The sequence below is a fragment of the Pinus tabuliformis genome, chromosome 7, assembly GCF_031772625.1.
Source record: "Pinus tabuliformis cultivar Carrire ecotype Pingquan chromosome 7, CPIR1, whole genome shotgun sequence".
In the NCBI taxonomy this organism is placed as follows: domain Eukaryota; kingdom Viridiplantae; phylum Streptophyta; class Pinopsida; order Pinales; family Pinaceae; genus Pinus; species Pinus tabuliformis.
Window position 1 is genome coordinate 1,678,331,938 of NC_142293.1, and position 60,948 is coordinate 1,678,392,885.

Consider the following 60,948-nt stretch of genomic DNA (forward strand, 5'->3'; position numbering starts at 1 on the left):
GGGTACAAGAAGTATAACAGAGTTGAAATCACACAAACCCATTTCAAGTATGCCTAGTAAAAATGAGTACCTTGTTATTCAAACATATAACTAATTACCGCAATTTATGCAATTAATAATCAACACAAATTATTCCACTAATTAGCATAGAATTTTGAAACCATTAGCAGAGAAGACTTACTTGTAGTGATGATATCTTACTGGTGATTTCGGAGTTGTAACGCTACTCAGATCCTGATGACTGCAACAAAGTTTTGAGAACAACTCTCCACCCAAACGTAGACTCAGTTGCACATAATCTTTCTACAGTTGGTCACCCTTGGGCTTTCAATCAACCACTATTGCTAGGGAATCATATGTCTCACAACACACTCCTTTAGAAGAATGAATGTTTCTCATCCCCTTTTTCGTCCATTAAATAGAATAAATGGTTCCAAAAATAGAGAAAGAATGGAAAGAAATTCACATACACACAATCTATGTGTCAACACACCAACTTTTATTTCTTTATCTTAAATTTTACTTGATTCAACATTTTTCTTAATTTAACTTTTACTTATTTTATTTTACTTCTTTCCTTTTTTTCTTTTTTCTTTTTTTCTTTTGTTAATTTTACTTATTCTTACTCTATATATATATATATATATATATAACTTCAATTTATTATTTTATTTATTTGCTATTATTAATTTTTCTTCTTTATTTATTATATGTATTATTCATTATTATTACCTTTACTTTGTTATTATTTATTTATTATTTTATTTAATTATATATTAATATTATTTCATTTATTATTATTGCAAAGAGCCAAAAATAGGGAACTAATGGTCTCATTAACTATTTTTATTCTAATGGACCTTAAAATATCATTTCATTTCATATGAAAAATATTAAAAAAATTGTGTCAAGGGGTAGCTTTGACTTAGCCGTGGGAATACGAAAGAAAGGTCTCAATTGAAACCTATGGAAGTCTCAATATCAGCTACAGGAAGTACAGTTCCATCGGCCAACAATAAATAGAGCTACAAGGTCGAAGTATAAAATTCCACAACCATTTGTTCTTGCCACTCACAATAGGGCTTCCACAGGGGTGGGGCCTGTCGAAGTAGTGGCTAGTGACATGAACCAACGCATTGATGCAAGGGTACCCCACCCTCTTTAGCTCCTAAGAGGGAAAAGATGTCGATGAAAATGGATACACGAGTTGTTTGCAATTCCTTGCTCTCTGAAAATCTACATCTACATCACTGGAAGATGGATCCATCCAAGCATAGGGGATGACACCCATTCCATTTTTTTTTCCCTGGCTGCAAGTACAAATTCAATCAGATATTCTATGGGAAAGGCAAGCGATACTCCTTTTTGAAGTTGTTTGCCACTTTATATGCAATGAGAGAGATGAGAAGCGTAAACAGTTTTTTTTCAAAATTAAAGGTAAAAATTGAATGCAAAGGAAGTGGAGAAAAATCAGTTGAGAGTGAAAACAAGGGAGCTGCAAGAAATTGAAATAAAGATGCTTAGGAAAATTTTGGCATTCAAAGGATCTCCCATGCCCTCATTCTCTCTCTCATGAAGTAGCTCCAACAAAGGTTGAGCCAGAAAAGATAACCCTTACCCGGCAAAAATATTCTGAGTTAGGGCAGAGAAGGAATTATGTTGGTGTAGAAATTAAAAATGACCCAAAAGAAGGATACAAGGAAAGTGAGCGGTCCTCATTCTTGAAATAAGGGGACAAATTTTGCAACAACCAGAATGAAATTGCTTGAGGATAAGCAATGTCCAGAAGGGGACTATAATGTCTGGTTGATTAATTGCCCATAGGAGGACGGAATAGTCGATCCAACCCGGTAATGCATAAAAAAAAACCAATTTTCCCACCACCCTTCACATTTTGGAGCCCATGGAGAAATCTTAAATAGAGAAAAGTTGAAATCAAATCAGGACCAATTTGGATCATATATCTCTGGAGCCGGAGCCGATGGATAAATCGTAAATAGAGAAAAGTTGAAATCAAATCAGGACAAGCAAAATTTGGATCATATATCTCTGTTTTCTTGGGCTGAGGCTCTTAGACTTTGAAGACCCCTTTCTCCTCTTAATTTTGGTGGTGAAAGATGCTTTATTTCCTATTTTGTTTTGGAAAGCGGGAAGCTATCAATCTGGAAGATATTCAAGCTTGGTGGCAGATGAAGGGAAAGAACTCAAATTCGTTGAAGACAAATCCAAGGTAGTTTTCAGTGCATTATTCTTTGTGACAAACGGATTTTCCTGTGATGTCTCTAGCATTTGCAGTGGGCACTTCGATCTCCCTAAAGCAGAACTTGGCCCCTTCTCTGAGGCAAATTCGAGCTACTTCTGAGGCAACTCAAGCAACTATGAGGCAAACTTGGCCTTTTGGGGCAAGGCGGGACTTTTCCGAGGCAAATTCCAGCTATTTCTGAGGTAACTCGGGTATCTCTGAGGCAAACTCGGTCCTCTGCGGTTCGAGCCACTCTAAAGACAACTCGGGATATTCTTTGACGCAAACTCGGCCCACTCTTAGGCAACAGCGGAACTGTCCTGAGGCAATTTAAGGGCATCTTTGGAATTCATAAACTAGGGATTTTGTGGCATCTTTGTAGCCAGATTCGCAGTCTGAGGTAAACTCATGGTTTTGTGACATCCTGTAAAAAAGACTTGTAATATGAGGCAAACTCGCTCAGTATTCTCAAGGTCTCTCTGCACAGGAAATTTGGCCAGGTGTGAAACAAGGAAACAGGATTCCAAGGCAGCCAGGAAACAGGAGATCAGCTCGTTCAGGATTGGAATTTGCCCCTCGTATTATACGAACTATTTTGAAGGACCCCTTCAGCGAATTAATCAGACCCAGTAGAATAACTTAATAAACTGTCAAGTTTGGGAATTAATTGAATTGATCGATTGATTTATTATACTTGTTGCAGTATTGGGTTGTAAGTTGTTTATGTCTGTGGTTAATTAAACAATCAGTCTTGTTCAAGTTTTCTATCATTGTTGTTGAATAATTGTGTGACATGAGGAAAATTATCTGCTATTTATATCGATGAATTTTTTATATGTTGGAAAACCCTAGCTAGAAATGGAACCCTAAATTGCCATAGGAGCTTAAACTGGTATCAGAGCTGGCTTACCCTACCAGCCTATGAGAAATTGGGTTGATGTCATGGACCCAAGGTCTTCAAGTAAGACTCAATGCCAAATGGAGAATGAACATTTTTTGGAAAAGTTGTGGCAGCAACACCAAGAAGTGATGTACCATTTGGCACTCTTCAGGCAGTGTCTCAAAAGTCTATTGGTCAAAGAGGAGAGTCTTCTTCTTTTGTCCAATATCGAATTTCTAGCTTGAATGTTAATAAAAACTTTGTGCAACTAAGGGCAGCATCTCTATTGAATCCAAAAACAGATGGTACTAGTAGGGCATAATCATTGGAAAACACAGTTACACGAGAAGCTGGAGACAAATTCTATTATTCAACAATGACAAATAGTTTCTTGGTTTTGATAGATTGTATGGTTCAAGAGGGGCAGTGTCGATAGGGTGGCCAGGCTAATGCCTAGTGCTTCCTAGCATGCAAGGGAGCTGGTTACAAGGTGGATGGGATCCATGCCCACACACACGAAGAAAATGATACTTTAAAAGGCCAAATGGGTTGTACCTGCAATTATAAAAAATCAGAACCAACAAGGCTAAGGAAATTATTGATGTTGCAATCAGTTTGCAAGACAGTAATATGTTCACTAATTTGGAAGTAGAAATGGCTTCGATCAATTTTGAAGACATAGATGAAAATGTAATGACCTTAGGACAAGATTTCCTGCTAACTGTGAATTCAACATTGGCATGAGAGAACCATCTATGGTTTTTAAAGCCACCCCTAACGACGAAGTATCAGCTTCTCAAGAGGAAGTCCCTAATACAGAATCTGATGATGCCAACACTGTTATCAAAATAGAGAATCCTAGTGAAACGAAGCCACTCAAGCAGATGAATAAGGAGTGTATCCATGATAAATTTGATGATGATACAACCGTTGATTCCAACAAAGAGAGCAGCACAGAAATTGAAAGGGAAGTTTTGCTAACCCCACAAAATTGAGGCTTTATCAAGAATTGGAGGGAGGACAATGTGACAACAATTTTGAGAAATATTTAACACCAATTGTGTATTCAGAAGTAAAAATAGAGAGAAGCCCACCTCCGATAACTAAGGCATAGGAATGTTTGGATAATGAGAGCAGCAGCCTTGACATACTTAGCAATTTTAATTTGTTTCTCAGAAAAGAAGAGGAACCAATTGAGCAATTTGCCAACAGTGAAATTGTATCACCTAAAAACTACAAGATAAAGCTCAAGAGGCTATGAAAGATGAAGCTCATGAAGTCAAGTTCAATTTTTCAGCTAATAGTGGAGAATGTTTTGGCCTTGATGAATTGAAAGGTCCTCAAGTAGATGAAGATTGACAACAGAGTTATGAGAATGAAGGTAAGGAAGATAGAGAAACTAGAGTCTTGGAAAAGAGTTTGAGCTCACTGGTTGTGGATAATAGCGTTGATATTTATTCCCCACCCAATGATCAGGACCCACAATTCTCTCCCTGCTCTAAGTGGTATGACAAGTCATCATCATACAACTCAATGACAACTCTTGTTCAGAGCCCCGGTGCATTAAGCAGGATTTAGTCTACTCATTCTAACCCTTCTACTTATACATCATATGTCGATTCGACATGTGAATTTGAGGGGCCGCCTCGAGCACTTGCATTGGTAGCACCTATGTTTTATGTAGGTTCCTCATCAGTTTTTACTAAATATGGGAGTTGATCATCTGGACCTCAATATTTTCAGAAGGTAGCAATCAAGAAATCGACGCCTAAGGGTCTTGCTAATGAATTTATTGGATCAACCTTCAACCACCAACGTTAGTCTCAAATACATGAACCAACTGTAGAGGCACGCATGGAAAGTAGTGGAATTCCCAAGGGTAGCAGAAGTATGACAGAGTTGAAATCACACAAGACCGTTTCAAGTATGTCTGGTAAAAATGAATACCTCCAAATGCAAAAGTCAAAGGCCATTTCATCCATGTACACTTCTATCAAAGGGATTAAAAGGGTTGCGTCAAGGGGTAGCTTTGACTTGAGTCCACATGGTAAAACGGGGGAAAGGTCTTAATTGAAACATATGGAGTCGCAAGAAGTACAGTTCATCGGCCAACAATAAGTGGAGCTGCAAGGTTGAAGTATACAGTTCCACAACCATTTTCTCTTTCCACTGACAAAAGGGCGTCCACAAGGGTGCAACCTGTCGAGGTAGTGGTTGGTGACATGAACCAACACATTGATGCAAGGGGTACCCCACACTCTTCAGCTCCTGAGAGGGAAAAGATGTCACTGAAAATGGATACACAAGTTGTTTGCAATTCCTTGCTCTCTGAAAATCTACATCTACATGACCAGACGATGGATCCACCCAAGCATAAAAGGCTAGGGGATGACACCTAGTCCATTTTTTCCCCCGCTGCAAGTATGAATTCAATCATATATTCTAAGGGAAAGGTTGGCAATACTCCTTCTAAGGTTCTTCCGCTTTAGATGCAATCAGAGAGCTAAGAAGCATAAAGAGGTTTTTCCAAATTAGAGGCAAAATTGAATGCAAAGGAAGTGGAGAAAAATCAATTGCAAGTCAAAACAAGGGAGTTGTAGGAAGTTGAAAAAAAGATGCTTAGGAAAAGTTTGGCATTCAAAGGATCTCCCATGCCTCCCTGGAGCAAAACTCAACCCCTTCTCTAAGGTAAATTCGAGCTACTTTTGCGGCAACTCAGGCACCTCTGAGGCAAACTCGACCTTCTGAGGCACTAAGATACTCTTCTGAGGAAAATTTTGGCTATTTCGTAGGTAACTTGGGTACCTATGAGGCAAACTTGGTCTTCTGAGGCACTGTGAGGCTTTCATAAGGCTATTATGGGCCACTCTTGAGGCAACTCGAGGTATTCTCTGAGGTAAACTTAGCCCCCCCGAGGCAACTGCAGAACATTCCTAAGCCAATTTTGGGGTATCTTTGGAATTCAGAAACTAGAGATTTTGTGGCATCTTTGCAGCCAAATTCGTGTTTTGAGGCAAACTTGTGGTTTTGTGACAGCCTTGCAACAAAGACTTGTAATCTAAGGCAAACTTGCTCAGTATTCTCTACATCTCTCTGCTCAGGAAATTCATATAGGTTTGCAACAAGGAGACAAGACTCCAAGGCAGCCAAGCAATAGGAGATCAACTCGTGCAGGATTTGAATTTGGCCCTCGTATGATACAGACTGTTACAAGGACGCCTTCAGTGAATTAATTAGATTTTGTAGAATAAGATAAATTGTCAAGTTTGGGAATCAATTGAATTGTTGTATTGATTTATTATACTTGCTACAGTAATGGGTGGTAAGTTGTTTATATCTCTGCTTAATTGGATAATCAATCATGTTCAAGTTTTCTATCATTGTTGTTGAATAATTGTGTGATATGAGGAAAAATATATGCTATTTATATCCATGAAATTTTTATATGCTGGAAAACCCTAGCTAGAAATAGAACCCTAAATTGCTCTAGGACCTTACACATGTCCTGGGATTCTGAATCTTCTAAGCCAGACCACCATCTCTATTGCTTTATTTTTGTTCTTTGGTTTGGTAGAATTTTCCATGGATTTGCCAAGTGAACCAACTCACTTGTGAATTAGCAGTGTACCTCAAGTTTTTATTGAGCATGGAAGTTATGGGCAAGGCAACTCATCAAATTGAAGTGTGTGGATTTCAGGGTCGGCAACTCATCAAATTGAAATGTGTACTATGTTGAGAGGTGTATTATGTTTAATATTTAGAGTCAGAGGAGATTTTGAGGTTCTTAGGAGTCAAGGAACCCAGTGGTTTCGGTTGGCAAGGTGTGTATTTTCTTACAAAAGGCAATCTTTCCAAAGGGCACCTAATGGATCTGAGGGATTCACAGGAGATTTGCAGAGTTTTGATAAGTCATGAAGAGCACATTCACTGTAACAAGTCTTCTCTCTTAAAACTTGCTAAAAAATCCATCAAATCAAGATTCAAATTACATCACAAATAGCGAAAATTATGGGGTCTCTAGTGGCATAAAGCAACAGCGGGCAATGGAAGAAGTTGAATGCAATCTTCTCTAGAATTTTACACCCATTCTTTGCAGGGGTGATCACTCAACGGCTTCAAATCCAAGGGATCTAGATAATTCAAATATAGAGCAGGGTTAAAGGAGGAAAATGCTATGCACTAATTTGATGAGGAAATGGAGCCTATGAGCCAAATAGTTGAACCAACAAGTACAGGTTTGGAGGATACTACTAGTCGCTATGCTCATTGATTATTTAAATGATGTTGAGTTTTGCATGCTAAGCATATACTATAGAATATATAGCATAAACAAACACTAGATAATTTTGCACAAGGCCATTTTTTGTTTTGGGCCTCTAAAAGGATCTTGTATAAATTGTTTAACTGTTATTTTGTTACTACTAGAACTATATCATGATGTAATATGTGTTGTAGCATTTGTTGCAACCTTTTACTAGTGCAATTTAACCAGCGATTGTTTCAAAAAAAATCATCTCGTGTTTTGTTCATATAATTTTAGTATGATATCACTGACCTAGATCCATCTTAACTGCAGATCTACCAAGCACCAAGAGGGATCAAATCTCTTTTCACTTTAAAAGAGGTTTGCACCTCAGATTTGATCATTCTCGATACTTGGTAGATACAGAGTTAAAATAGATCTAGACTGGTTTAATTACCAGCCTCGATCCATCTTAACTACGAATCTACCAAGCACTGAGAGGGATCATATCTCTGTGAGGTGCAAATCTGTTTTAGATTGAAAACATATTTTATCATTCTCAGGGCTTGGTAAATCCAAAGTTAAGATGGATCTCGGCTTCTTGTTAATAAATTAATATTCTTAACTAATTAGTTAGGGCAGAGAATTCAAAAGAAAAAATCTGAAATATTAATAATTTATAATATCAATGTAACGATGATGTCAACTTTATTAAAAACAAAAAGGTTATAATTACTCTTGACATATATCTAAACTCTTTGTCCTCACTGCTACTAAAAATATTTCATATTTCCTTGATATCCCATAGAGATTAAAACAAGGCTTTAAAATAAAAATGAGAATATTTCATATATAGAGATGTAAAATTTATATAATTATTAATATTGTATATTTTTTATTGATTCATTTACTTTTAGTTGTAACATAAGGGACATTCAAAAATGTCAAGGGACATTCAAAAATGTTGACAAACTTACTTATCTTACATTACACATATCTTCCCTATATGTAGAGTGGGGCGCAATTAATTATAATTATAATTATTTATTTTATTTTACTTTTATGTAATTTTCTGAAGTCAAAATGTTAATTATAATTATAATTATTTATTTTATTTTACTTTTATGTAATTTTCTGAAGTCAAAATGTTGTTATTATTATTATTATTGTGTAATTTGACCAAATCAAAATGTTCACAACAAAACAGGACAGGACATCTCTTCCACACTGAACTGGAAAGTGCCTCTCCGACACAATGATGTTCAAACATCCATATTTAGATGGCCAATATTTTAATAGGAATCTCTCTGACCATCGTCTTGGGGATAAATAAAAGGCATATATGATGCACTATGATCCATGCTACAATCATAATGTTACACTGATCTAGTAGATGATTAAGATGTCTGTAAATCTATCTCAGGTTCAAGAAACTATTCAAATGTATTCTTGCCGTATAGACAAGTGTGACAGTCGAAGTGGGTGCAACGCAAAAGAACTAAAATTTCACAAGGAAAAAGCTGAAGGTGGCCTATTACAAGCTAGTTATGGCTAATTGATACTCAACAAATCAGTCCTGATAAATGTCTGCATACTACAAATCCAAGGCCACTTATAGTTATTTAAAAATGCTAAGGTCCATCTTCCACTCCCTGCCTGCACACAACTGCAATGCCGCTTGCAAGGCAAAAATAAGTGATAGCTAATTGAAACTCAAAATATTAGTCCTGAAAGATGTTCACAACCTGTACTTCCAAAGACAAATTGGAGTGACCACTGAGAAGGTAAGGTCCCTCTTTTACTTGCCATCTCCGCACAAATGCCTTGCAGCTTGCAAGGCAAAATAAGTAAGAATTGCATCTGCACCAGCACGTTTAATACAAAGAAGTGATTCCATCATTGCCTTTGTCTCATCCAGCATTCCTTTAGCAGCTGCAGCTTTAATCATTGAGTATTCACCTGAAACCTGCATAAAACAGGTATACTGATTACATTACAATATATGTGGCTCTGGAATCAGACAGTTTTAAAAGAACCAAGCATGCAATGTAAACGTATCAATGTGATGTTGTATGTGCTATGACCCACTCTTTACCTTGATGAATGGTAGAGACAAGCGGGCTTGATTCCTCACATTGGGCTTGGTTCCTCACATTGATTGAAGGAGGATCATTCCCATAAGATTATGGTTAACAAAAATGAAAAAAGAATAACACCACAAGTCGTTAAGACCTTGTTATGTGTTCTCCCACAATGTTCAACCATTTTCAAACTATTGTCAATAATCTGAACTTGGAAATTAGCATAAATTCCTTGACAGGAAGTGTAAACTTTGCCTAATACGGCTTGCTGTGAAGCACAGGAATTCTAGTCAAATTAATCAATCATTATATAGGTGCATCCATGTTACCTGGTATGCAGATATCGGTAATGATGAGTTGTCTCGGAGAAGCCTGATCACATCCAAATAGGGCATAGCTGGCCTGACCTATCCTTGAAAACATTAAACCCATTTGAATCTCACAATAGAGAGCTTGAAAGTGAAAAAGAGTAACAAGATCATGTTTGTTAAGGAAAAACACACAATAGAAGCATGCATACTATTAGAATATCAGCTCCCTTGTCTTCATCAGTACCAGATTCAATAAGAGCTTCTTAGTGGTTTCTAGGATTCATCTGATAACTGCTTATTGAAGTTGAATTAGATGGAAGTATTCATTCAAAAGTAATCCTGAATTCTTACAGCATACCAAATAAAACTTAGAAAATGGTAAGACATCATATGTTTTCTTGTCTCCAAATCGTGGGTTAGAATGAAGAGCTTTTCTGAAAGGTCCATAATGCACTTGCATATCTGTTTAAAGACACAAGTTCATAACATTCATGGAACTGTGATCTCCATAAGTCTTTATTGAAACATCACATTCTACAATTAAGAGTAGGAAGTAAGTGTAAGAACAGTAATGAGATGGTTTAATGAAAGGTCAAGAAGGTACTTTGTTGTATATGACATAATAGACACATCTTGAAAGCCTTCTCTATCTAATGCAACTCGAATGGCTTCAACACGCCCATCCATCATATCACTTGGACTTACAACATCAGCTCCTGCCTGAGCCTGTCTCAACATACCATTTGCAAATCACTAGTGTTATGCAATCAAGGAATAAGAGTAAGTAAAATAAAAGTCAACAAGAAGATTTGAACACAATGCACATTAAATGAAGTGAAAGAACATGAGGGAAGAAGATTTACCTGGGCAACGACCTGCTTACATAGCTGATGGACTGTTTCATCATTCATAATCACCCCTAAACAAAACATGCAGATGTAGAAACACTGAAAGTTACATCCCAAGGGAAAAGTAATAAACATAGAAATGGAAAAAGAAGAAATTAAGTAATTATAAGGCTTACCATCTTCTCTAACAATTCCATCATGCCCATCAGACAAGTATGGATCCAAAGCAACATTAGTGTAAATCACCTAGAAACAAAGAAGCATAAATTCTTTGTGCCCTACATATTATACACCATGTCAAGTTTTGAAGAAGAATTAAAGTGTGATGGTAAACACATTAAGATCCAAAGCTTACCAGATCTGGATACTTGTCCTTGAGAAGTCTTATGGCTCTAGGTACAAGCCCATTTTCATTGTAGGCTTCATCCCCTGTGGGTGACTGATTAAAACAGTGTTCTGGTTCAGACATTGCTAACCAGAAAAAAGAAAAGAAAAGACCATGCACAGCAAAATACTGAACATTCAAACCTTCAGAGCATTAGAAATTTTAGGGAAAAGCACCACACTGTTAACACCAACATTGCGAGCCTTATATACCTGCATAATACCAGCGAATTTGACCTTAGATTCAGCAGTGTCAAAAAGGTGAAACTGAATGGGAAAAAATGTTGTGAACAAAATAACTTGAATATTCTAACAAAGTGACCAGCTAATCATGCATAAATATGAAAGCATGACCATTTAATAGAAAATATCCATTAGAAATTAAAATTCTTAGAATGTAGTCTTGCAGAATCTCTTCAATCAATCCATTCTGCCAACCGAGCCTGAAACAACTTGGCATTGCTCCTATTGGGCTATCCTCTTCCCCTGTAATTGAAAAAGAACAGCAACTCTAATTTAGAAAAAGGATGTTTTGTGTGCTTGTTAGAGAAATAAGAATCAAATTAAACAAATATTTATTATATCAAAGATACCATAGCAACAAATTGTTTTATATCAAAAATACAAAAGCAACAAATTGTTCACTAACCTTCATGAATGAAAAGGGGAAGGATAAAATTTGCAGGAGATATAGTTGTTTCCTGGAAGGCAGCTCTCAGAGTAGCTGATTTGTGGTTGCGACAAGGATGTTTCAACATTGGCTACCAAGAAAATCAAAACATATATATGTTACATGCACCATCATTGTGAACGTCACAGCCATGTCTTCCAAAGTAATGCCTTAACCAGTTTAATTCCATCCATCTTCTTAGTTACAAAATATAATTATATCCATGCATATTTATCATGCAAGATAATTTTCTGAGAATTTGAAATTCAATAAAATACTGTGTTTGGCATATATATACAAGAGGAGAAATAGCTGGAGTTCCACGTGGAGAATGAGGCTTGGGTGGAGCAGCAGGCGCTGGGGGTGGATTTCCTGCTATAACAGCTGCCTCACATTCCTCAATAGTTTGTCTTGTTTGTGTCACATTTGCAGCCTCTGCTCTTATTAACTGCTTTTTCCCAGGCGATCGACTTTTAACGCACAAGGAAGATGGCTGGCAGAAGATGCCAGTACGCCGCAAACCAACATAGCCCACATTATTTATGTGTTCCACTGTTATAGTGTTAAAAGGTGCACCAACCACTGCAAGGGCCATGATTACTGGTATGCTCCAAAAGAAAGATGGTCGCTCACTCTCTTATTAGAAGAGATATCCTGATTCAAAACATAATAACCCTGATGAACAGGAAAAACCTCAGCCAATAAATATTTAGATAGGATAAATTATACCGAAACTAAAACAAAGAAAACAAAAGTCAATTCCCTCTAGCATTAAAGTTTCTTTCACAGCAAAAACAAAAAGGTAGTGGCAAAAATTATAGTTGCTGTTTCCTCTTTCTTTCTTTTTTTCATTATTTTCCTAGATATTTGACAGATTAGCAGCAACTTTAGTATAGAATTCAGAACCCTAGGAAATTGACAACCAATGTAGCAACAACTGCTAGCTTATGAAAAGCTTATGAAAACTTAAGCGATCAGTGCGAATAAAATTTTCACTAAACAAAGAAACCTGAGACAAATAAGTGCCTTGAAGCCACAAAAAAGCCAAGTTACAAAGTCTTGCACAGTGATAGAGTCTATTAATCATGGCAGTCAAAAGCCTAATAAACTAAACCAGTGAAAACAGAAAAATTAAACAATCAAATTACAAAGCCAATGAAACCAGAAATAGCTAAATACAAAGTTCAAACAGTAATTGCAATCAAATTTCAGTGGTTGAAACATTTCAATACTCTGAAGCATGTTCTAACTAGGCATGACTATATCAATGTCAGTTCAGCCACTTGAAAACTAAATAACAAGTAGATATCAATAAAACTAAATAGGTCCTTTTTCAATTGGATTTATCTTGAGTGGTTGCAAAGAATGATTGGTGTTATCTCACAGGTATTCCTTAGAGCAGAGTCCCAATTTTCCTAACCTAAGGGGATTTCCCTGGATTTGATTCCAATTTATCGTTTTGTATGAACAAGAGTCTGATTTGGATTAGATTTTTTATCCTTTCTTAAATTGATAACCTATTCAAATTAAAGCTCAATTCCAAGGTGACACTGATCTTACAAATATCATAAGATTTCATCTGGCTTTATCCAAATTGCAAGATACCATATGTATATCATAAAATCAAATATTGATACCCATTCAATAGTGGTTTATGCAATCACGAATCAAATCTAAGTAAACAAATTTGTTATCAGAACTCTGATTGCATCATGAAATTATTACATAAATAGCACATATGTCCAATGGCAAGATAAATCCAAATCAAGTTCGCAAGTGAGACCATGAAACCAACTTATGTAATGATGAGCTCATGCCAAGGGATTAATGTTTCATTTACATCACTATTCAAATAGAGATAAGTCATCAGCAAATTTATCCAAGAGATCCTTTAACTATTTCAGAATTGTGTGAATTAAATGTAATTGGAATATTTCCCAAAATAGTCTTCCTCAACATAAATTTATCATGCCAAAATTTGTGTACCAATCTAAAATATCTATTTGATGATATTTGAATCTGATAACCAGCCATTTTTAAAGAACAATATGCATCATAAATTTGCAACCATATTTGTTAATTATGAATTCCAACCATGTATAAGTAATAACAAATGTTGCTTAGGTGAGAATGTTATCATATCATAGTTTGCTTCATTGACCAATGACATAAACAATGATCGCACAGTAGAGAGTATGTAATGAGACCACGAAATTAGAGAAAATGTTCCATTCACTGGGCACACATTAAATCATCCATTTGTTAAGTTTTAAAAATATTTAAATGAGATACTAAACACTTTCTTTAGTCAATCAGGTCTGCCAAGGATGATTCAGTTGCAATGCATGAAACTACAATCAATGCTTTATATCACGATTTGGGGCAAATTTGCTTTCAAACAGATCGTTTGCAAGTTAATGATATTTTCTGTAATAGAGAATATTCATAAACAAATATTTTCACTAGAGTTTTGAACTGAACATATGCAAATCAATGCCAGCACCAATATCTGTAAATTTTGCATGATAACACCATCAATGTCACCGACTCACAATAGGTATCCAAATTGATTCTAATGATTTGCTGGCCTGGCAAAATAATTGTAAATGTATAAAGTTCAAAAGAATCTGAACTATTTTGTAAAAATTATCACTGTTCACAAAACCAAGCCATACCCCTTGAACCCCGACAAGATATTAAAAAAAAGGGCAAAAGGTGCTTCAATTATGACACATAAGCAGAAAAGGCATCATATCACCTTCAGCAATCAGAAAATAACGATTGACACATAAATTATTGTCATTTAAATGCTCAGTGAATATAATTTTATGTGGTGAAGGGAAAAACAAATTTTTCAGATTAAATTTTTGATGTGTCTTTGATATGGTTTAAATGCTTTGAAAAAAAAATGGTATTAATCATAAAAATCAATTAAACCAAACAAACTTACCAGTATTTATACCTGTTTAATAAACCTTTTTGTACAGTCAAATTAAACTCGAAATTCTTCCCTGGAACTGGCAAAGAAATGGGTGGCTCAAAACTGGCAGAGAAATGGCCAAGAGCTGTAGGGATGTCACCAGTGACTCGAATGTGGAAGGACTGTTCGTGGAAATCAGTAGAGAGCCGCATGTAGTTGAATGAAGTGGAAGTCGTATGGGGCCAAATTGGCCAGGTCCAACATTGTGGATGCCAGGGGTCTCAGCCGAGTGAAATGGCTAATGATGCTGTCGGTTTCGGCCGCTGGCTCCAGGTGAGCTTGGAGTGTGGCTGTATTAGCTTTTGCATATGGATTAGAATGGTGAGCTCAAATCTCGATGCCCCTATTCTTGACTTTGGATAACACAATTTTACTCAAGTTCTTTTTTCTTATCTTTTGATTTTTTACTTTTTTAAGGAATTAAACTCCCAAAAAAATATCTAAGTTCAAAATCAAACAAATAAAAATCTAAAAGAAATTAAAATCTAAATCTAGATAACTCCAAAATGAAATTCATTTTTAAATAAAACCTAATTTAAATGAAAATCAAATTAAGATCTAACAATATTTAAATCTAAGTTCAAAGAAATTTGCATACCCGATCTAAGATAGATGTTTCCCACGATAATGGTCTTTCCCCTTGCAAGCCCGATGGATATAGGAGGGGCACTACTTGGGAAACCTGACCAAGATAGCATAGTCTCATTTCTCCCTATTCTATGCTTACCACTCTCCATCTTACATTACAAGTCCTATATTCCACCTTCCTTGATTCCACTGACCATTGGTTCTTTGGAATACATTCTCGTACCTGGGTAGGGCTCGGAACTTTGCAATGGGAGGTTGATGCAGTGAAAAGAACAAGAAAAAACATATTATGGCAACAATCAAAAACAAAAGAAGATCAAAATGCAAAAGATGGTCGAGACATACACATTAGCACACGGGCAAAATCCTAGCATGTGCTCTACCTCATTTATTATGGCCATCCCCCGGTGCCTAAGCAAATGTTGCTCTTCATATTATGAGAAGGAACCATTGCATGTCCAAACCCCTGGTGAGCAATGAGTTGTCTCACCATTAAGAGAGCAATGATCGTTATACATCATACAAAGCAAGTCCTAACCCTTTGAGCTATGAGCAGTGATACAAATAAAAAATCAAGAAAAAGTAAAAGGCACACAAGAGGGGTGGAAAAACAAAGGTCAAGTTAGTAACTCATGCATCCACAATTGCTCCCTCCCCACATCTATACACTCAGGATGAGGAGCCCATCATAGTTGGTCCCTTTGACCATGGCACTTGGCCATGAAGTCTTTTCCCCTTCGTTCCATCATTATTCACATGATACCTATCAATTGAAGGGTGGACCAAGGACATGTCACTTCCCCTTGGGGGCTAGAAACACCTAATAGGGTGGTCTATTAGCCACTCCTACCTAGGGAGGTAACACCATTGTGAGTTCAAAGCCTTAATTTTGGAAGGGAAGCCTTATTTGAAGTGTCAAATTGCCCATTTCTTTCAAGCTTGGTTCACTTAGATGCAAAAATGATTAAATGTACCTAATAACATAGTTGTTATCTCTCGATACTGTGTGTAATTGTCGGGTGATTCCACAGCCATGGCTTGGGCAAATTAACTAGGGCCCAAGTCTCTTAGAGGAGCATATTGACACTCACAAGTGGAGCGTTGAGAGCCATGGGACTCCAAGTAGTAGCATAGCATCATACATATATGTGGGCACCTCCAGCACCCACAGCATTCTAGCACTTTTCCCTACATTGATGGATTTTATTGGATGATGCACGTAGACCTAGCATGCCCCCAACCAGCTTAGCACTCTTAGAGGGAGGGTAGTTGATCCAGGGCCTAGAGGAGGATGGTCTCACACCTTGAGACATGGGAGGGCTAGCACCACCTTGAAAGCCCCCAACATTGGAGCAGAGACATGCATTTTGAACACTTGGAGACCCATGAGACCACTTTTGTGCCCCAAGATCAAAATTGGGGTCCACAGAGGAGCATTGACAAAGACCTAAGGACCAACCTTTAAGAGGTGATTTTAAAGGGCTTCTACCCACATCTTGGAACCAAGAAGCCTCAATGCTAGCCCTAGGAGGGCTTCCGCATGCATGATGTCATCATTCTCTCTTATGACTCGAACGTGCGGGAAAGAGTTATGTTTTATCTACTAGGTCGACGTGTGACCTAGCTTGTGTCTAGCACATTATTTTATTGTTTCAGGGGGCATTAGGCTAAAATTAGAGGTTGAACTCCTCATATAAGTAGAGGAGACATTCATTGTATCAAATCATCATCACAACTTGGAGATTTCGGCCTCTCTTTAGAGAATTTTGACCCTCTTCTCTTGTGGTAGAGAAGTGACCTATGAAAGCACTTTGATATTTAAAGCGAATCATTTGTCTTTGGAGCTATTGTCTTGGATCAATGGATGAATTATATTGCATGTTGTCTTTGTAAGTGAGCTTATTGTTGAATATCTATTTTCTTTATGTCTAATGTATGGAATACTCTGAATCTAGGGTTTTGATATTGTGCCCCAATTTTTTGAATATCAGGTGTCGTTATTTGCATGCATTACTCATTAAATAAAATGTGAATGATAATCATAATAGTGAACTTTGATTAGCTCTCCCATGAAACTTCTTGATCCCTTGGATAGATAATTGCAGGGGTTGTTGGTGCTAGGGCATCAATTATCCTTCCTCTTTAGAACTTTTTAGTCATTTATCAACTCATAGACTCCATCCACCCAAGAATAAGGCATTGGTCCTCCAATGTTGATGATCATTTTGACTTTAATCTATAAATTTTCTCTCTCCTCTCCTTGCCCTAATTTGGCCCCTTTAAGGCCAAACAACCAAGCTAGGGCTTGGTGTGAATTCCTAGGGAAGAGGAATTTCCGAAGTGAGAGCCTAAATGCCAAGAGGATAATGGTTGCCACAAAATCCTTCCTTTTGGTATGTATTCACTTCAATTTCGTCCATAAATTTATTTGCCCTAGTTACTAGTCCTAAGTTAACCATAGTTTGGATTTAGCTTCAACTTGGGGCTTTTTGAGGGCTTCATGTGCCTTGTTCTTATTGAAAATCATTATTGGAAACCCTTTATCTTTGCCTTGACCTTTGGCCATCCCAACACTCAACCCACTAATCAAGCCATAGGTCTTGTGCCTCATCTAATAGGCCTCTATCAAGAAAGTTAATTACCTCCTATTGGAACCTTGAGCCTAAATTGTGTCTTTCTTATATCGTATACCTAGAATACATATTAGGTGACCTTCACATATACCAGGACTCCTCCCATCGATGAAAATTTGTAAAGAGCAGGGGGTTTTGGCTATGGTGACAGTGGGCCAATACCCCATTGTTGTCTCTCAGTCTAGTAGCCTTGTAGAGTGTCCTTCTCCAAGGCCTGCTAGATTTTGTAGCAATGGTACCTATTGGAGAGATATGATCTATGGAGCATATTGTGTTTTGGAGCTTTGTTCTCGTCTTTGGACAAGTTGCCTTGGATCAATGATTGGATTGTACATGCATATTATCTTGTAAGTGCTTTTTTATTGAAAACTTTTTTATTTCATTTCTAATGTATGGAATAAATTGATGATCTAGGTTAAATATCATGCCCTAATTTTGTTGAATATCAATTGTATTGAAAACTAGGTCATATTATTGCATGCATTACTCATTGTATGATATGTTAATGGCAATCCCCTTAGTGATCCTACATTAGACTTCCCAAGTGAATTTTGATCCCTCACAAATGTAATAGTTAGGGTTTTGATGCTAGGGCATCAAAATATCCTTACTCCTTCGCAAATTCTAGCCAACCTTAATAATCCATAGACTCCATCAACCTTAGACTATGCATTGACCATCCATTGTTGATGATCAAGTCAACTATTATCTACAAAACTGAATTTTCTCTCTTTCCATAATTTGGCCCTCTTAAGGCCAATAAGCCTAGCTAGGGTAAGTGTGAATTGGCTAGGAAGTTCAATTCTTGGTCTTGGAAGGTCTCAACATCAAGGGTTGTAGTGGTTGCCTCAAAATCATTCCCTTTGGTGGTCATTCTTTCCATTTTCATCCATAAATTATCTTGCCCTAGTTGTTTGTCCTAGGATAAAACCCTAGTTTGGTTATAGCTTCAACTTGAGGGCTTGTTGAAGGTTTCATGTGCCTTTACCTTGCTAACACTCACTATTGGAAACATTTTCTTGGCTCCTTGACCTTAGGTCATCCCAACTCTCAACCTATCAATCAAACCCTAGGTCTTGTGTTGCCTCAATTTGGCCTCTCTATGGAAAGAGAATTGCTTCTTCTTCATTGTTGGAGCCTTGCACCTAAGTTGAGCCTCTCTTAGAAGCTTCATAGTCACCTTATACCTTGAAAACTTCAAAACCTAGAATATTCATTATAGGTGACCTTATGCCGAGACTCCTCCCATTGGTGAAAGTTCGTAAAGAGCGGGGGTAGTAGTTGTGGTGATAGTGGGCTACTACCTTATTGTTGTCACTTAGTCTAGTGATAGCTTTCTAGGGTACCCCTCTCCAAGGCCTGGTAGATTTTGCGACAACATTGTCTGTTGTTCATTTCCATTTGTTAAAAGCTTGATTTAGTCATGTGTATTTTAGCTCATAAAATCAGATTGGAAGTGTTTAAGTTAATGCATTAACTGTGAAGTTTTTATTGGAGACTAAAATCAGAGTATTAGCTAAGTGTTTGACGAAAGTCCTGCAAGATAAAAGTAGCTAAGTCATGTGTATTTCAGCTCATAAAATCAGATTGGATATGTTTAAGTTAATGCATTAACAGTGAAGTTTTTATTGTAGACTAAAATTAGAGTATTATATAAGTGTTTGATGAAAGTCCTACAAGAGAACTAGCTTGTAGGTGAAATTCTAACATGGTATCAGAGCCAAGTTGGCAGAATAGTTGAGAACAGTAAATTAAACAGGGATTTCTAGTTGAGAGAGAGTTCGTGTTCATTCTTGGATAGATTTGAAATCTTGTGATGGTAAGCATGTCAATGACAACAAGGTTAAGGGTGGAGGATAGGTTGAATGGGACTAATAATTTAAGCCCATGGAAGTAGAGGTTTGTATTGGTGTTTTAGGAGTTTGAACTATGGGGTATCGTTGAGAAGAAAGTGACACTTCCCACTAATCCAATATAGTTGGTTGATTTTAACAAGAGGAATGTTAAGGCCAGCAAGCTCCTTCTAGATGTTATTAAAGACCACCTTATTCCCCATGTTTTGAGGAAACTTATGCCTTTGAGATGTGGATTTCCTTAATTAAACTTTTCTAGAGCACTAATGAGAATAGAAAGATGGTGTTGTGGGAAAAACTAAGGCAAACTAAGATGACCAAAATTGACATTGTATCCTCATACCTCATCAAGATCACTCAAGTGAGAGATGAGTTGGCAACCGTCGAAGAAACCATCTCTGATGAGTAATTGGTTAGATCAGCCATGAGTGGTTTTTCCAAGGAGTGGAATGCCTTCATTGATGGGATAGTTGCCCATGAGAAACTTCCAAATTGGGGAAGAATGTGGGATGATTTCCATCAAGAGGAGATAAGGCGAAATGCCAAGAGTGGTGGGAAGTGTGGTCGATAAGAAGAGGAGAATGTTGCTCTTACTACAAAGAGCAAAGGCAAACGTAAGGTAAAGAGAAGTGAGGGATCTGCTTCTATGAAGGACATGAGCAAAGTGAAATGCTTTGCATGTCACAACACTGGTCACTATGCAAGCCAATGTCCATACAAGAAGAAGAAGAAAGAGACTTAGGAAACAGTAGTAGCATCAACTAAGATTGATGACTTTGCTAAGAAATTTGAGAAAAAAATTCTCTTATTGCTTGTATTTTAGATAGTAGAATTGTTGTGTATGAGGACAGTGGGTTATGGCTAGTGGACAGTACAGCATCCAGTCACGTGACAGGGATGAGGTCAGTGTTTCGCGGTATTTCAAAGACAGGCTCAGACTGCCATGTGAGTTTTGGAGCTAGCAACACGCATGCAGTGAAGGGGGTTGGATGTGTCAGATTTCAGCTAGAGTCAGGAGGACTTCTGGAGGTGACAGAGACATTGTTTGTTCCAAGACTGACAGTACACTTGCTCTCAGTGTCAACCTTGGAGGAGGATGGATATAGAGTTTTGTTCCGGGATGGATAGGTGCTTCTATATTCATAGAAAGTGACCTTGGAAGCAACGGTAGTGCTTGGCATCAGACAAGGGCAGTTATACAAGTTGTTGGGACAGCCTATGGGTGTATCCGAGAGGATCTTGGATACATGATCAGTGTCAGTTACTAAGAGGGGACATGTGACTTGGAAGAGTGAGTCTTCAAGTACTGCCAGGAGACTTAGTTGGTATAACGTGGCATTGATAGATGCTCAGGAGTGTGACTTCTTGAAGCATTTTTGGTTGTGGCAGGCTCTCAGCTCAAGTTTCAAGTCAAGTAGTAGGACAAGCTTCTGGGTCAGAGGGAGCAACTACAGGCACTAAGATGGGCTTCGAGACAGGTCCAGGTGATGGAGGTGCCAAAAGTACCTCCCTCACTAAGAGGGAGTGTTAGTTTTTCGTAGCTTGGAGGTTCTCCTGCATTGGTAGTGCCTAGCATGTAGAAGTGACTGAGCACATTTCATTCCCTAGCAGTGTTACTTGGGAGCGGGAGCGGGAGCGGGGAGCGGGAGCGGAAGCGGGAGCGGAAGCGGGAGCGGAAGCGGGAGCGGAAGCGGGAGCGGGAGCGACCATTTTCAGAAGCTCCCGGTTTGGGAGCGAATCGGGGAGCGATTTTTTAAAAATATATATATTTTTTATATTTTTTTAATTTTTGATACATATATGTCAACAAAAACATGTAGAATGATGAAATAAACATAAAAAACATAAAAAAACATAAATTGATCATTGAACCATATCACATCAATCATCTAGAAATTATAATCGTCATCAACCTTAGTAAAATAATAAATTAAAATAACATTCAATTCAATAACATTTATCATCATTGATCACCAAAGTAACAAGTTGTACTTGTAAGCCAAGTTTAACCATTACAAGAAGTAATATCGAAGATATTTCTAAGTCCTAACTTCTAACTGTTAACATGATATGAAATGTTAAAAATTTATAAAATGAAACATGAATAATGAGATGAAATGAAACAACTTTAGTCTTTCACAAAGCATCATATTCATAATTCACAATCATTACCAATGAGTTATAATTGCCAAGGCCCAACTTCAAACTTCAAATTTTCATTGTCACAGTCACCAGTGATATAATGTTTACAAAAAATATCATAATGTCATAATGATATGAAAGAGTCAAGAGTCAAGAGTCAAGGACTCAAAACTCAACACTGAACAGTTATGAAAACTAAAGTGACAAGTCACAAGTCTAATAGAAACTAAAAAAGACAAGTAAACTGTAAATCTACAAGTGGCCCTTGCCACGAGAGTCTCCAGGAGTATAAGTAGGTCTTGGCGGTCTTCTAGGAGTCTCCCGCCCAGACCGACGACCAGAACTAGAGCCTCCACGCGAGGGTGTCGATGGAGGTGGCGACAGCAATGGAACAAGACTCGGGCCCCGAGAACTGGATGGTGGAGGTGGAGGTGGCATGGCTGCTGCAGCTGCTTCAGCTTCATCCCGTACAAGCTCATCTTCTAGTTCTTCCATATGTACAATGCCATCTTCCAAATTGTCGTCCTTAGGGTGATTGTCCCAAATTTTATATGTGGGATCTTCATTAGCCCGATCACAGTAATGGCTCAACAACCTCAAATTGTAGTGCACATAAACCAAGCTTTCTGCTCGGTTTTCGTTGAGCCTGTTTCTTTTCACATTATGTATATAACTGTAGGTGCTCCAACACCTCTCTGCAGAAGAAGAATTTACAACCTGTGCAAGAACTTTCAATGCCAATTTTCGCAAAAGTCCGTCGCCGCCATCTGTTTCCCACCATGTGAGAGAATCAAATTTATCTTTGTCGTCCATTGCATGGAAGTTACCATACAAACCACTGCCAGTGAAGTATCTGCCTATTTCAAGGCGCACAGCTGCACATTCCTCCCTGTCAGGCACCAACTTTTCTAATGCATCCAGATATCCTTTAGTTACCTCTCGATCTAAATGGGGTTTGGTCCTAACACCACCCCCTGCTGCAGGTTTGCCCAACCAAGAATCTGAGTAGTATTTTGGCGTAAGGATATACGCCAAGCAATGTAGTGGAAGGTTAAGCCTTTTCCACCGTTGACACACACAATCGTGAATCAGATTGTACAAGTCGGGATCTCTGTTATTAACAATGTCTTTTATTTCCCCCAACATGGTATCCATTTGCTCATACACCTCACCAATCACTGGTTTGTCTGTATCTGCAAACCGAATCATGTTATAAATTGGCTTGGTGAAATCCAATACCTGTCTCACAGTTGTCCAAAACTGCCCATCAAGAGCGGCCTCCTCCACCGTTTCAAAACCTGCAATGTCAGCTACATTTGTAGCCCTTTCCTTTAACACCTGCCAATTTGGACTTGATACCATGCTAGCTAAACCCTCTCTTACCTTCAAAAGGCGCCTGAAGGTGAGGTAATAGCTACCAAATCTAGTCCTCGCAATCTTCAGCAACTCCAATCTCGAGTGACTGCGGAAAAGGCCATGGGTATTGCTATGATTTGTAATAAATTTTATCATTTTTTTTCCTTTCTTGTACAAATCACCAATCCATTGGTATTGTTCATTTTTGTTTTTGACAATATCATGCAACAGAAGGTTCAATGTGTGAACCAAACATCCAGACCAAAATATGTTCGGGTATCTATCCTCAATAATTGCTCCCGCTGCCTTACAATTAGGAGCATTATCAGTGATGACTTGGATGACATTGTATGGGCCAATACGCTCAATTGTTTCAAGCAATGCTTCTGCAATGTTGATAGCGGTCTTGAACTTGTCTGAGTAATCATGTGCAGCTAGAAAAATGGGACCACTTCGAGACACAGCGAGAACACTTATCAATGGCTTGCCTTTTACATTTGTCCATCCATCAGATACAATGGACACCCCATTGTCAGTCCAAGAACTTGTCATTTTATTCAAAGAATGTGATATTTTTGCTTTTTCATGATCAAGGCCAACTGTTCTTGCCTTGTCATACCCAGGGCTCTTGTATCCTTTAGGGGCATCATTTATGGCAGAAACCATTTCGTGCCAATAAGGTGAGCGTAGAACATTGAATGGTATCCCATTTGCATAGAGGAACTTGTAAATGTTTGAATCCACATCATTCCTACACCCCTCATCAAGGAAATCTGATATGGTTCTACGGCGTAAAGATGATGACCCTAAGCCTCCATGTCCATATCCACTGCCTTGGGAGGATGCTGAAGGAGTTCTTTGTGAGCTTTCAAAGAAACCCCTTGATCTTTTTGCTTTGTATTGGGCGTCCTCCTCTTCCTTTATGTATTTGGCTCTATCTTCTGTTGACACCTTGTCGCAAGTTCTGATTCCTATTTGTTTCTCTCCATCCCATGCCCTTTTCCCGCAAAGGTGTCTTCTCAAACGGGTGTATGAGCCTGTGAAATCAGAATTGCAATGGGGGCAATGAAATTTAGTGGTTCCACCCCCTCTCCCTGCTTCAGGCCTCTGAACATATTTCCACAATGGAGTTTGGTCTTGTTTAGTTTTTTGACCCTCATGTTCACCCTCCTCCACATCCTCCTCACTGGGGTTTTCACCTATTTGACTTCCTCCGGCTTCTTCATCCACCTCTTCAGTTTCAGGCCCCCTCCGTTTCCTACTCTCCACCACCATAATAACCAGAAAAGGGACCAGGAAGAGGAAAATGCCAATAAAAATCCCCAGGTCCATCGTGTTTGATGTTTGTAGGGTTTGAGTCTTGAATCTGCAAATTAATTTAGTTTATTGGGATTAATTCATTTAATTTATTAATTTAATTTAAATTAATGATCTTTAAACTCAAACAGGTAAATTAAACTAACCAAACTAACCATCTAACCAGCTAAACTAACTAAATGATTAAGTTACTTACCTCTGCAAGCTTGCTCCTCGCTCCTTGGCACTTGCTCCTCGCTCCTCAGCTCTGGCTCCTTGCTCCTCAGCTCTTGCTCCTTGCTCCTTTGCTCTCAAACTCAAGCTCAATCTCATTGAAATGATTTTGTTTTGGCCCATTGGGCTTATAAATCCAAAAAAATAAGTTAAATTTTTTGTTTTTTTCGGGTCCGCGGAATTTTTTTCCGCCGAATCGCTCCCGAATTTTTAAAATTCGCTCCCGGAGCGTTTTTTAATACCCGGGAGCGATCAGGGAGCGATCGCTCCCCGATCGCTCCCGGGCATTAAAAAGCGCTCCGGGAGCGCGGGAGCGATCGCTCCCTGAAGCGCTCCCTCACAGACCAGGGAGCGCAAATTTTTTTACGGGAGCGTGCTCCCGAAAATCGCTCCCGTCCGGGAGCGATTTGGGGAGCGCGCTCCCGACCCGCTCCCGCCCGGAGCGCGCTTCGGGAGCGGGTTCAAAGGGGGGGGGGGGCGCTCCCCCGCATCACTGTTCCCTAGACACTTTACTTTATAAAGTGATTTTATAAAGTTGAGAAGTATATATTTTTAATTGATGACTAAAAGGTGATTTTTTATAACCCTGATGGTAAGTATGGGTCTTCATTATCCATCGATACACGGTGTTCTTCGACTTATTGCTAGATGGTAAGGATGTTATTGACTTTATAATGTTGGGGCACTTAAGTGATGTAAATGGGCCCAATGTGAAATTAATTCATGATTGTTTTTTTTTTTAACAAAGTCGGTTGCTAGTTATATTCCAAAAAGATTTGGGAGGCTAAGCTCCTGAGTTACATGATCAGAGCTCATAGGCTGAGCTTGAAGACAGATTGCATTACAAAATTCCCCTAAGCTACTGTCATTTCTGACTTGAAGGAAACAAGCACAAGAGTAGATTTTGACAAACTGAAGTAAGAGAAGACAGACTTTACAAAACATCCTAGTCTATATTGATGTGGCTAATCTGGCGAGCCGTTGACTCATCCGGCTTGCTGTCCACTTCGGCGATCTTGAGGCTGGATGAGCTAGTGCTAGGAGCATTGCGCTTCTCCAGCATGTATTTGAGTATTTCAATTGATTCTTGAGCATGAGCGCACCGATTGGATAGGTCATTGAACTGCTCCTGTAGGGAGGAGACCCTATGGAGAAAAAGATTTAAATCGGCTTCGTATTTTGCATTGGTCAACCGAGTGGATGAATCAATTTTCGCATCCAGAACTCGTTGGTGCGCTCTGATCTGCTCCAGCTCTTCCTGGAGGTCTCGACAATGCAAACAATCTTCACTACGAGCCATCTGAGATTCCTTAGTTCTGTCCTGATGATGCGTGGGGAGCAGAGATCTGCTACGCCGAGAAAGAACTGTTCCATCTATTCCAAAGATTGAGTCGGGACAGTTGATAAGCGAAACAAGGGAGGGGGAGAGATAAGCGATCAGGGGAAAGAGAGGAGGGCGAGGAAAACTTCCAGTACAGGGAGCACAAACAGGTGGAGCAGGTAAGCAACTGGAAAGGAGAGAGGTTGCAGAGGCAACAAATAAATTACTGATGGACAGAAGACAAAACTTTAACGCAGGTGAAGCGGTCTTCAACTGCTGATTTCTGAAATGCACGAGGGGGAGTGCTGGAATGAAAAGCGGATTGTGGAATGGCAGAGAAGAAAGCAGTGACCAACAACACTCAGGAGGAGCGGAATCAACGATTGGAACGAAGGAGGGATCGTTACAAACAGCGATCAGTAAAACAGGGCAGCCGAGGTGATTACTCAGAATTGAAGAATGTAAGCGGGGGGGAACTGGCACTGTAGGAGGCACAAGTTGTAGGTGCTGAGGAGCAGCTATGAAAGGGGATGAACGTGGCAGCTGCTAAATAAACTCTGATAGACGAGAAGGCATGGAGACGAGGCCATAGCGCCCAATTATTTATGGAGAGTGAGCCACATGAGGGGGAGGACAGGATCACGCGATGAGAGAGGGAGGATTCACGGATTTCACAAGGGCGACCAAATCTCGAGAGAGCAAAGAAGGCTGCAGGATTAAGAGGCAAGATATTCGATGGTAGTGAATTGACCACATCAGGATTGCCTTGGATCTTGTCAGGATACTCCTTGAAGTTTCTGCAGGATTCAAACTTTAGAGGATTGTCACAAATCATGAGATAAATCAGGGGAGGTGTTGAAAATGATCCTCATTGTTGCAGAGGATATTCCCTTTAGATCTGGTGCACGCTTGACTGGCAAGTTTATCTGCTTCTTTGTTGATGGCGCGAAGAATATGGAAGAATTGAAGGTCCCAATTTTGGCTAATTATGGCTTGACATTTGCTGATAGTTTGTTGAATGAAAATATTGGAGGCTTTGCGCTTGCTATTCATAAGACTAATAATGACAGCAGAGTCTCCAAAGACCAGTGCTTTCCTGATACCAAGATTTTGGAGCTAGAGAAGGCCTTGATAGAGTGCCAGCACCTCTGCTCTGTTATTAGAAAGATTTCCCAATCCCCACTCAAAGGTGACTAAGGGGTCTCCATTGGGGTTATAAATTACTCCCCCTGCCCCTGCCGCTCCCGGATTTGATTTGGAGGCACCATCAAAGAAAAGGGAGTGAGAGTTGTTGTTCCGAAGCCATTCTGTAAATTCATCCTGTTTAATTCTGATTTTCCAACTGTGGCTGAGAATGTTGATAGGATTGTTGTAGATGTTTGCTGTTGGAAGACCCCTGTTGTTGTCTATCAAGCTATTGATAAAGTCTCTTTCTTCTACGCAAAGGCTGGCAGTATCAATTTTCTTTGTGTTCTTGGCAGCAATGGTTTCTATCGCTAGACTTTTAGCCTTGCTGCATAATTGCCTGGTTAAGGTCTCCTGATCTCTAAAAACCTTGCGATTCCTAGCGAGCCAGATTTTCCATAGGAGTGCATATGGGAGGGCATCCCACACCCTCTTAGCGATATTATTTTTCTTGGGCTGCCAAGGGTAGCTCTTCTTCCATTTGTTTAAGATTTCACCAATGGAGAACTGAGAGTTCCAGGTGAGAGGGCCATTAGGGGCAATGCCATTCCAGCAAGAGATTGCAAAGGGGCATGAAATGAATAGGTGTTGGATAGTTTCTTCTGCCTCTTGACAATTTGGGCATCGGGAGGGCCCAACAATACCTCTCTTCTGCAAATTGTCTGAGGTAAGGATTTTTCCTTTTAGGAGGGTCCATATGAAGAATTTTACTTTAGGGATGGCCTCAGACTTCCATACTGTTTTCCAATACATCCATGGAGGAGCAGGATAGTCCCTGCTGCACAAATAATGATGGCCAACTTGAATTGAGTAACTGGAACCAGTGGGGTCCCATCGGAAACCATCAATGCCATTTTTTATAATAGGAGCAATGTTGTGAAGATGGATCTGAAGATTGTCAATGCTCTCTTTGAGGTTTCCAGGGATGGGAGGGAAGCTCCATCCCTTCCATGCCTGAGTATTTATATCCCATTGAGAAATTTGATCCAAATGATGTATTCCTTTGCTTTGAAGAAAGAGGAGAATTTGATCCATACCTGGCTGGCTGCTAATTGGCTGATTCCCCATAATCTTATCTGCTCCAATATTGATTTTGTTGCCACCTTTGGGGACCTTAGAGACATTTTGTGCCATGAAGGGGATAACTTTTTTGCAAAGTTTCCAAATTCTTGTGCTGCATCTGGCGGGTATTTCACTTGCTAGAAGTTGCTGCCTTGGGCTGCTGAGATATTTGGCTTCAAGAACTCTTTTCCACCAAGCTTGTTGTTCATCAATTAATCTCCATACTATCTTGCCTCCAAAGGCTAAGTTTGTAAGCATGGGAGATCTGATTCCAAGTCCTCCTTTTTCCTGGCTTTGGATAACTTGCTTCCAGCTTACCAAGTTAAATTTTTTTTATCATTTTTCCCTCCCTGCCAGAGGAAATACCTGAGGATACTTTCCATTTTGTGATGAAAGGTGGCTGGGGCCTGAATAAGGGAGAACTGATAAAGAGGGAGAGAAGAGAGGCCAGATTTGAGAAGAACCAATCGGCCTGCCGGGTTGAGCCAAGTGGATCCCCAATGCTGAACTTTTCTTTTTAATTTATCAAGAGTTGTTTCCCATATTTCAGCTCTTGTGGGTCCTATACTCACTGGCATTCCCAAATAGCTGAAATGGTCCCAATTTAGTTTGCAAGGCACCCCAAAGATGTTGGCTATGTTTTGAAGAGTTTGAGCTGAGGCATGCCAGCCATATATGCAACTTTTTAGATGATTTATCATGCCTCCAGAATATCTCATGTATTTGTCCAAAAGAGCTTTGAATCTTCGAGCTATAATTGCAGATGCTCCTCCTATTAGCAAGGTGTCATCAGCAAATTGGGAGTGGTTGATGTTTTTGACTCCATCTTCATATTTGATGCCAGTTATGAGACCAGCCCGCCGCTTGTGATCAAGGGCGCAACTAAAGGACTCAGCCATCAAGATAAATAAGTAGGGGGAAAGAGGACAACCTTGCCTCAGTCCTCTTGAAGATTGAAAGGCAGGACCAGGCCTGCCATTTACAAGGGGGGCTATCCAAGGTCCAGTGATGCATGCTCTAATGAGGTCAAGAAATGAAGAAGCAAAGCCCATTTTTTGAAGAGCAGCAAACAGAAAAGAGTGTCTGACCCTATCAAAGGCATTCGCCAAATCTAACTTCAGGATGAATCCCTTTTCATTCCTAGTATGGCTTGAATGAATAGCTTCTTGAACTAGGAGGATGGAGTCTGATATTTGCCTATTTGCCATGAAGCCACCTTGATTTTCAGATATTAGCATTGGCAATAAAGGCTTGAGGCGGGCTGCAAGGATTTTTGTAAAGATTTTATAAGAGGAATTGCAAAGGGATATGGGGCGGAAACGGGAGAAGTTAGAGGGTCGGTTCTCCTTGGGAATGAGGGCTAGATGGGTTGAGTTTGTATAACCTCCCATTTTATTTTTCCGCTGAATCCATTTTACTAATTTGATAAGATCTTTTTTAATAGTTTCCCAATGCTCTCTATAGAAACAGATTGGGAAGCCATCTGGTCCTGGTGCTTTGTCTGGCTGAAGGGCCCAGATGGCTCCTTTGATTTCTTCTTCCTCTATCTCTTTGTTCAGGCTTTCATTCATTTCTACAGTGATCTTATTTGGTAGATGTTGTAAAAGATCAACATAGTCTTCTTCTTTTCCTTTTTCGGTTAGGAGTTCTTTATAATGTTCTGAGGCGGCTTGTTTGATGGCAGCTTGACTGTTTTGTTGATTGCCTGTGCTATCTGTGATAGATGTTATGCTATTTCTGATTTTTCGAACTGTGGCTTGCTTGTGGAAGAAAGTTGTGTTCCTGTCTCCGCCCTTCAACCAAAGTTGTCTCAATTTAATTCGCCATTTCTTACTGTAGAGGTTTTCTTCCTGATTTTTATCTGCCTGATGATATTCTTGCTTTTCCATTGTGTGATGGAGGTCTTCGATCTTAGCTTTTGCTTCTCTTTTCTTCGTTTCCGGCTCTTTGTAGTGAGTTTTTGCCCAATCCTTGAGAGCATGCTTTACATTCCTGAGTTTGCTTTCCCAAATGAAACTTGGAGAACCTTCAATGTGTTGTCGCCAGGTTTGCTGAATCAGTTCTTTGGCTACTACAATGTCATTCCATAGAGAGTTGTATTTGAAGGCAAGGGGGCCCAGAGGGCAATGAGATTCGAGGGTTAAAGCGGTGGGATAATGGTCTGAGGCTGCAAAGGGTAGAATGGAGGCATGAACAGCTGTAAAGGTGGATAGAAGGGTTACATTCACCAGAATGCGATCTAGTCTTTCCATAATATTGCTTTTCCCCAACCTACGGTTACTCCAGGTGAATTTGCGATTCTTTGGGATTATATCAACAAGATCACCGTGCTGCATTACATTCTCCAGTTGGTTTCTAAAAGGATCTAGGGAGAAGCTGCCTCCACGTTTTTCATTAGCATGCAGTATGAGATTTAAATCTCCTCCTAAAATTATGTTGTTGTTATCTTCTTCCGCTATATTTGTGCTGAGAGAGTCCCAGCATTGCTCCTTATCTCTATAATGATTCGGAGCATAGACATTGTAGATGACTAGCTGTTGGCTGCTCATGTTGTTCTTCAAGACAATCTTGATCCAGTGTTGTTCTACTGTTTCTGTTGTATTGCTCCATTTAGCTTGATGCCAGAGCGTAGCAATTCCTCCAGAGGCTCCTCTGGAATCACAAACACTTCCTTTGTACTGCTTATGTTGCTCAATAATTTTGTTCATTTCTAGTTGTCCCTGCTTTGTTTCTTGAACTAAAACAATATCTGGTTTCTCTTGGTTTATTAGGTCTTTTAAGGCATTTGCTTTGGAGGGGTGCCCTAATCCCCTGCTATTCCATGAGAGGACTTTCATCATTTCAAATGAGGGTTGCGAGGAGTTGCTCTCCCTCCCTGGTCCTTGTTTACTAAGTCCTTGTCAATTTGTCCTAAGATATAGGACTCTATGGGGTTCTGTATACCCATTGCTATATCTTTCTGGGCATTTTCATCTCTGTGTTGTTTGGCTGATTTTCTTCCGGGCTTCTTTTGATTGTCAAGGGTGGCACCATGCTCCTTAGAGTTGCTTCTTGTAATTCTGGGAGGGGGGAGTTCAAGCGGAAAGGAGGAAGAGATCAGAGGGAGGGGGGATTCTAAAGGGTCAGATTGGATCACAGGAGCGGGGGTATCCTCAGGAGGAGAGAGGATGTGGAAGGGATTGGAGGAAGGAGAGGAGGGTTGAGGATCAGGCTGGCGATTAGGGGAGAAGGAAGGGAGGGATGAGGAGGGTGGAGGATTAGGGGGAGGACGAGAAGAAGGGCCAGCTTCAGGAATTGGTTTGGGGTTAGGGGTAGCTTTTTTTTTAAGCAGTTTCCCATTGCTCTTCTTGTGGAGTGTTTTCAACATCAAGTAGTTTAGTACAACGATTAGCAAAATGGTCGTATTCATGACATACCTTGCACTTGAATGGAATCTGCTCGTAATCTAGTTGCTGAATATGAGTCCAATCGTCAACCTTGAGCTTGATGGCTTCTGGCAGTCCTTTGCCCAAATCGACTTCTACACAGATGCGAGCACAAGCCTGCATGTTGTCTTTAGGTTCACTTCGATCGATGTATTTCCCTACAACATTTCCAATAGCACGAACTGATTCATCTCCCCAGCAGTGAAGGGGAAGGTGAGGAAGCCGGACCCAAACAGGAACAGCACTAGGTATGTCCAACTCTGGATCAAAGTCCGGAGTCCATTTGTTGAGATATAATCCTCTGGAATCCATGAAATAAGGCCCATTACGGAAGATTAAGTCCTTATCTTCTTTTGTTTCAAAATGAAAGGTAAAATACCCTTTCCCACAAAATCTAATAGAGATTTTCCCTTGTGTTTTATCTGACCAGTTCCTTTCCACCCATCTCTGCACTGTTTTTGGAGAGGGCCAGAGTCCTGTAAATTGCCCAATAAGTCCTCGTTCTGCCAAAGCAAGGGCAGCCATGCGAGGCAAGGATGGAGGTAAAGTTACTTCCTGCAAACCATCAAGTTTTTTCACAAATTTTGAAACTGTGGGACGAGTTCTTTGTGGCGGTAATGACCTGACCAAGTCAGAGAAGGCTTGCTGAAGAGCGGCCTCCTCCGGTGGAACCTCTGGAGGGGCCATGCCGAGGGGCCAAGGGCCAAAGCAAAGTCGCAGGCGGCGGTAACCTAGCAGGGGAGCGCGCGCGAGTTTTTCAAAAATACGCAAAAAAATATATTAATTAATTCATGATTGTTGATCTTGAGATGGCTAGATAAAATCTCGGCCATTGAGATCTAGGGTTATGGATTTTAGTCATTGATGAGGAATAAAAGTGAAAAGGAAGAGTGAAGAGGTGCACTATTCTTCATGAGATTTGGAGAAGCGGAGAAAAATAGCCAAGGGAGAAGTTCAGCAAAAGGAAGAGTATTACAACAGTTGGTATAGCAAGGAGGGCACACATTCATAAGCAGAGAAGGGAACACTTTGCTAGTACGAATTTAGAGGCAGTGGGCAAGGAGTTTTTCGAGTTGCAAACAAGTATGAGCTTCAAGGGACCCACTACAAATTTCGAGAGAAATTTGTGCAGTTGGCACGAACTTAGAGGAGGCTGAGACGCAAAAATTTGGGCAGATCTAGGCATGAAAAGCAAGGCTTGAACAACAAAATTTCAAGGGATATGAAGAGTTGAGATTGGCACACTTTTCTAGGAAGAATTGGCACAGAAAATGAGGTATGCCAAGAACTGAAATTGAGGGGTTGCTGGCACAAATTTTAAGGAATAGCAATAGCATTTTTCCCAAGGAGTTATGAGCATGAAATCTGGGAGATAAGTTGGTTGTTGGTTGTCATTTAATGCTATAATAAATTCTCAGATAAGAGATAAATTTCTCTCTTGCACTGGTTTTCCCTTCAAGGTTTTTCTAGGGGCTTTGCCAAAATATCCTTGTGTCAAATGTGTGTGGTCTATTATTCATTTTCAGTTGTTAAAACTCTGATTTAGTCATGTGTATTTCAACTCATAAAATCAGATTGGATGTGTTTAAGTTAATGCATTAACTGTGAATTTTTTATTAGAGAATGAAATCAAAGTATTGGCTAAGTGTTTAACGAAAGTCCTACAAGAGAAAAGTAGCTTGTAGGTGAAATTCTAACACAAAGACCATCAAATTCGCCACCATGCATTTGGAAGGACAAGCTCATGATTGGTGGTAACATGAATTGATCACCCTGGGGCATTCCAGCGTTACTTCTTACATCGACTTCACATAAAGGTTGATAGACGATTTGACAAGAAGGATCTAGAGATACACTTTGGGGAGCTAGCACAACTCCAGCAGACCGAAACCCCAAATGCCTACATTTCAGAATTTTAGTGAGTAGTTGTTATGGTGACAAACATATCTAAACAAACGTTGATCGCGCTCTTCACAAAAGGTTTAGTTGAACCACTACATGGTTGGGTCAAGGCCTTTAAACCCACAACCTTACAAGATGCCATCACTAGGACACAAGGCATGGAGGACACAATACCTAAGGCTAAATTTCCATCCAAACCATTCATCACTCAGAAGAACATAGATAAGAGGTCATTTGAGAGGTATCGGGTTAGGAAGGAGGTGATAGAAGACGAGACTCAAACCAAACTAAGAAGGAAGAAACTTTGCTTCAGTTGCAAGGAACCATGGGAACTACCTCACAAATGCTTGGACAAGGGTGAGGTCCACTATATTGAGGTGTTTCCAGACAATGACAATGAAGAAGATATAAGGCCAACACCAAGCAGTGAGCCTAGCAGTTCAGAGGGAGAGTAGTTCCATGAGGGAGCTAAAGGGGATGAGAGGCCTTGTATGGGGATTTGAGGTGGCACTATCGCCACTCATTTTAGAGTCCCTGAATACCACACCTTCAGGATCAAGGAGGTCATACAGGGACAATGAATCACAACCTTGGTCAATGGGGGGAACTCACAACTTCATCGATGCAGCCTTAGTGGCAAAGAGGTATTTCCACAAAAGAGTTTGAGGGTTTTAACTTTGTGGTGGTTGATGGATACAGCATGACATGCACACAGAAGGTTCCACACTTGAACGTGACAGTAGGAAATTACACATTTACTGATGACTTCTTTGTAGTGGATCTTGAAGACACCAATGATGTATTGGGGGTACAGTGGTTATACTCATTGGCGAAGTTCTCAATAAACTATAGGTAATGGAGATAGAATTTGGGGCCTCAAATAGCACTAAGGAAATGTTGTAGGGTATGTCCAATGGTGCTCCTCGAACTGTATCAGCTAAGAGAATGGAGGCTATATTCAAGCATGGAGATATAGCTTGCGCAGCAGAATGTCTAATTACAAGTCAGAAGTCGTCAAATAGTAGCCAATAGTATCAGGCAAATATTTAGTTATTGTTGAATAAGCATGACTAAGTCTTTGGAGAGATTCCTCCAAGGAGACCTCCTGACAGGGGTTTTGAGCACACCATAGAGCTAGAGGAAGGGGCCAAACCAATGATCACCAATACCACACCCTATAGGCATCCAAAGAAATTCAAGGATGAGATAAAAAAATTCATCAAAGAATTGTTATCCATGGGCCACATTAGACCTAGTTTGAGTCCATTCGCTTCATCAGTAGTTTTGGTGAAGAAAAAAGATGGTACCTAGAGGATGTGCATTGACTATCGAGCCTTGAACAAGAAGACCATCAAAAACAGGTACCTCATCCCCAGGATTGATGAGCTATTGGATGAGTTGCATGGAGCAGTGTATTTCTCAAAGATTGATCTTCGATCAAGTTATCATTAGATTTGAGTCTGAGAGCAGGATGTGCATAAGACAACCTTCAAGTGCCACTATGGGCATTTTGAATTTTTGGTCATGCCATTTGGGTTGACCAATGCACTAGCCACCTTTCAGTCATGCATGAATCACATCTTCAACAAACAGTTGAGGAAGTTCTTATTGGTATTCTTTGATGACCTCCTCATATACAACAAAACATGGGAGGAGCATTTGGGACATTTGGATGAGATTTTGGGTATTATGAAGGAGCAGTCACTTTATGCCAAGGCATCAAAGTGTGAGTTTGGGATGACCGAGATCCTTTATTTGGGTCACATGATCAGTGTGCAAGGACTACAAGTACATCAGGAGAAGATACAGGCCATACTGGATTGGCCCACACCTAGGAACCTTACTAAGTTGTAGGGATTCTTTGGGATTTGCAGCCACTACAGGCAATTCATTAAGGGATTCTCTCAGTTAAACGCACCATTGATAGAATTAACAAAGAAAGGGGCATTTCGATGGACAAAAGAGTCAGAGTTCGCATTTAACAAGCTCAAAGAGGTGATGAGCTCATGCCTGGTGTTGGCACTTCCTGACTTCAGCCAGGCCTTCGTATTGGAATGTGATGCTTTGGGTGAGGGGATAGGAGTTGTGTTGATGCAAAATAAACACCTAATAGCCTTCAAAATCCGGAAACTCAAAGATCTAGAGAAGCTCTATTCCATCTACAACAAAGAGATGTTCGCCATCATGCATGCTTTAGTGAAGTTCAAACAATACTTGGTAGGGGGCAATTTTTTGGTCAATACAAATCACAACAACTTACCGCACTTCCTGGAACAAAAGGACCTGAATGAAAAAACAACAAAATTAGGTAAGTAAGATCCAGGCCTATGATTTTGATAGAGTACATATAAGGGAAAGGAGAACATTGTGGTTGATACACTCTCCAAGAAACCAACCGTGTGTTCACTCATGGAGATCACAGGAGATTGGAAAGCCCAACTCTTGGTATAAGATTTTAAAAACAAGTTTGGTTGTGAGTTAATGGACGGCCTTATCTAGGACGATAGGTACAAAATAGTAGATGGGGTCATTTTCTATAAAGGCAAGCTATACTTGGTCCCTAAATCCACACTCAAAGAGAAGATCTTGAAGGTCGTACATGACACACCACTAGCAGGGCACCAAAGGTTCTTCAAAATGTACAAGAAGGTCAAAGAAAGGTTTTCTTGGAAGGGCCTCAAGGATGATGTGTTGAGGCACATAAGGGAGTGCATAACTTGTCAGCAAAACAAGCACGAGCATACACCTCCTGCAGGATTGCTATAGCCCTTGCCAATTCCAGAGCAGAAATGGGAGAGCATATCGATGGACTTTATCACGAGTGTACCCAAGGCACAGGGCAAGGATTATTTCTAAGTGATAGTTGACGGGACCAAGTTCGCACATTTCTTTGTAATTTCAACAAATTAAATTATAAAGCAGCACAAGTGGCGAAGTTGTTCTTCATGAAGGTATTTAGACTCCATGCGTTGTCTAAAAATATAGTTAATGATCAAGATAACAAGTTTATCAATGCATTTTGGTAGGAGTTGTTCAATGGTGGGCGCGGAGTTGACCCCTAGTACCAGTTATCACCCAAAAACAAATGGCCAGACCAAGATTGTGAATAAGTGGGTTGAGGGGTATTTGCATAACTATGTGTCAGGACAACAAAGGGCATGGATCAAATGGTTACATCTTGGGGAGCATTGCTAAAACACCACTTACCATTTATTCATTGTGATGACCCCATTCAAGGCACTGTATGGGTACAATGCTCCATCATTTGTCAATTTGGCATTTGGGGATAGCAAGGCTCCAAAAGCCAAAGATTAGATAAAAGAAAGCCAAGACATCCTTAAGGTCCTTAAGGAGAACCCACAGGCCACCCAAAACCAACAAAAGATGTGTGCAGACAAGCACAACGTAGAGTAGGAGATTTAGTTTTCCTAAGATTACAGCCATATAGACAATCTTCACACAAGGTTAGTGATTTAGAGAAACTAAAACCAAGATTTTACAGGCCTTACAAAATAATAAAACAAATTGGTGAAGTAGCTTATGAGTTGGAGTTGTCAAAGGGGAGAAAATTCTACAATGTCTTCCATGTATCATGCCTCAAGAAGACAGTGGGTCAATAGGTTACTACTTTAGTTGAGCTACTCCCTTTGGACGAGGAGGGACAATTAGTATTGATTTTGGAAGTTATCATGGTTGTCCAAGAGAGGACTCTAAGGGGCAGGATGATCTCAAAATACCTTATGAGGTCAAAAGATTTGCCCGAGGAGGATGCCACATGGGAAGGAGAATAGACCTTGCAACAACCACATTTTCAATTGCTTGAGGACAAGCAATGTCAGGAAGGGGGGACTATGATATCCTCTTCGAGTTAATTGCCCAAGGAAGGATGTAGTAGGCTATCTAACCCCATAGGCTATAGTCATTTCAAAAGGGAGAATTATTATTTAATGTTACTTAGCTAACATTAGATAATAAAATTAAATTGAAGAAAATGGAGGGAAACTTGCAAGTCACTCAAATTTGAATTTAGTAGGGAAAAGCCCCAAGGAGAAACTATATAAAGAAGGGAGGAGAGTCATTATGATCATCATGGATTGTTGTTCTTCTTGATTTTGAGATGAGTGCTCCTGGAGGGTTCTATGACCCTTGTCTCTGATTGGTTTGATTGGTGAAAGATTCCACCCTGGCCAATATTTTCATCTTTTCTTGCTACAGTGACGGAGTTCAGGTTGGAATCTATCTTTCCAAGGCAGCAAATGGCGGGAAGCTATCTTTCTAAGTAGCAAGTGGCTGAAATCTAATTTCTTGAAGTAGCAAGGGTTGGTAAAGAGCAGCAGATTGGGTTGTCTGAGGCAACGAAGGGCAGTGAACTGTCTGGGGGGGGGTTGGTTTCTAGTCTTCTGCAATGGTGAACTGACATAAGGCTAAATTCAGGGCAGCGAGTAGCCTAAGGGGCCATACTTAGGGTTCTAAGGTTGTCGTTGGTGGAGGGTTGACACAGCGAGGGTCTAAGGAATGATTTTAGGGTGCCAACCCGTTGAAAAATGTAACTAGGTTCGGTCTTCATAATGACATATGTAATTATGATTATATGTAATTTATGTAAAGAAGAAATAAAATTATTTGTAATGCTTGACTCATGGGTTTCATGAGCAAGGAATTTTATTTTAGTTAAGGCTCCCATCGTGAGCCTTTAGGGTTGGTCATCAAGTCATAGAGTCTAGGGAGTCATTGTCATGTATTGAAGACATGTTACACATTGTAAAAAGTTATTTTGATTATGTCAATTACCCTCCAAGACCTTGTCACAAGCTCATCTTCAAGTCAGCCTAAGGAGGATCCTAGAAAAGGCATGTCGGCCTAGGCACCTGTTCAAGTCAACTTATATTGATGAACGAAACACTATAAATAGGGCAACTCGGCCTCCATTTTATAACGAGAATTTCGGTGAAGATCTGAAGTAAGAAGCAAGTACGCATCATGCAAGACAAGCCTCCATAAAAGTGAAGAAGAAGGGACTAGAAGCTGAGTTATTTTTGGATCTGTTTAGGGCTATCATTTGCCACACATGCAAAGAGGAGAGGCATTATCTGCTGCAGAAGAAGCCGAGAGTATCACTGTCATCTTAAGGAACCGAATTAGGGAAGAGGACAAGTCAAGAAGGAAGTCGAGTTAAAGTAAAAGAAGTCTTCATCCAAAGCGAAGGATATAAGCGTACAATCTTGGTGGTGACACTTCCCACGTGTTGCAACTAGGGCTTCTAAAATAGCCTGAGAATTGCAGGAGCTTGAAATCTAAAGGGTAGCCAAGGAGGAGAGAGAAGTTAGAAATTTGACCACCGTTGACTCGAAAAAGAAGAGGTTAAGCTAAGAAGCCTTGTGACTTGGTCTTGGAGAGGTAAATAGGTCAAGGGTCTTGGTCTTGGTATTCATCAATTGAAGTCTTTATAAGAAGAAGAATTTGTTTCAGCTTTCCTCTCAAGTGGGAGAGATTTTGGCCCTTGCTGATAGCCTACATTTTTTGTCTCTTGTCTCATTATTGTTTATGCCTTGATAGTTGTTTAATGAAGAAGAACACCATAATAATCTAAAGAAAGAGAAGATCCTAATCTAAAGAAGTAAAATGCAGTTACAAGTAGTTATCATAAGAAGAGAAATCACCTAACCTTAATGCCCTAGATTTTACAGCATGGTATCAGAGCTAAGGTGACAAATCAAGGAAAGGGCATCCCATCAAGGGACACACAAGCACTCAAGAATCAAAGGATATCAAAGCAAAAATCAAGATGTACAAAGAAATATCAAAACTTAGAACAAAGAAGATGTCTGCACCAGAAGAAGTCTTGGGATCCTCAAAAGACCACAAAGACCCTACTCAAGTTGCAGGGATTTACAAATCAAAGTTTCTTGAAGACTATTCATCCAAGAGAAGCAAGATCTAGGACATTGTCATCATCTTCAAAAGTTCTAAGGCAATCTCTCTCTCGTAGAAGCAAGGTCCTTACCATTGAAGAAAATCATCCAAGAAGCATCAAGACATCATCAAGAAGTCATCATTGATCATCATCAAGGACATCACCATCAAAGGATCTAAAGTGATCTCCTTCTTTGTGGAATCAAGGATCACTCTTGAAGAGATCTATCTTCATCAAGAAGAAGTTCTCTATCATCTATTTGGTCATCAAATTCAAGGTGACGGCAAGTGGAAGATGCATCTTCACAAGTATATTTATGTTTGAATCTGTCAAAATGTATTTTTGCAAGGAAAGCAGCAAATTGGTTGGGGCTTCAAACTATCTTGCATGGAAGAAGAGGACTGATATGAATCTCATTGAAAATGAGGTTATAGATCATTTCAAAGGATCTATCACCAAACCAGCGAAAGAAGATGCTCAAGCACTTGCAAAGTTTATGAAAGAGGAAATGAGAGCTCAAAGGATTCTCATAGAATCCATCAAGGATCCTCTCATTCCATATGTATCTAAACTCGACACCTCAAAAGAAATATATGACAAATTGGTAGATTTGTTTTATGTAAGCACTACAGGTGAAGTTATTTCTCTAAGGCAAGAACTCTACAAGCTAAGGATATCAAAAGAAGAAGGAATAGCCTCATACTTTATGAGGATATCTGAAATAAGGGATCAACTTCAAGATCTGGGAGAAATAATGTCTGACAAGGAGATGACCACTGTAGTACTAAATGCACTACTAGAGGAATGGGGTAACTTTACTTCAAGCATTTATGGGAAGAAAGAAGCTACTCCATTCCAGAATCTATGGTCACTATGCAAAATTGAAGAAACCAGACTGAAGGCAAAAATTGATGTAGGATCCAGTGATCAAAATCAAGCATATGATGCTATAGCAAAGAAAAGAGGAAAGTCTGGGAAATTTGGTCCTCAGAAAAAGAAGAAGAACTTGGCTAAGGTTCAATGCTATGGATGTCAAGAATATGGGCATTACAAAGAGATTGTCCTAAGCTCAAGAAGGACAATAACAAAAGAGGTAGAGAAGAAGCCCATATCACCGAAGAAGTGGAGGAAGCTGAAAAGAAGAAGTCCAAGAAAGAGGAAGTAAGAGATCTCTACTATGATTGAGATAGTCTTCCTCACCTAGTTCTTTTCAAGTTCCTGTTTTCAAGTTTTTCTATTGTAAGATATGGCTATCATGATTCACTAAGGAAAATGATAGGATGCATCATGGCATCATAGAAGCATTAAAAGCAAGAGCTCGTAACATCATCATAGAGAAGCATGAAAGATGGTTGAAATAGAAGTCTATGGAAGGATATAGCTCTTGGTAACCTCATTAGAAGCATAAGTGGCACTTATGGGAAAAGAAGAAAAAGGTCATCTAGCACAAAGCTCATCATACATCAGTCAAAAGGAAACATTTGCTAGATGAGGATACTCAAGATCCTCTATTGGAATCTTCATCAGAAGGTTCGCCAATCAAAAGGAAGCAAGGGTTTCATCAAGAATTCCATCTTGTGGGAATTCATGGGATGATGGTATGATGACGAAAGAAGTGAAGCAAATCAAGGGATTGAAGTTGTTTCAATCAAGGAAGTTGTCGAAAAGAAGTCTGAGATGACCTAAAGGAAAAATGAGGTATGTATGCTTATATTCGATATTGTAGAGTCATTTCATATGGCTGCAGGTAACATCGATAAATGCTCTATCTCAAGGACATGATCAAAAGAAAAAAAGGATCTCCTCCCCTTAAAGAATGCAGGAAGGCATGGGTCACACATTGTCTAGATGAAATTAACATAATATGTCCTCACATGAAATACGAGGTGGTTGAAAGAATTGGAGGAACTATGGCTGAAAGTTCCTAGAAAGAAATGTGTGAAGAAAGAAAGGAAGAGATCATGAAATATGCAACTATGAAAAAGGCAATCAACATCCAAGGACCAAGAGATTTGACTAGGATATCTCCATGAAAGATATGAAGACTTTGATGAAGTCTGAAAAAGAAAGAGACCCTTGACAGTATATATCTTTTGGAGATGTGTCAATGTGTATGCAGGATGTTGATGCGAACTAGAAGATGTCATGATGAAAGACCATCACAAAGGTAATTTTGATTTAATGTTCATTCCTTATTTTTGAATGATATCTGGATGGGCTTATGCAGGGTTGCCAAGGGAAGATCTATGGATATCTTCCACCACTAATGTCCATGTAGTAGGATGAAAGATCCTTAAGGAAACATGGCATGAAGAAGGCAACATGGCATGAAGGAAGGCCAAATATGAACTGATGGATCACTTTTCGATGAAAGGAATAATGACATGACTGACTCATGGATGAAAGTGATGGATGGTCTGTGCCCTACGAAGAAGTCCCAAAACATGAAGACTCTTGAATAAAGAAAAGAAGTTCATGACATCGTGAGGAAGAGTTCTTCAAGCAGTTGGTTGTCCCATAATCTCCACCTAAAGAGCTGTTGTAGGTCCCTAATTAAGAGGGAGCCTGGAAACAAGTTCTAACTTGGTAGAAACTTGGAAGTAAATTCCTAAGCCAAGAGGGAGCTTAGGTACATTCCTTCCATAGGAATGAATACATTCCTTCAGTGGAATGAGTATGTCCTGACTCCTCCCTAAGTTGAGTGGGAGAGAAAGACACATCATTCTTGTCTTCACTTGGGAAGACAGAATGGAGGATTGGGTAAACATCCGGCATTCGATGCTCTTTGAAGATAAGTTAGGGCATCCAAGATAATAGTAGTCATGAAGGATCGCTATTCTTTGAGGATTGGGAATCCAAGATAAGAATAGCCTAATGGAACACACTCTGAGAACCCGGGTAGGGTATGTTCCAAGAGAGACAATGATGAGAGTGTCTATACATCATTGGTCTCGCCAACATTGAGCTCTGATCTTGTGGAGAGATAAAGTTGTTAGTCAAGGCCTTGCTATGTGACAATGTTGGTTGATATGATGCTATACAGATGGGTTACCAATCCGACTATTCTTATGAGAATTCTTCAGATTGAGAATGTCCAAGTACCTTGTATGGATTATGAATACCTCCCTAGTTAAGAGGAAGTGTTGAAAAGTGTAACTAGGTTCGGTCTTCATAATGACATATGTAATTATGATTTTATGTAATTGATGTAAAGAAGAAAATAAAATTATTTGTAATGCTTGACTCATGGGTTTCATGATCAAGGAATTTTATTTTAGTTAAGGCTCCCATTGTGAGCCTTTAGGGTTGGTCATCAAGTCATAGAGTCTAGGGAGTCATTGTCATGTATTGAAGACATGTTACACATTGTAAAAAGTTATTTTGATTATGTCAATTACCCTCCAAGACCTTGTCACAAGCTCACCTTCAAGTCAGCCTAAGGAGGATTCTAGAAAAGGCATGTCGGCCTAGGCACCTGTTCAAGTCAGCTTATATTTATGAACGAAACACTATAAATAGCGTAGCTCGGCCTCCATCTAATAATGAGAATTTTGGTGAAGATCTGAAGTAAGAAGCAAGTGTGAATCATACAAGAGAAGCCTCCATCCAAGTGAAGAAGAAGGGACTAGAAGCCGAGTTATTTTGGATCTGTTTTAGGGTTATCATCGGTCACACGTGCAAAGAAGAGAGGCATTATCTGCTGCAAAAGAAGCTGAGAGTATCACTATCATCTTAAGGAACCGAATTAGGGAAGAGGACAAGTCAAGAAGGAAGCCGAGTTAAAGTAAAAGAAGTCTTCATCCAAAGCGAAGGGAACAAGGGTACAATCTTGGTGGTGACAATTCCCATGGGCTGCAACTAGGGCTTCTGAAATAGGCCGAGAACTGCAGGAGGTCGAAATCTGAAGGGTAACCGAGAAGGAGAACGAAGTTAGCAGTTTGACCATCGTTGACTCAAAGAAGAAGAGGTTAAGCTAAGAAGCCTTGTGACTTGGTCTTGGAGAGGTAAATAGGTCAAGGGTCTTGGTCTTGGTATTCGTCAATTGAAGTATCTATAAGAAGAAAAATTTGTTTGGGTTTTCCTCTCAAGTGGGAGAGGTTTTGGCCTTCGCTGATACCCTACATTTTGTGTCTCTTGTCTCTTTATTGTTTATGCCTTGAAATCACCTAATCTTAAAGCCCTAGATTTCTCAACACAGCTGACTAGGGATTGAGGCAGCAAGGGTTGAATACTATGAAGGGTAGCAGCGTAGGGTATAAGGCCGAGTGCAAGGCCAACTGGTGAGATTTTGTGGCACCAAATCAGCACAAGACCAAGACAGGGCCATAAGGGGTGCCGCTTGTTGAACCACGATGGTTATGGGCCTAAGCAGCACATCGCGGGGGGACTGTAGCAATAAGCTGAGTGGCATCAGCTAATCTTAAGGTTAAAGCAATTTGTGTCCCCAAATATTGATGGATAGAGCAGGGATGGCTACAATTTTGTAAGCCTAGAAACTACATTTGTGTTGATATCCCTATTGAGAAACTGTGGATCTTTGTACTGCATAGTAAGTCTGCTATTTGCTTGTTGAATTGGCCCTACTTTATAGTGGTTGCTTGTGGAATCAACTGTTGCTTGAGTTCTTTATTATACTACTTGTGCATTCAATAAAGATCATCACTGTTTTATAGATTGATGAAGTACTGCAACACTGTTATAAAATACAATTCTGTCATGTGTTTATTGAAACCCTAACTCAGAATTTCAGCCCAAGGGTAATCTCTCTAAGAGGGATATTACATCACCATCGGATTTTATAAGTCAAACCTCCACAAATTGAATTTTTAGGTTGAGATTCGTCGAATTTCAAACCCAAAGGTTCAAATTCAACAAACCTTGTGACTTGGCATGGAATAATTCAAGATCATTGCAACACAAGTTATAGTAAGAGGTTATACTTCTAATGGTCCATCAGGCTGTGGTATAGCGGCAGCTTGGAGTGGTCACTGTGACAATGACCCACTTTCAAATCCCGGCAAGCATGCTCCTCCCCTGCTTGGGGTTTGCTGGATGTCGCTATTGATTATATTGAATATTGTTGTTGAAGTCTTCGGGCAGATTATTCTGGCACTGACAAGATACCAGCAAACCCTATTCTTCACTTAAGTGTGTGAGTGTGAGTTAAGCTTATTTCTGGCTTTACAATCTGTAAATAAGACAGGCTCCCATTTTTATAAAAATAGGTTCTTCTAAAGCCCAGAAATAACCTTAAAAAGTATACTCAAGACCCAAAGTTAATAATAATATAAGGGAAAAGATCTCAACTTTGTTTGCGGTCCAATAATGGCAGCACCTTCCTCCATTATTGAAAGTATCATTATCATCTCCTCCTAAATCTTCCACATCCAATTCTTCTCATTATTGAGTTCCATGGAGACACACAAGGATGTGCCCCTACAACTAGGGACACAGGTCTATACGACCTTGCAGACCTTGACCTCTGCATAAAACCCTTTGTTGCTTCTGTCAGAGGAGAAAACAATGGCACTCCCAATATATTGTAACCATATGGACAATCTCTTTGACCATGTGGACAAGACTCGAAATCTTCTCATAGTGAATATACCAAAAAAACTTTGAATGTGGACAAGACTCGAAATCTTCTCATAGTGAATATACCAAAAAAACTTTGTAATAATCAAATTACGGTACAAAATCTCAAACAAGGCCAAGAATCCATACATACACACACCCTAGTCCTAAAGGAAAAAACTGCTATGGTTGGACCTTCAGAACCAACCCTTAATAGAGTTTAGAGTTGACCTTTCAGATGCTCCTTCAAAGATGACATTGGGTTTTTCATCCGTCTAAAGGCAAGTTTGAGCGCTTCCAGCAATGGTGACCCAAGTTCAACCCGGACTGGCACAAAGGTTATGATAAACAGGCTGACCAAGTAATTTCAAAGTGCAGATTGTGTTAATGCAGCAGCATTGCTTTTATGATAATGCAAAGGTGTTGTTGATGGCGGTCCCTGTGCTGCTGCAATCTTCTTTGCAGGTGAGGCCAGGAGCTTACAAAAAAACTCCATGCCCTCTCCGGTTAAAACGGGTTAACGTATCTCTGAGATCTACAAAGCTCCAACTTTTTTCAAGCAATTTTAGGGGAAAATGGAAGCAAGATCTCCCCAGTGTAAAAATTGGATTGTTGAAACATTTGCAGAAATTTTCATAAACAAGAATAGCTAAACTATATATGGCCATGAATTGAAATATAAACAAGCAAGGCAAAAGATGGATAGATTGGTACCTGGCAAAATTATATACGACCATGAATTGAAAATATTTACAAGAAAAGTAGAAAATAGATAGATGGGTACCACGCAGAACTTTTCTATGAAATGGGTTTGTGCAAGTTCAATTTAGGATTTTAAGATAAGGAACTTACTCGCTGAACATGAATTGAAATATTAACCAGCAAAGTAGAAAGTAGAAAATAGATAGATGGGTACCTCGCATAACTTTTCTGTGAAATGGGTTCGTGCGACTTCAATTTAGGATTGTGAGGATAAGGGTATCTCTGCGGATGGACAGCCAGAGCTCCGCATTTGGTCAGAACAGATGGTAGCCGTAGATAGAATTCATGTGAATGACGTGTCATATATCCCTCGAAGGTTGTTGCGCTAGCTAGTAATCAAGAACGCCATTCCTTGTACACTTCCGGCGTCAACTGGGTTGGTCCGCTATTATCAATATTTTTCATTATAGCGGGAGCCACTTTGGTCACTATAAAACTCCTTTTATATTAAAAAAATAAAAATAAAAAAATAAAAAAACGTGCGCTATATTATCATATTTCGAGTGTAGATTAGATAATATATATATAAAAAAAATTATAATGAAAAATAGTATATTTTAATCAAAATTTATTAAAATGTTATTAAATATCTATTTTTCTTTGTCTTTTTTATATGGTCTCTATATTTCACTCCCAGAAAGACACACCCTCTTTATATTTATATATTTCTCACTCTCTCTCTATATATTTGTCTCTCTCTCTTCGTCTTCCTCTAGCTCCCTCTCCACCTTTCTCTTTTTATGTTTTTCTTCTTCCCTCCCACTCTCGCCCCCTCCAACTCCATCTCTCTCTCTCTTCATCTTCCTCTAGCTCCATCTCCACCTTTCTCTTTTTATGTTTTTCTTCTTCCCTCCCTCTCTCGCCCCCTCCAACTCCATCTCTCTCTCTCCATCTTCCTCTAGCTCCCTCTTTCTCTCCACCTTTCCCTTTTTATGTTTTTCTTCTTCCCTCCCTCTCTGTCCCCTCCAATTCCATCTCTTTGTCTCTCCCCTCTCTCTTTTCTTTCCTCTCTCTCCCTCCCTCTGTCTCCCCCCAAGTCAGTCTCTCTCTCTCTCCAACTTTGTCACTATCTCCTTCTCTCTCCCCTCCATCTTTGTGTCTCCCCCCCTCTCTCTTTCCCTCCTCTCCTTCTCTCTCCTCTCCTTCTATCTCTCTTCCCTACTCCTTTCCTCTCTCACTCACTTTCTCTCCATCTCTCCCTTGTCACTCCCTCTCTCTCTCTCTCCACTTTTATCTCTCTATGTCTGTATTCTTCCCTCTTTTTTTCTCCCTGTGAATCCATCTCTCTCCCTCCATATATTCTTCTCTCTCTCAAGTCCTCTCTCTCCCACCTCCCTCTGTCTCTCCCCACCATCACTCACTCTTTCACTCTCTCTCTCTCTCTACCCTCCAACTCGGTCACTATCTCCTTCTCTCTCTCCTCCTCTCTGTCATCCATCTCTATGTCTCCCTCTCCCTCTTCTCCTTACCTTTGGCTTCCCTCATCTCCTCTCTCCCTCACTCTCTCTCAATTTCTCCCTTGTCACTCCCTCTCTCTCTCTACCTCTATCTCTCTATGTATTTGTTCTTCCCTCCCTCTCTCTCTAGCTCTATCACTATCTTCCTCCCTCTCTCCTTATTTCTACCCCCACTCTCTCTCTTCCTTATCTCTTCCCCCCTCTCTCCATCCACATGATCGAGAATTGTTACTCTATGGTTAAGAATATTGTTATATTATAATTTTATTATAAGTATTAAGTTTTTATGTGCGTATTAATTACATTTAAATATGGTTATGGAATCATTATTAGTTCCTGCCAAGGCAGGACTCTAACAATCAATATCTAGCATTGACGAAAGCAAATTATAATGTTTAACTTTGAAAAATAAATAGTTATTTTCCATATAAATAAGAAAACTAATTTTCAAACATTTGATTGGACCATAACATGAAGGTCTTATTTCGGCCTTTGCACAATATAATGTTAAGTGGATAATTGCTTTACATATTTTATGTCATAGTTTATAGATACGGTTGCAATTAGACCATAACATGTATGTCTTATTGCGCCCTTTGCACAATATAATGCTATGTGGATAATTGCTTTACATATTTTATGTCATAATTTTATAGATATGGTTGCAATATTCATGCATGATTTTTATATATTTGTGTAGTGATTTTTTTTTCTCAAGATTTTTAGGAAAACCATTAAAAAATAAAATCCTTGAAAATAGTTTATACTCAAGTAAATAACATATATACAATTGTTATATAAATGTAAAAATTTAAAAAGCAATAACAAAATTGTTGCAGTATACATTGCATTTTTTTTATTCCATTAATAACAAAAAATAACAGTTTACAAGTGAAAAAAATACAATTTACTTATCCACTTCACATTTCAATTTATTAGTTCCTACAAAAGAAATATTATAGGATGATTTTTCTATCAACCACTATTAATTTAGCATTGGCCAATGTAAGTTATAATTATTTATGCAAATTTTCCCATAGCATAATTCCTAACTTGAGTTGGAGGGACTAAGTTGCCCTACAAAACAAAATTACAATATAACAAATTGAATTTTATTACTTTTAACTTTTTATTATTAATTGAGTCAAGATTTAAATGTTTACACTCATTTACAGACATTGCAACATCTCCATCATATTGAGCTCTATACTATTTTTAGTCTTTTATTATTTTTTAATTGATACAACATATAAATGTTAAATGTTTATGTTTACAAACATTTATGCCTACACATTTTCTATATTGATAAACACATAATATTTATACCAGTATAGATCCACCTTAAGCGCGGATCTATCAAGTGTCGAGAGGGATCAAATCTCTTGAGATATGTTGTGGCCAGCAACAACCCCCCTTCTTATTTTAGTTTTGACATCAATACTAAATAAGTGGGGACCCTTCATCTAGAAAATAACGATAAATTAGAACTTGTATTTCCTTTTTGAATAAATCTTACTATCATAAATTTAGGAGAATATACGCGAAAATCCAAAAAGACTTAAGTTTATGATAAGTTCGAACAAAATCTTTCTCTCAATGATAAAAGCATTGCATCACAAAAAGGAAATAATGACATCATATACGCAAACTCCTACAAATGCGAAATCGTGATGCGAGATCGCACATCGAAGGAACTGATCGCATCACAGTTTTCATATGCTTCAAACATCACTTTGTAGGAATTTACAGGGTAAGTTCCTCAGAAAGAATACCAAAAGGACACCGCTCACAACCAGATCTCAAATCAATACACCAGTATTTTTGACGTGGTTAAAACCCTCAAAGTGCAAGGAGGGAAACAGTCCACGGCCTGTCCCAACGTGGGTACTACAGGCAATTTATTAATCAAAGAATGAAAAATTACATAAGCTTCTCTCATGCACGGATTACCCGAACAATGACCCTCCATGCGCTTTAAATAGAACTCATGGACCAATCGGGTGTCAAGCCACGGATCAAGTGTCGGTAATACCGAGGTGAGAGTGAACCGTCGGATCACTACATATCGTGACCGTCGGATTGTAAGTTACAAAATGTACAACGGTAAAGAAACACACTTTACCTAACTCTAACCTAACTCTATACTAGACCAAGTTGAACTTAACTATATCCTATGTGTCGGAATATCCTAACATCCCCCCTTAAGAACAACTTGGGATAGGATTGAAGGATTTACAAATATGACACAATAGGAGAAGGAAGGAGGCACTAGAGCCTATCCCCCCTTAGTGACAACTTCCTGAACTCCAAGCATATATCGAAGTTTAGTGAACTTCGCCTCTGTGAGAGCCTTTGTGAAGATGTCTGCAACCTGATCATCTGTTGGACAATATTGCACTTCAAGAACATGGTCATGAATGAGCTTTCTGATGAAGTGCATGTGTAGTTCAATGTGTTTGCTGCGCTGATGCTGGACTGGATCTTTGCATAGCTGAATGGCACTTTGATTATCACACCAAAGTGTGGTTGGATGCTGCTGCTCAAAGCCAAACTCTGATAGGATCTGACGAAGCCACAAGGCTTCCTTACTAGCTTCCACGGCACCACGATACTCTGCTTCTGCTGACGAAAGAGAAATGGCAGCCTGTTTCTTACAAGCCCATGTAATAGGTCCTGAACCAAGAGTGAAGACATAACCGGCAGTAGACTTCCGATCATCAGGGTCACCAGCCCAATCAGAATCAGTGAAACCAACTAACAGAGGAGCTGCTTTGGCACTGTAATGAATCCCAAACTGTACTGTACCTCGAACATAACGAAGTATTCTTTTAGCTGCTTTCCAATGACTTTCACGGGGGTTTTGCATAAAACGAGCAACAAGGCCAACAACAAAGGAAAGATCAGGACGAGTATGGGTTAAATACAAGAGTTTTCCGACAAGTTGACGGTATAAGGTAGCATCAACTTCAGGAGAAGTACAAGAGACTGAAAGTTTGACTCCAGACTGAAAGGGAGAAGGGGCTGGCTTACAGTCTTCCATGTGAAAATGACGAAGAATATCACAAGCATACTTGGACTGGGAAAGGAAAATACCCTCTTGGGATTGCAAGACTTGAAGACCGAGAAAATAGTGTAAGTGTCCTAAGTCTGTCATTTCAAATTTCTTTTTAAGGCTGGACTTCACATGGTTTATAAGGTTGGGATCACTACCAGTAAGAATAAGATCATCAACATAAAGAACAAGGATGATAAGAGAGTTGCCCACTTTCTTGGTGTAGACAGTATTGTCAGAATGACACCTAGAAAAGCCAGATTCTAAAAGAAAGCTATCCATTTTGGCATACCAAGCCCGAGGAGCTTGCTTGAGGCCATAAAGGGATTTCTTAAGTCGACAAACAAGGCTGGAGTCTGTTTGTATGAAGCCAATGGGTTGTTCCATATAGATTTCTTCCTGCAAGTCCCCATGCAAGAAGGCAGATTTAACATCCATCTGATGGACTTCCCATTTTAAAGAGGCAGCAAGGGAAAGAACAAGGCGGATAGAGTTCATTTTGGCAACAGGGGAGAAGGTTTCAGTGTAGTCAATGCCTTCAACCTGTGAAAAGCCCTTAGCAACGAGACGAGCTTTATGTTTATCAACTTTCCCATCTGGTCCATACTTGGTTCTGTAAACCCATTTACATCTAACAAGTTTGCGTCCCTTTGGTAGAGGAACAAGATCCCATGTATCATTTGTCATCAATGAATGATATTCTTCATTCATAGCTGCTTCCCAATGTGGATGGCCTGAAGCTTCTGCAAAAGTGTCAGGATCATGATTTACTGGAGCTTGAGCCAGTAAAGAAGAGGCTCTTTCAAACTGAGAACGTGTACGTCGCTGATCTGTAGGATCACCGGCAAGATCACCTGCTGCATCCCGAGTAGCACGGACCCATCTTGGAAGTTGAGGATCCTGAGAAGGTGGGGGAGGATTATCATCCTCGCTTTCATCATCTGAAGAAGAAATGTTTTCAAAAGTAGAAGAGATAGGAAGAGGTGGCACATCCGCCGGACTAGGCTCGCAGGCCGATTTATTTTCATCAAATTTTACATCTCTTCTAATGATAACATTTTTGGACTTAAATGGAATAAGTCTATAACCTTTTACATCTTCAGAATATCCAACAAAAGTACATTTCTCACTCTTAGGTTCTAAAGCTTTATGCTTTTCATCTGGAATATGGGCCCATGCTTCACTTCCAAACACACGAAAGTGACTTACATCTGGTTTAATGGAACTCCAAGCTTCTTCTGGAGTGATATTCTCTAGAACCTTAGTAGGAGTGCGATTGATTATATAATTTGCACAATTAATTGCTTCGGCCCAAAAACTAAGACTGAGTCCTTTAGATTGCAGCATACAATTAGCCATTTCCTTTAAGGTGCGATTTTTCCTTTCAGCTACACCATTTTGTTGTGGAGTGTATGGAACAGTATGTTGCATTTGAATTCCATTTTCGGTGCAAAAGTTGATGAATGTGTTTTTAACATATTCTCCACCATTATCAGTTCTTAGCTTAAGAATTTGATGTCCAGATTGTTTTTCAACAAAGGCTTTGAAGGCCAAAAAAGTGTTAAATACTTCGCTCTTGAGTTTTAAGAAGTATACCCAAGTGCGTCTGGAGAAATCATCAATGAAAGTTAAGAAGTACTTGCAGCCAGAGAATGAAGCAACAGGAAGAGGACCACATAAATCACTGTGCACAAGCTGTAAAGGGGCTGAGGCGTGCCAAGAGGCACGTTTGTCAAAACTGTCCCGATGATGTTTTCCGAGTACACATCCGGAACAAACACCATCTCTGCAAGATACCATAGGAAGACCTGTCACCATATTTTCTTTACATAGATGCTGAAGGGAGCGATAGTTTAAGTGACCAAATCGCTCATGCCAAAGTTTGCTCACTTCATCATTATGAGCAACAAATACTGAGGGAAGATTTGATGACCCAAAGTTGTGAAACTTATACAACCTTTTGGAATCATCAGCAAGACCAGTAGCTAGAATCTGTTTAGGATCTTTTAGATCCTTGATTACAACATCATGAGGTGAAAATTCAACAATTTTACCTTCACCTGAATGAGTTATCTGATAGACAGATAGAAGGTTGCAGGATAAGGTTGGAACACATAATACATCATTAAACTGACCATTGTCTAGATGAACAGTTCCAGTCCCTACAACATTAAGAGATCTATCATCACCAATATATATATTTTTGGTGTTACAATCATTTAAAGAAGAAAACATGGCTTGGTTTTTGGCCATGTGACAAGAGGCTCCAGAATCAATGAGCCACTCATGAGAATGAGAAGAAGAAGAAGATACATTTAATGCATAACCAGACTGAGATGATTGACAATGACATGCAGAAAGTGCCATTCCGGAAGTTGAAGTTGAAGTAGGCTCCACATGGATGTTATGTTTCTTCATTGCGGCTTCCAAGGCTTCCATCTTCTTAAAGCATTTAGATTCTAAGTGGCCATCTCGATTACAAAAGTTACAATGTCTATCAGTCTTCTTCCATTTGTTTTTATTGGTCTTATCATTTTGCTGAAATGATCTTTCATTTTGAGGCTGAGATGGTTTAGGACCATTCTTTTGAGGATATGACTTCTTAGGATTCTTTGAATTTGGTTGCTGCTGGGCGGCTAACGCTTTCGTGGAAGAGTTTCCAAGATTAAGAAGACCAAGGTGTAAGAGTTTTTCTTGTTCTCTTATTAAGGAATCACAAAAGGAGTCAAAGGAAGGGGCCTTGTAGTCTTGTCCTTGACAAATGAAAGCTTCCCTTGTAGAATGGAAAGTGGAAACAAATACAGAGTAGGCTGGTCCCAACTTAGTAAGGATGGAATAAATAAGGTTACCATCTTCTTTCTTAACTTTAACACCTTCCAAGAGATATCTAAGGGTCTTGAATTTGGACAAGAAATCTTCAATGCAAGAAAAATTATTAGGATCCAAAGTAAGCAGCTCATTTTCAAGTTGATGGGCTCTAATTTCATTTTTAATCCCAAAAACTTTAGCAAGTTTTTCTAATGCTTCATGAGGAGTCTCAAGTTCTGCAATGTGGAATCTAAGATCAGGAGAAATAGACATCCCTATCAAACCACGTGCTTGATCTTGTCTATTTTCCCATTTTGCCGCCTTGTCTTCATCTTTTGGTTTCTTCTCTTGGTCTGTGGCTATTCTGAAGAGACCTTTACTTCTAAGTAAATCTTCCATGTAGGCTACCCATTGGAAGTAGTTAGTGCTGTCAAGAATGACTTGGCATGGACTTTCCATTTTTTAAAAAACTGAAGCTGAAGATGCTGAAAGTAAGTGTTCCAATGGATAGATCTCGAAAAAATAGGCGGTTTAAAAAAAAACGGCTCTGAAAAAGGCTTCCGGATGAAGAAGTTATGGCTTTTTGAAAAAAAATTGTTGACGTTGCCGGCAAAGTGCGCGAATGTGCGGGAATGAAAAAAAATCCGCCCCCACAAAATGGAGACTTGAACCCAAGACCTCTACTCTCTTAAAATAGCTTTGAACCAATTGATCTATACAAAAAATTTGAGAGAGAGAGAGGGGGGGGCCTTGGTTTGCGTGCTTGCCTTGAGAAAGCTCTTTTTCCCTACAAAACACAAAACACAAAACCCAACACGAATATGCAAAGAAAAACGAACCTTGCGGCTCGAAGTTAGCTTTAGCCAAAAAACTAGAAATTTAAAAAAAAATCTCAAAGTTAGCTTTAGCCGAAAAACTAAATATTTTTCTCAATGTTTCTGATTTTCCGAGATCACACTAAGGTGCAGGGAAAAGAGCATACGCATGAGAAAAATCCTTCCTTTCTGTTTCTGATTTGCCCAGATCGCACAGAGTCGCAGGGCAAAGAGCATACGCAGAAATGAAAGGTATAGATCCGGTTAAAAAAAAGGCTAAATAAACTGAGACCGAAATAAGCAGAGAGAAAATAACAGTAAACTGCAAAAAAACACTGTATACCTCCCGATCTGAAAAATGACGCAGCTAGGGCTACCGGAAACCTTTTCGCGTGAAACGAAAGGGGTTCCTCACTGGAACAGATGCTCCGAACGCAACAGAGCAGTCCTCTCGGCCCGAAAGCAGTCAGAAACAGCAGATCTAGGAAACGACAGCCGCATGCAGTTCTACCGGCTTCAGATTTGGATCACCAACGGACGCGGCCCTCAAATAGCTCTGATACCATGTAGGAATTTACAGGGTAAGTTCCTCAGAAAGAATACCAAAAGGACACCGCTCACAACCAGATCTCAAATCAATACACCAGTATTTTTGACGTGGTTAAAACCCTCAAAGTGCAAGGAAGGAAACAGTCCACGGCCTGTCCCAACGTGGGTACTACAGGCAATTTATTAATCAAAGAATGAAAATTTACATAAGCTTCTCTCATGCACGGATTACCCGAACAATGACCCTCCATGCGCTTTAAATAGAACTCATGGACCAATCGGGTGTCAAGCCACGGATCAAGTGTCGGTAATACCGAGGTGAGAGTGAACCGTCGGATCACTACATATCGTGACCGTCGGATTGTAAGTTACAAAATGTACAACGGTAAAGAAACACACTTTACCTAACTCTAACCTAACTCTATACTAGACCAAGTTGAACTTAACTATATCCTATGTGTCGGAATATCCTAACACACTTAAGGTGAAATACTTTAAATCTGGCGATATGCGATAACGAGTCTTGCAAATCGCATTTCGCAGAAACACATGGTAATGAATGATTGTCAAAACATAACGGATTAGCGATATTGCGATCAGCGATATTGCGATCTGCGATATTGCGAAGCAAATCGCAAAATCGCATTATCGCAGATCTGTAGGGCACGTCGTTCCAAAAAGGTTTTTCGTAATCCAATGTCAAGTCATGCGCATTAATGAGTTAGTTGATGATCATTAATGACATAAGGTTTCAATCTGATCAAAAAATCAGTTCACGTAGGGTGATATATTTGATATGATTTCAACATTTAAAGCTTTCCCATCACCTTATTCATATCATTACTCTTTCCTGATTTCGTAAATTGCAGGAGCGAAAAACAAAAAGATATACGTAGCAATGTTCAGAGTATAATGGGAAAAGAAGGAGAAACTCTGATTTTCGAAGTCATCTAACAAAACGCGCAAGAGGCGAAAATTGGCACCAGGGAAGCCCGGATCAAGAAACGGAGGCAGTTTTTAATGCGCAATTATCGCTTATTGTTGAGCAAAACCCCTTGAGAAGGAAAGCCTCTAAACGCTCAGTCACCAGAAAGTCCGAAAAATTGCAGGAAAAAGTGCTAAAGGCTAAAAGCAAAACTCGAGTTCTAAAAACAGTGGTATTTATTAGGGATATATTTAAATGTTGTGTAAATTTCTCCCAAATGCACAGCATCTACAGACCAGCTGGAGGCAAAAGGCTGAAGAAAGAGCAAAGTCCATTAATAGGTTAACTAAGTTGAATTGGGATTCTTACTGGCAGTACTTGGTTAAACCACACAGTCAATGCATGACTCTCAAATGCCTCACTAACTCTGCTGAGAAGATAGCGCCAGCGCTTGCTGATTCTGTTTTTGCAGGACAACTAAAGTCGGAGGTCGGCCAACCAACTCTCCTCAAGCCGATGTTGAATGCTTGCGACCATAGAGAACATATACATAGATAGTAATTTTTAGATTCAGTTTTAGTTTTAGTTTTAGTTTTATTTTTGCCTTAGATGAGGACGGTCATTTAAACCGCCTCCTATATTTTTGTAATAGACTATTTTTAGGATTTAGCTAGTAGTATTTCAACCCTTCTCATGCATTTAGAGAAGGGTCCTGAAATTTGTCAAAAACATTTCCTCAGAACATGCACTTCTACACCCTCGGAGGAGGTTTTGATGAATGAATGGAACAAGGTTTATTGATATCTGTGTTTAATATCTGCTACTGAAATTGCACTTTTGTACTCTTAGTAGATGTTGAACTAAGAAGAGATAGATCATTATTGCTGAAGCTCATGAGTAGAACTTGTTATCAATGGTACTTTTATCTCTTAACGATTTCTTCTTATGTGTTTAAGTGATATTCATGTTTAGTTATTTATATATGAATGCCTGAATGCTTGAGTTATCATTTGGCACTTTTGTACGGTGATGGCTATTCTATTTGTGCTTAATATATGAATGACTTATTATTTGATATGTTTTTCACAACTGTTCGACTAACTTCTTATATGAAACAGTTCATCTTTATTGAATTCTTTTCTTATAGCGATTGAATGATCTTTATTACCAATTGTTGTAGAAACTATTTTAGATCGCATAATCGAAAGATTAAATCCCGGGTTAGTTTTAGAATTAGATATTTCTGTTTATTAGAATACAATTTGCATGTTGTTAGATTAGATTTAGAATAAAAGCATTTTACTTAGGAATTATTAGAAAAGAAATATCAATTCTCAACACACACACACACATAAATTGGGAAACTGGTCCCATATCCCCAGTTGGACCCACCATCCCAAACGGAAAAGGAGCTACTTACCAAGGTCCGGACCGGGTGGGTATCCCCCTTGTTGTAGACCCGATTTTCAGGGCTTCAACATATTTGGCACTAGAAGGAGGGCCCGAACTATGAATGGCTAGTAAATCTAAATCCAAATACCATTCTGAGAGTAAATCGCCCTCAACATCTCCCCCGACTTCTCCATCGCACTTAGAATCTATAAATCTTGAGCGAGAAGTCGATAAAACAACAACCACTACCACCAACCTGAACATTTCAGAGAAATCGACTATTGAACCTCCTGAAGTTGAATCTTTGATCCATAAACTTCAGCAATTTTCTATATCACCCCAGAAATCTGAAATATCTCAAGGTAGTGTGACTTCGCATTATAACCCTTCTCATCCTCTTACCCGATTGCAGAGTGAAAAGTTTGGTATTGAACCAACTAAATTACCTCTACCTAAAAGGAAAAGAGCAAGGAAATCACCTAAAGGGTCTGATAGCGAGACTCTTTCATCATCATCATCCATCTCAACCTCTCCACTACGAAGTCAACCATCCACTCCTCCACTTCAAATTACTATCCAACACACTGCTGGAACTTCAACATTTCCTTCACAATCATCTGGAACTTTAATATCTTTATCTTCTCAACCGCAAGGAATATCTTTTGCGCTTTCTTTTATTAGTAGTTCAACGATGGCCCAAAATCCATGGAATAACCCAGGGGTAGTCTTAATGCCTGCACCTTTGAGTCAATTACCAACCCATCCTGAAAAATGGCTGCCTAAGTTTAATCCTAAAGTAGGCATGCTAGCAGAAGAACACATCAACAGCTTCATGTTATCTATAAATCTCAATGGAGTCACTAACGAAGATGTTGTTGTCTGACTCTTTCCTTACACTTTACAAGGAGCAGTCGAATCCTGGCATTTTTCATTACCATCCGAATCTATCACTAGTTGGGATATTTTCCAAGAACAATTATTGACTAAATTCGGTGATGATAGGTCTACTGCGACATTGATCAATGACCTGTCAAATCTTAAGACCGAAACAAGAGAACCTATCAAAGATTTTAACTCACGTTTCAACAAACTTTTGAATAAAATTCATGCCGCTTCCAAGCTTATCGAAGAAGTTAGAAGTGAATGGTACATATCAACTCTACCATCAAACATAGCGATCTTTGTCGATAGGGCTGCCAAAACAACTTTGGCTGAGAATATGAAAGAAGCAATAGCAGTAGAAAAACGTATCATAGCCCTAGAGAAGAAAAACGTTGTTGATGAATGAAAATCAAAGAAGGTCACATTCAAAGAAGAGCCCAAGAAAAAACAACCAAAGGACCCATTCGATTTAGAAGGATTGCAGAAAGTTTTGAAAACCATGTCTAACGAGATGGTCAATATTAAGAAACAAGTAGCAGAGACTTCTTCTAAAAATCCTTACAAGCCTTATAGAAGAAATCCTTCGACTGATCCAAAGCCTCCCAATGCTATTACAAATGCAAAATCAGAAGAAGAAGAAGAGGAAGTTTCCAATGAAAAGCCCACTGATGAAGAAGAAGTTGTAGAAGTGCAAGGAATGTGGGACTTCATTCTCCCTGACGAAGAGGATCAAGAGGCATCACTGGTTAGTACCAAAAGCATAAATCAACTAGATCCTCCACAACCAACTCCTAAACAAAAGAGCGCAAGCTCGATATCTAAAGATAAAGTCGCAGGTAAGAAAACGTCACCCAAAGCGACTCAAACAAGCCCAGTCCAATCCGATTCACCAACTCCATCCAAAACCTTGATAGTTTCTGATGAAATGGAGTATAATATCATAGAAGACATGAAGAAGACTAGGGCTAATATTACCTTTCATGAATTGAGCAAATTAAAACATCAACAAAAGCTCCTTTTGAAAGAATTACACGCGATACCTGTTGCACCTCTGCCCGCAGCTGTAATCTCACAAGCTTCCCATGAGATGGGAAGACCTCCAACTAATGTGACTAATAAAGTTGATCCAAACGATATCGCTTTAATTGGAGGAAGGTCCAGATCTCATACTCCCCCATTTCTTCTTACTTATGAAGTTTTCAACAAAAACTTGCATAATTGTTTAGTAGATTCAGGAGCTTCGTCTAATATCTTGCCCAAATCAATATGTGCAAAGTTGAACGTTCAGCCGCAAAAGTCTGCAGTACGTATAGTTCAGCTGGACTGGTCGCAGGTTGAAGTGATCGGTGAACTAAATCAAGTTACCATAAGGCTGTCATCGAATCCAAAGGTATGTCAAGTTATTGATATTCTAGTTGCAGACATTCCAGAATTTTATGGCTTAATTCTTAGCAGGGATTGGTCTGAAAAGCTTCATGGATACTTTGCTACCGATTGGTCACATATGTGGCTCCCTTATAATGGTAAACCAAATCAGATAAAGGTTGAGCGAGAAAGACATCAAAAATATATAGTAACAGAATTGGAAGGAGAAAATGAACCTGTAGCATACAACAACAATATAATTGGCAACTATTCTGTTGATTCTTTCTTAGGAAATTTTAATGCTCATACTTCACCTTACTTAGAACATTCTGTTTTATCTCAAGTAGAAAATTTTTCCCAAACAGTTAGTTCCAAATGTGTTAATTTTATAGATAGTCCTGTAAATAAATCTTTATTTTGGAAGTTATTTTTTGACGGTTCAAAGTCTATCAATGGAGCAGGAGCAGGATGTGTGTTAGTTAGTCCAGAGGGAAACAAAACTATGCTAACTTGTAGACTCGAATTCGATTGCACCAATAACACTGCAGAGTATGAGGCCTTTGTCCAAAGATTATACAAGGCAATTGGATTAAACATTAAGTATCTACAAGTCTTCGGAGACTTTGAAATTGTAATTAGACAGGTACAAAATACTATACATTGCCTATCAGGTCATTTAAAGCATTATCAATCTTTAGTGCAAGATTTGACTGAACATTTTATAGCATTCAATATTTCATCAATTCCCAGAATCCAAAACGCTAGTGCTGACCTCTTGGCAAACGTAGCTTCCAAGCTCATTCCCTCAGAAGACTATAGCCCAGACATATTTTCAATCAAATTAATCTTTAGACCCTCAATTCCTGACAATGTTACAAACTGGAGAATTTTCAATGACGGTCCTGATATTGTAAGCTTCCTCACATCAAAAGGATTTTACACTAATAAGATAATTGATGAGAACCAACATGACGAACAATTGCAACAAGAAAGCACTAATAATGCTATACCAAAGTCAGTAGTCAAGTTGGAAGACCTATATGATTTGAAAGACCGATTCAAGAGATCTACCAATTCAAAACTTCAGAGTTCAACTCTGAACTATGAATTAGTAAATCTAGGAACTGATACCAAGCCGCAGAATATCAACTTAGGTCTTGGCCTAACCAAAGAAGAAAGATTAGCTTATATCCGTCTCTTGAAACAATACAAAAGTGTCTTTGCCTAGAACTACGATGATCTAAAGACTTACGACACTTCTATCATCCAACATACTATCCCAATGATAACCGATGAAAAACCCGTCCAACAAAAGCTAAGGAAGATCCATCCTAATCTGGAAAGCCAGATTAAGTCTGAGCTCAACAAACTATTGAAAGCCAAAATTATTTTTCCTGTTCGACATTCTAGATGGGTTTCTAATTTAGTTCCCGTCAGAAAGAAAAACGGAGACATTAGAATTTGCATTGACTTTCGAAACCTGAACAAAGCCTGCCAAAAGGATAACTTTCCCCTGCCTCCCATGGAGCAAATTTTGCAAGCAGTCGCAGGATCAGAATTAATGTCCTTTTTGGATGGTTTCTCCGACTACAACCAAGTTTTGGTCCATCCCGACGATCAATTAAAAACTACTTTCAGAACCAAATGGGGTACTTACGCATATCAAAAGATGCCTTTTGGTCTGATCAATGCTGGCACCACATTTCAAAGGGCCATGGACATCACATTTAAGGGATTAGTAAACAAATCAGTAGTAATCTACTTGGATGATATAACTGTATACTCTAAGAAATGTGGTAATCATCTTAGAGACTTAA

General features: G+C 39.3%; 1 pseudogene across 1 annotated transcript; it reads right to left on the minus strand.

Annotated features, from left to right (window-relative positions):
• Positions 1-8,653: 8,653 nt before the first annotated feature.
• LOC149254902 (delta-aminolevulinic acid dehydratase, chloroplastic-like) lies at positions 8,654-46,054 on the minus strand (annotated as a pseudogene). The gene is made up of 13 exons (XR_016267198.1): positions 45,977-46,054; positions 11,958-12,334; positions 11,639-11,750; positions 11,404-11,475; positions 11,134-11,204; positions 10,961-11,044; positions 10,782-10,851; positions 10,621-10,676; positions 10,362-10,483; positions 10,143-10,219; positions 9,967-10,041; positions 9,776-9,853; positions 8,654-9,331 (listed from the first exon to the last, which is right to left on the minus strand). The product of XR_016267198.1 is annotated as a delta-aminolevulinic acid dehydratase, chloroplastic-like (transcript).
• Between the last annotated feature and the right edge of the window lie 14,894 nt (positions 46,055-60,948).